This window comes from Rhododendron vialii, chromosome 3a (genome assembly GCF_030253575.1).
Source record: "Rhododendron vialii isolate Sample 1 chromosome 3a, ASM3025357v1".
In the NCBI taxonomy this organism is placed as follows: Eukaryota; Viridiplantae; Streptophyta; class Magnoliopsida; order Ericales; family Ericaceae; genus Rhododendron; species Rhododendron vialii.
Window position 1 is genome coordinate 29,395,377 of NC_080559.1, and position 71,832 is coordinate 29,467,208.

Below are 71,832 nucleotides of genomic sequence, written 5' to 3' on the forward strand. Positions count from 1 at the left end.
GAGAGAAAGAGAGAGGGGTAGAATTTATTATGGAGGGGATTTATATTTGGGTAATTCGAGACAGGTGGGAACAAGTCGCACTTCATAGGATGTCGTGTGTGTGGACTGCGAATGTTCGCAGAAAGTTATAGGGAGAGTGAACTTTACATATAGGACCACACATACGCGGTATTTAAGAGAGAGACTTAATTAACTTGAGATGACTGCAGGGGTCAATTGATCACTATTACAAAGAAGGCTAAACTCGTTGCACTTCAGCAAAAACAGACAGTCGACGACTATAGCTTCACTCACTTTTTCGGAGTAACGAAAAACAGCCGACGACTTGGGCTTGACTCACTGTTTTTGGAGTACGGAATTGGCCAACATTTTGAAAGCCTATTGATCTAAAATTACAGAAGTAATGTATATGTCTGTAAAATGAATAATGCTTTCACATCATTAGCTTTTTATGTATATGTCTGTAAAATACAATAGATTATGCGTGAGTTTCGTTGTTCGTCGATCCACCTTGAATCAACAAGATAATAATCAGGGCTGGCTCCGGGGTGAGCCCAATAAGCCCCTGGGCTTGGGCAACCCTCCACCACGGGGCAACCAAAATAAAAAATATAAAAAAATAATTAACCATAAAGTTTGTAATAAATAAAAAAGATAGCGCAAATTATATAAAGAGGGTCTTTGGGCCACTGGTAAGGCTATGTATTTCAATTGGAAATGGTCTGGTTTGAGTCCTATTGCCTTCCTTTCGTTCCTATTTTTTTTATATTCCCATAGGAAATGGTCAGACCATGTATCTTCCATTTTTGTCTTTCCATAGGATATTTTTTCTTTAATTTGCTTAAGCCTCCTACTATTATTTCTTTTCATTTAATTTTTTCATGTGATTTCTACTATTAAAAGTTAAAGGGTTTATTAAACTTTCTTGTAATAAATATTTTTATGTTTTAATCAAACTATTTTACTTTTATAATTCTATTTATTACAATACCTCATATAGACGTTAAAATGGTCCACTGGTAAGGCTATTAATATACAAAGAGGGTCTTTGGGCCACTGGTAAGGCTATATATGTATTTCCATTGGAAACGGTTTAGTTTGAATCCTATCACCTTCCTTTTGTTCCTATTTTTTTTATCTTCCCATAGGAAATGGTCAGGCCATGTATCTTCATTTTTTGTCTTTCCATAGGATATTTTTTCTTTAATTTGATTAAGCCTCCTACTATTATTTCTTCTTATTTAATTTTTTTCATGTGATTTCTACTATTAAAAGTTAAAGGATTTATTAAACTTTCTTGTAATAAATCTTTTTATGTTTTAGTCAAACTATTTTACTTTTATATTCCTATTTATTACAATACCTCATATAGACGTTAAAATGTTTATATTGATTAATCTTACTCATTTAATTTTAACTTCAGTAGAATTTTTTTGCTAAAAAAGATTTTTACTTCTTTAATTTTTCGAGAGTTAGTGTAATTAAAGTTGTTCAAATTTTGTTCAGATGTGTTTTTCAATTGTGTGATGATAAGATTTATTGGAAAGATAGTAGTTTCCAAATAGTATGTGGTTACTTATCAATATTGTTGAAAAATGTATGCATTATAATTTGTGAAAATTTATATGCATCTCTATTAATTATTTTGATGATTAATTCAATGATATTTTTATTCGGCAAATACAAAATTATCGAAAAGTCGATTCCCGAATTAAATATTTTCATGACCTTGAAATATAGCATAAAGTCTCTTGGATTCATGATTTATATTTACAAAGACTTTATTGAGCTCAATACATGCTTTAACGGTTTATTTAGATGAAATTGTGAGCCACAGGTTGACGAACCGGCTGACAAACCGGCTGTCTGAACAGAAAGCTGTGACAACCGGACGACCACCCGGATGACCACTCTATCAAACGGCTAGTTTCCAACGGCTAGTTTCCAACGGCTAGTTTCCAACGGCTAGTTTCAAACGGCTAGTTTCCAACGGCTAGTTTCCAACGGCTAGGAAGCATATGGATGGCTATATAAGGCATCAAGAACTCATTAATGAGTACATACACAAGCTACAACATTCCATATTATTGCAAGAGCAAATTCTCAAAAGATCAAAGCCAAAAATTCTCATTGTTCTTCCACTTTCATATTATTCTTGAGAGAAAATTTGTACAAGTCGTGAGCGATAATTTTCATACCTTCTTCACATACTTGTATTTCCTAAGTGAGTGTTTGAGTCAAACACTTGAAAGCTTAGAAGACCAAATTCGGGTTGGAATTTGGGTGTTATTGTTTTTGAGAAGTTTTCGGAGAAAATTCTTGCGGTTGTGCTAGCTCCTCGGGAAAGCTAGAGGCATTCGGTTCTTGTAAGCACCCGCAAGACTTACAAGTTGTAATCTTTTAAAGATTAGTCTAACCTTCAAGTAATTGCTTGAGGAGAAGTGGAGTAGGGCCGGACCGTGGACAAATCCGGACCGAACCACTATAAACGGGTTCTATCTCTCTATCTCTCTATTTTGATTGCATACTTATTGTTTGCATATATTGTTAGAGATAAATTTTTATTGGTAATTATTACTAGCAATCCTATTCACCCCCCCTCTAGGTTGCATAATTTGGGTAACAATTGGTATCAGAGCCTCGGCTCTTGTTTGTAGATTTAACCATCTAAGAGTTAAGATCCATGGCAACCACTAGTAATGTTTCTTGTATCGAAGGTCAATCGTCCAATAGACCTCCCTTGTTCACCGGAGAAAATTACTCTCATTGGAAAAATAGAATGATGATCTTTATTCAATCCACGGATTATGATCTATGGAAAATTATCAAAAATGGTCCCATTATTCCTACTAAGAAAGTTGGAGAAGAGACTATGCCTAAACCAGATTATGAGTGGAGTCATTTGGAAAAGGCTTCAATAGAAAAGAACTATAGAGCTATGAACCTTCTTTTTTGTGCTATTACTCCCAATGAATATGATTGTGTTTCCGCATGTGAATCGGCTAAAGAAATATGGGATAAGTTAGAAATGTCACATGAAGGAGATAGTCAAGTTAAGGAGTCCAAAATTGATATTCTTGTGCATAGCTATGAGCTCTTCAAAATGAAACCGGATGAATCTATATCTCAAATGTTTGCTAGATTTGCTAGTATTATTAACGGTTTAAAAGCTCTTGGAAAGATTTACAGTCAATCCGAAATGACAAGGAAGGTGCTCCGTTCCATGCCAACCAATTGGGACACTACCACCTCCATCATCCTACAATCCAAAGATTTCTCAACATACACGATGGACAAGCTCATGGGATCTCTCATGACGGAGGAAATGCATCACAACCTCAAGGGTGAAAAAGAGAAGAAAGTTAAGGATCTTGCCTTCAAAAGTACAACAAGCAAATCAAAAAGCAAGGAGGATTCAAGCAACGAAAGTGAGGATGATGAAATGGCGCTCATCACAAAAACGTTCAAGAAACTCTTCAAAAATAGAGCATCTCGCAAAGGCAGAGGATTTTCAAGAAAAGATGGAGGCAAAGAAGAAAGTAGCAAAAAGGATCCAATCATTTGCTACGAGTGCAAGAAGCCCGGCCACATCAAAAGTGAATGTCCATATGCCAAAAAATATTCAAAGAAGGACAAAAAGAGAGCTATGATGGCCGCATGGGACAATAGTGACGATAGTAGCTCCGATGAGGACGATGAGCAACAAGAGGTCGCTAACTTGTGTTTCATGGCCATCGAAGAAAACGAGGTAGATCTCGACTCATCCTATTCCTTTGATGAATTGTTTATTGCCTATAAAGAGTTGAAAGTAGAATTTGAAAAGGTTGTTTCTAAAAACAAATTTCTTAAAAAGGTTGCTAAAGATCTTTCACTAGAAATAGATGATTTAATTGAAGAGAAAGATATTTTGGAGGAAGAAAATGAAAGTTTAAGAACCTCTTTGGAAAAAGAAAAAGAGTATTTGAAGGATACTTCCAAAAACGAATCTTTAGAAAAACAAATTGATGATTTAACTAATTCTCTTTCAAAACTCACTAATGGAAAAGAAAGTTTAGACATTCTTCTTGGAAAACAAATGGTTTCTTTTCACAAGGCCGGAATTGGTTATAATCCCACTCAACACAAAAATCTTTTTGAAAAAGATGTTCCTCCTTCTAGCCATTCTAAATTGACATGTCATTATTGTGGTAAAATTGGTCATATTTCTCCTACATGTCCTATGAAAGGATACTCATCTTCTAATGCAAAAAAGGTCTGGGTTCCTAAGAACCGTATCAATGCTAACCTTCAAGGACCCAAGATGATTTGGGTACCAAAAGTCAAGAATTGATGTGCTATTGTAGGTATGCTTCAAAAGTTCTCTCAAGGAAGGAAGTTGGTACCTTGATAGTGGATGTTCAAGACACATGACCGGTGACAAGAGGGCTTTCAATTCTCTTTCGTCTAAAGATGGTGGACATGTCACATTTGGAGACAACAACAAAGGCAAAATCATAGGAATCGGTGATATAGGTAATTCTCCTATTATTGAAGATGTTTTACTTGTTAATGGTTTAAAACACAATCTTCTTAGCATAAGTCAATTATGTGATAGAGGAAATCGTGTTATCTTTGAAAAATCCAAATGTATCATTGAAAATGACAAAAGCAACAAGACACTCTTCGTTGGACAAAGATTTGAAAATGTATATGTTTTTAATCTCAATGATTTAAGTAATTGTGATATAAAATGTTTTTCCGCTTTGAGTGAAAATAGTTGGCTTTGGCATAGGCGCCTAGGACATGCAAGTATGGATGCTATTTCAAAACTCTCTAGAAAAAATTTGGTAAAAGGTCTTCCTAAAATCAAATTTGAAAAAGATAGACTTTGTGGTCCTTGCCAACAAGGAAAACAAACCAAGGTTTCTTTTAAGTCCAAAAATGTTGTCTCAACTACTAGACCTTTGCAATTACTTCATATGGATTTGTTTGGACCAACTCGCTCTCCAAGTCTTTGTGGAAACTATTATTGTCTTGTTGTTGTTGATGATTTCTCTAGATATACATGGGTGATGTTCCTAGCTCATAAGAATGAGGCTTATCCTAATTTCACTAAGCTTTGTAGAAGAGTTCAAAATGAAAAAGGCTTTGTTATTTCTAACATTCGTACGGATCATGGAAAAGAACTTGACAATTCTTTATATGAAAAGTTTTGTGATGAACATGGTATTGGTCATAACTTTTCCGTACCTCGTACTCCTCAACAAAATGGAGTAGTAGAGAGAAAAAATCGTACTCTGGAAGAAATGGCCCGCACTATGCTTTGTGAAAACTCTTTGCCAAAATATTTTTGGGCGGAAGCCGTTAATACCTCATGCTATATTTTGAATCGAGTTTTAATTAGGCCTATCCTCAAGAAAACTCCTTATGAGCTTTGGAATGGTAGAATACCCAACATTAATTACTTTCATGCCTTCGGTTGTAAATGTTATGTATTAAACAATGGAAAAGATAACTTGGGTAAATTTGATTCAAAATCGGATGAAGGCATCTTTATTGGTTACTCTCTTACTAGCAAAGCATATAGAATTTATAATAAGCGCACTAATCTTGTTGAAGAATCTATTCACGTTTCCTTTGATGAATCTAATCCTTGTGCTACTAAGGATGTTGTTGATAATGATGACTTAGAAATTACACATGAGATTCATGACTTGACAATTCAAGAAAAAGTTGATGGTGATACTCAAGTAGAAAGCTCTCAAATCAAAGAAGATGAAGTTATTAATCAACCTCAAGATGCCATGGGAGACAACCAAGATCTTTCCAAGGATTGGAGATTCGTGCAAAACCATCCAAAGGACTTGATTCTTGGAGAAGTTTCGAAAGGGGTAACCACTCGCTCGTCTCATAGAAATTTTTGTGAAAATCAAGCTTTTGTTTCTCAAATTGAGCCTAAAAACTTTCCGGAAGCTCAAGATGATGAAAATTGGATTTTGGCCATGCAAGATGAGTTAAATCAATTTGAAAGGAATAAAGTTTGGGCATTAGTACCTAAGCCTCTTGATCACACTATTATAGGTACTAAATGGGTTTTTCGTAACAAGCTAGATGAATCCGGAAATATTGTTAGGAATAAAGCTAGACTTGTTGCTCAAGGTTATAATCAAGAAGAAGGTATTGATTTTGAAGAAACTTTTGCACCGGTAGCTAGATTAGAGGCTATTCGCATATTACTTGCCTTTGCATCTTTCAAAAATTTCAAGCTTTATCAAATGGATGTGAAAAGTGCATTTTTGAATGGGTTCATAAATGAGGAAGTTTATGTCAAACAACCTCCCGGCTTTGAAGATCATGTATACCCCGATCACGTTTTTAAACTCTCAAAAGCTTTATATGGTTTGAAGCAAGCACCACGTGCATGGTATGATAGACTTAGTTCATTCTTGCTTGACAATGGCTTTACTCGTGGAAAAATTGATACTACTCTTTTCATTAAAGCCAAAGGTAAAGATATGCTCATTATTCAAATATATGTTGATGATATTGTCTTTGGTGCCACTAATGATAATATGTGCAAAGAGTTTGCTAAGTGTATGCAAGGTGAATTTGAAATGAGTATGATGGGGGAGCTTAACTTCTTCCTCGGACTTCAAATCAAGCAAACTAATGAGGGGATCCTAATCAACCAAGCCAAGTATGCGAAAGAACTTATTAAGAAGTTTGGCATGGAAGGATCAAAGCCAACGAGCACACCAATGAGCACATCAACTAAGCTAGACAAAGATGAGAATGGTAAGGCCGTCAATGAAAAGATGTATCGAGGTATGATCGGCTCATTACTTTATCTCACTGCAAGTAGACCGGATATAATGTTTAGTGTTTGCATGTGTGCTAGATTTCAATCATGTCCTAAAGAATCGCATTTAAAAGCTATTAAACGTATCTTTAAATATGTTGGCGGTTCTCATGACTTAGGATTGTTTTATCCACGTGGAGTTGCATTTGATTTAATTGGTTATTCGGATGCGGATTTTGGAGGTTTCAAAGTTGATCGTAAAAGTACAAGTGGGACTTGCCAATTTCTAGGGCACTCTCTAGTGTCTTGGCATAGCAAGAAACAAAATTCCGTAGCTCTATCTACCGCCGAGGCGGAATATGTAGCGGCCGGAAGTTGTTGTGCCCAAATATTGTGGATCAAACAACAAATGGAGGATTTCAATTTGCAATATGATCATATTCCTATTAAATGTGATAATACTAGTGCAATTAGCTTAACCAAGAATCCAATTCAACATTCTCGAACAAAACATATTGAGATTAGACATCATTTTATAAGAGATCATGTTCAAAAAGGGGATATTGAACTTAACTTTATTAGTACCGACAAGCAATTGGCGGACATTTTCACAAAACCCCTTGGTGAAGAACAATTTTGTTTCATTCGACGAGAACTCGGCATGTCTAATCATTTATGAAAAAGTTGTGTTCTTGATGTCAAAAGTTTTTTTTTGGATTCAATGTTGAGTTGATTGAATTCGTAAATATCATACTTGATGGAGAGTACAAATGATCTTGATAAAGAAATCACCCTCCAAACATTTTATCATATGATTCATTTTCCTGTGTTTGGTATGCAGAAAAACAGTTTTATGGTCTTTAATGCTACTCCTCTTAAACGTTTTCTGGACTTAACCTGCATTTGTCAGTGTAGAGACCCGTATTTTATTTCCATAATTCTTTATGTTTTATTAAGGCATGAGTTGTGATATAAAATGGAGAATGAGTTCGGATGTCGAATGTGCTAGAATTTAGAAGTTCGGGATGCAAGTGTAATATGCATGGGTGTTTAAGTGAAGGTGTGTGTAGGGGATAATTCTCCCCCACATATATTTCTTTTCTTTTCCGGGCAGACACACACACGTTTCTCTCTCTCTACTCCCTCGACCGACTCTCTCTCTTTCTCACCTCTCCTCCAAACTTCTCTCTTCGATTTCATCGCCTTAGAATGAGATTTCGGAAAAATCCCAAGTACTAAAGTTGTTCTACGCGACGAGATCTTCCTATTGATCGAAGAAGAATCATGATCGGAGCACTTTGAGGTTTCCTCCATGTTCGGGCTTGCTTCTAACCCTCGAGGTAGGGATCTCCTACCTTCTTTACATGTTTAAGTGTTGGTTAGATGTACAAGAATCAAGTTTGATCATTTATTTTGAGTCTTGAACAAATCTGTTATATGCTGATAATTTCGTGGGTTTTGGAAATCTGTCTTTTGGGAGCCCTCTGCTAGAAATCACTGGCATTTGTCATGATTAAGACCTCAAGGGGCGGGTCAGGGTCGTGACAGTCAGTCGGATGTCCAAGCGGATGTCCAACCGGACAACCGTGAGGTTGAGACTTATTCAAGCTTTTGCGTTGCTAACTCTGATCTATTAAGTCTGTTACACTTAGTTTGTATGAACTTCATGGCTTAGTGCTTAAATTGTCTCTTATATACTTCGCCGATATGAATTTCTTGTCTCTAAGCTTGCAGGGATAATCATTCTCGGTAATACCCCTCGCATTCTTTAAAAAGCTCTCTTTTAGGGGGAGCATGTATTAAGGGGACACAACAATAAACACCCGAACACAATTTTCTTCCCCTATTCTTGTTCTTTTCGGCGCCACCCCTATTCTTGTCCTATTCGGCGCCGCATCCCCTATCCTATCTCTATTCGGTGCCGCATCCCCTATTATCTCTCTTTCGGCGCAGCAATTCAATCAATTCGGCGCACCATTTCAAACAATTCGGCGCACCATTTCAAACAATTCGGCGCACCATTTCAAACAATTCGGCAATCTCATACTCTATAAATTCAACAACACAATCTCTATCTCCTCATCTATCTATCTCTCCTTCTCTCTCGGCCTAAATCTCTCCAAATCTCTATCCTTCCAAATCGAGCAATGGCAAACATACCGCAAGGGTTACCGTTTGAGTTTTACGAAAGAGATGCCGAACGAGCAGAGTTCAGGTTGTTTATCCAAACCATTTGGATGCAACTCTTTATCTTCATTCTGCTGTGTGCGTTACTTACCATGAGAATACCACCATGGTTCGGATGGAATGTAAATGTGGATACTCTGTGGTATTGGATTGGCATTATAGCTGCCGTTGTAGCAGCCATTATTCGAGAATACGAAAATCAAGGACGCCAAGCTCTCAATGAACGAAGATAGAGTGCTACAGGGCAAGAGCGGCATGGTGCTGGAACCATGGCCCTATTGTTTTTCTCTTTTTAGTTTTTTTTTATGATGTCACAGGGGGAGAAAAAGCCAAGTTTTAATTGATCTATCTTGCCATTTTGGGCAAATTTAAAAAATTGCTTGCTATGATCTGATGATTATTGCTATTACTCGTTGATCGTAGATAACTGCTTTGGTGCATGTATTAAGGGGGAGATTGGCATAACTCCTACTTGAATAAAAACTATCATTTTGTGTCATCATCAAAAAGGGGGAGATTGTTGAAAAATGTATGCATTATAATTTGTGAAAATTTATATGCATCTCTATTAATTATTTTGATGATTAATTCAATGATATTTTTATTCGGCAAATACAAAATTATCGAAAAGTCGATTCCCGAATTAAATATTTTCATGACCTTGAAATATAGCATAAAGTCTCTTGGATTCATGATTTATATTTACAAAGACTTTATTGAGCTCAATACATGCTTTAACGGTTTATTTAGATGAAATTATGAGCCACAGGTTGACGAACCGGCTGACAAACCGGCTGTCTGAACAGAAAGCTGTGACAACCGGACGACCACCCGGATGACCACTCTATCAAACGGCTAGTTTCCAACGGCTAGTTTCCAACGGCTAGTTTCCAACGGCTAGTTTCCAACGGCTAGTTTCCAACGGCTAGGAAGCATATGGATGGCTATATAAGGCATCAAGAACTCATTAATGAGTACATACACAAGCTACAACATTCCATATTATTGCAAGAGCAAATTCTCAAAAGATCAAAGCCAAAAATTCTCATTGTTCTTCCACTTTCATATTATTCTTGAGAGAAAATTTGTACAAGTCGTGAGCGATAATTTTCATACCTTCTTCACATACTTGTATTTCCTAAGTGAGTGTTTGAGTCAAACACTTGAAAGCTTAGAAGACCAAATTCGGGTTGGAATTTGGGTGTTATTGTTTTTGAGAAGTTTTCGGAGAAAATTCTTGCGGTTGTGCTAGCTCCTCGGGAAAGCTAGAGGCATTCGGTTCTTGTAAGCACCCGCAAGACTTACAAGTTGTAATCTTTTAAAGATTAGTCTAACCTTCAAGTAATTGCTTGAGGAGAAGTGGAGTAGGGCCGGACCGTGGACAAATCCGGACCGAACCACTATAAACGGGTTCTATCTCTCTATCTCTCTATTTTGATTGCATACTTATTGTTTGCATATATTGTTAGAGATAAATTTTTATTGGTAATTATTACTAGCAATCCTATTCACCCCCCCTCTAGGTTGCATAATTTGGGTAACAAATATTATAGTTGAATATTTCTATTACAGTTGCTTAGGTGGAGAGTAATTTTTCTTAGTTGAAATAGGTAGAAACTTACATTCGGACATCCATATCACATGAGAGATTAAGTAAATTCGCTGTGATCTCAATTAAAAATTAGTACGTGAATAAGTTAAAAGTACAATGATTTAATCAAAGAAGTTGCTTCAAGAAATGCAAGAAAAAGTTGCTTACTTTAAATCAAATCATGGTAATCATAAAGCAATATAACCGGGGTTGTATTTTGATTTTGATTTTTTTATGCAATTCAAGCTAGTTAAAAGCAAAATTTAAGATTGATTTTTTTTTTTCCAGGTTTTTGACTTGTATGTCTTTCTATATTTTGTAACTTAATATTAAGTGGGCAACCAAGTGTGAGGTCGGGTTTGGGCAACCCAAATATTGGGGCCGGCACGGTCCAGATTTCTTCGTCAAGAACACGCAACAAGCTTCTCCATGGCATCATCTTCGTCTTCATCGTCTGCGTTAGTCTCTTCAACATCGTATTTGCCTTATAACTCTCTCTCTGAGAGATCTCATATGTAGCCTTTTGGGCATCCGTTTACTTCCGTATAGTGAAACTTTCGATCGTCTGACTGCCCGTGGAATAAATATCCTTGCCAAACCACGTAAAATCTTCTCTCTCTCTCTCTCTCTCTCTCTCTCTCTCGTCGTTCTTGCCAAACCACGTAAAATATTTGCCCGTGGAATAAATACCCCCCGTCTCTATAGTCGTTCTTTTTTGTTGTCTTTCCATTTCCTTGTTTTGTTTGTTTCAATTTGTATTAGAGATGTTCAATTTATTTTGGTTATGTTCTTATCTAACGTTCTCCATATTCGTTCTCTCTTATTTTTGTTTTGGTACGGTGTGACGTGGTAATTGGTTTAGTTTCACGTCAGATTATGTGAGGAACCTTTAAGCTCAGGTAAGAAGAGAAGTTTTGTCTTCCTTCTTTTTTTTTCCTCTTTTGTTCTTTTTCCTTTGGCTAAACTAATCAATCTCAGTTCTTAAGATTGTGGTTCGAATAGCATGAGAATTATAAAAAGAAAAAAAAAAAGAATTTTGGCAACTATAGCATGAATCAGTTCGAATAGCATGGCAACTAATTTTAGTTTTTTCCCCTGTTGTTACATCTGTGTTTTTGTTTTTTTATAAGTTAAAGCTGAACACTATTGTTTTTTCTTATGAAAATTTGGTGGACTGTCTTCAAGCTTAGTGCGAAAAAAAGAATGGGAAGGGTTTAGGAGGGTTTCTCTCAGAGGTTTGAAAAATCTAGTGGGTCCTTATCGATTTGCATTTTTTCCCTACATATGGAAAGTGAGATGGCAGAATTTATGAGATTGACTGAAAATTTTAAAGAGATTGAATTTGTTCACTATATATAAAATGAGTGAATGTGCCAGGGTGTTGTGAAGATCTTTGATGCTGATGGTGTACATTTCTGCTCTATGTTGAGTGTATTTCTATGGCTAATTTTTGCTTCTCTGTGATATGATGGTGTCTCTACCCATATTTGATATAATCCCATCTCTCTATTGAAAATATGCTTATGTTTGTTGCTACTTCGGATTTGTTGCTGCTGTTTGCTGCTTGATTTTAACTTTTTACCTGGTTTTGCTGGCTTTGAGCTAAGGCTCATGAGGCGCAAGCCTTAAGCTTCTCAAAAATGTCCAAAAACTAAGGGCTCCACTTATATTTAGTACCTAGTATATATGTGTTACTATATGACCCATTTTTTAACCCGTGAATATGATTTATATAAGGCCCAATGCCCCAATAAAAATGGAACGGATGAAAAATCAAAAAACGAGAATAAAGTTGGATCACGCCACCTCGGGGCCGCTGATCTTTGAGATAATTATTCAGTATATGAGTGCATCATTAATATGGATGCATCTTTTCCCCGTAAACGATAATTCCCATTGCAAACAAACCCAGTGAACTGACGAAGAAGGAATTACACGTTAAGTGATAGAATATTAAGGACCTCATTTTCGAACATCGTCTTAGGCCTCCAAAATTTCAAAGCCGGCTCTGCTGGTATTTGCTGGGATTCCATAAGCAAATTGATAGTTTTTTGTAGCTAGCTTAAAAGTTTAGTTGGAGGAGTGCCGTAAGCACAAGTAATTCTCTTTCGTGCCACTAAAAGAGGATCATATACTACACACTAATGAATCTATTTAGTGTTTGAGCCACTAGCTAGCAAGTGCCGTAGGCACGGATAATTTCAACTGGAGTGCGTAGTGCCGTAAGCACGGATTTATATATGTGATAAACCCTTTACTCTTTTTTTTATAAGCAATAAACCCTTTATTTGCTGTCGTGACATCCAATCCCAACTACTTAAAATTGACAATGCATGCACAATGATCATATTTCAGATAGTGTTTCGTCACTTGTTCATTTTTTCGGTCAATCGAAAATTAGATAAACCCCACTTTGCCTGCCTCATATACCAGTAAGCCAGTCACGTCCTTCTATGTTCATCAAACAATTTTACTGTAACAAAAATAATTCAACCCTCAACTTTTAGAAATTACAGTAGTAATTATTACCTTCGAATTCTCTTGTTTATCAGAACGGTGAATAAATTAAATCGAATGTCAGAGTTGGGTAAAATCATAAAGTTGCACCAAACACAAGCCCTTATTTATTGGTCCATTTTAACAATTAAAGAAACAAAATCCAAAAAAAAAACCCAGAGATTTGCCACCTAAGTATTTGTGGCTGTCCCTTGTCGGCATTAATAATAATCCACGCTCTTTCACCAGGTGATAAACCACAGCTTATTTTAAATTAAGTTCAATAAAGGTGCATCAATTTTTGCTCTATTTTTTATTTTCAATTCTTATTATACTTCTGTTATATTTTTTTATTAATCTTGATGAAGAAATTATTAGAGAACTGTAATATCATTATTTAAAAGCTAACAAAGTTGGCTACAATTCTTGTCAAAAAAAAAAAAAAAAAGTTGGCTACAATTATTTTTCATTTTAATTTCTTTTACAAATTCTTCGTTCAACTTCGATTCAAATTAGCATATCCTTCTATCGCATAATCTATTGTATTTTAACCCAAAAAAAAAAACTAACTACAACAAGAAATTATCACCTCCAAAACTATTAATCAATTTACTCCAAATCTATTCTTCACAGTTCTTTCATCAAGCACCATACCTATAAATGAATCAAATAAAGTAGATCAAAAGGAGCAGCAGCAGAAAACAGATAACAGGAGCAACCACCAGAAACAAAAGCAGATGAAGCACAAGAAAGCAGCAAGTGGAGCACCATCTAGAAGCCAGAGTGCAGGAGACAGAGGCCATCCAGATTACCACTTGACTAAGCATAATCAGCAGAATTCACACCTTCAGTAACATAAGCAATAGGGCCGGCAGCGAATCCAGTAATGACTGGGAGAAAGAAAACACACAAAATCGAGTCTAAAGACATTAGCCATCTGTATAACATCTAGTTGTACAACCCATGCACAAGCTGATAACTTGAGCAGACAAAAAAACATCTAGTACTATAACCTAACATCACAAACTCAGTTATGTAATGTTGACACGAAAGGGTCTAGTCTTTCCCATTACAGTCAAGTAGTCATCTGTCATCCTAAGAAAAGTTCGTATTGTTAGGATCGACACACGCACGCACACGATTTACGAGTATAAACAATAAAGAATCAACACAGAGATATACGTGGTTCTCTAAAAACCGGGTACGTCCACGGGAGCGAGAGCGGCTGCTGTTCTTTATAGAATTTTCGCAGAAAGTTATAGTGAAAGTGAGCTTTACATATAGGACCACACATACGCGATATTTAAGAGAGAGAGACTTAATTAACTTGAGATGACCGCAGGGATCAATTGATCACTATTACAAAGAAGGCTAATTCCGTTGCACTTCAGGAAAAACAGCCAATCGACGACTATGGCTTGACTCACTTTTTCGGAGTAACGAAAAACAGCCGACGACTTGGCCAACATTTTGAAAGCCTTTTGATCTAAAAAATTACAGAAGTAATGTATATGTCTGTAAAATGAATAATGCTTTCACATCACTAGCTTTTTATGTATATGACTGTAAAATACAATAGATTATGCATGAGTTTCGTTGTTCGTCGATCTACCTTAAATCAACCAGATAATACGGTTGGCCCCGGGGTGAGCCCAACAAGCCCTGGGCTTAGGCAACCCCCCACCACGGGGCAACCAAACAAAAAAAAAAAAAAAAAACATGAAGTTTGTAATAAATAAAAAAGGTAGCGCAAAATATACAAAGAGGGTCTTTGGCCAGTGGTAAGGCTATGTATTTCCATTGATAATGGTCTAGTTCGAGACTTACCACCTTCCTTTCGTTCCTTTTTTTTTATTTTTTTATCTTCCCATAGGAAATGGTCAGGCCATGTATCTTCTTTTTTTTTTTTGGTTTTTCCACAGGATATTTTTTCTTTAATTTGCTTAAGCCTCCTACTATTATGTCTTTTCATGTGATTTCTACTTTTAAAAGTTAAAGGGTTTATTAAACTTTATTGTAATAAATCTTTTTATGTTTTAGTCAAACTTTTTTACTTTTATATTCCTATTTATTACAATACCTCATATAGACATTAAAATGTTTATATTGATTAATCTTACTCATTTAATTTTAATTTTAGTAGGATTTTTTACTAAAAAAGATTTTTACTTTAATTTTTTGAGAGTTAGTTGTTCAAATTTCGTTCAGATGTATTTTTCAATTGTGTGATGATAAGGTTTTATTGGGAAGATGGTAGTTTCTAAATGGTATGTGGTTACTTATCAATAAAGTTGAATATTTTTATTACAGTTGCTTCAGTGGAGAGTAATTTTTCTTAGTTAAAATAGGTAGAAACTTACATTCGGACATCCATGTCACGTGAGAGATTAAGTAAATTCATTGTGATCTTAATTAAAAATGAGTACATGAATAAGTTAAAGTACGATGATTTAATCAAAGAAGTTGCTTCAAGAAATGCAAGAAAAAGTTGCTTACTTTAAATCAAATCGTGATAATCATAAAACAATATAACTGGGGTTATATTTTGATTTTGATTTTTTGATGCAATTCAAGCTAGTTAAAAGAAAATTTAACATTGATTTGTTTTTTCCGGTTTTTGACTTGTATGTCTTTCTATATTTTGTAACTTAATATTAAGTGGGCAACCAAGTATGAGGTCGGGCTTGGGCAACCCAAATGTCGGGGCCGGCACGGTCCAGATTTCTTCGTCAAGAACACACAACAAGCTTCTCCATGGCATCATCTTCATCGTCTACATCAGTCTTTTCAACATTGTATTTGCCTAACTCTCTCTCTGAGAGATCTAATCTGTAGCCCTTTGGGGATCCGTTTACTTCCGTATGGTGAAACCCTCGATCGTCTGATTGCCCGTGGAGTAGGTATCCTTGCCGAACCACGTAAAATCTCTGTGTTCCATGTGTTGCTCTCTCTCTCTCTTTCTCTCTCTCTCTCTCTCTCTCTCTCTCTCTCTGTGGTTTGTTCAATTACATAGCAATAATCACGTCCATTTTCTATCTTTGTTAACGCTTCCGCACAACATAAGTCAATGCCTTTTGTTGGGTGCATCCACGTCCAGAGTTTAACCCTCAACCCTCAGAAAGGAAGAGAGCCAAAAGTGGGTTTACCTCTTAGACCCAACCGAAATCCAAATTGATCACACCAATCACCTCCTACAACCCAAAGTATCACCAAACAAGCCTCAATTTTTGGAATAGAAATTTTTGGCTTGAAGGTATGAAGAAATGGTTGCCTTTCTTTGGAATAGCAATTTTTAAGCATCAACGACTTTTAGTTCTTCTTGGTTTTGATGACTGTAGGCTTACACCAATTAGTTGAGACACATATCCATTAGTTAAAACCAGTTTCTTACATAATTTTTATTACTTTCAGCTGTGACGACAATGGGTCTATTGATAGTTTTGGAGTTTTTTGACTAATCTATTTTTCCATTTTAAGGTTTAATGTGTCGATTTTTTCCCTCCAGCAGAGTCTATAGTGTTTTAGTTTCTTTACTTTATAGGTGTTGCATAAGAGCTTCAAAAGAGCTGTTTCATGGTGATTCTTCTCCTCTAAATTTGATATTTGTTTGATTTTGTTGATTACTCAACTTCCGTGCGTACCTTGTGTCTTCTTCATTCCTGAGTTGTAAAACATAACCATTTAGGTTCTTCGTGCATTTGGCTTGAGCACACGAGAGACCATGTGGTCCATGTCTGTACTAATTCTTGCAATACCTATTACCTTGAAAAGATTTGATGACAGTGGTTTAAACATTTGTTACCTTTTATTTACTAAAGGCTTTCTAACTTGAGATGCTTTATGGTTTGTCTAAATGTAAATTTGGAGTGTATTGATAGCTCACCGTCTGTTTGATGAAATGTCTCAATGGATTCGTTAAGTACAGATTGATGTTCTTACCCAAAAAATTATTTACCTAAAAAATCCTATTGGATTGGGTAAGTCCTTTCATAATTCCCTCTTTCCCTTCGGTCCATTGGACTTCTTAATTAGTGGTTTTGGAGTTTGAATCTCTTATTATTGGTTAATGTAGGGTAACTAGATGTCAATTTGCTAAAAAGCAAGCATACAACTCCCTCCCCCCTTACACTAGGGAACTTCAATCCTTCTTTGTAGGATTTTTCCTATTTCATTTATCTTTGTAGGTGTTGTTAGGCGGTTGTACACGTAGCATACAACTCCCTCCCCCCTTACACAAGGGAACTTCAATCCTTCTTTGTAGGATTTTTCCTATTTCATTTATCTTTGTAGGTGTTGTTAGGTGGTTGTACACGTTCCTAACTATTCTCTTTTGTACATTGTGCTATATTGACATATTAATATGACGAGGACATAAGTTAATGCAGCTGTTAATGTGTCCATCATTGTTCGTATATTGTACCCTAACTTGCACTTCAATTGTTGTGTTTCTGCCCTTGGCTTTTAATTTGTATTAGACTTAATACACTGTCATGACTAAAACACGGAAGCACTTTTTGGTGTAAACTGCAGACAAAGGGCTATAAAAAGCTACAAAAAGAAAGTCAGTTGCATCCCCAAATATGAAGCAGTAAGCCATCTACGTTCTCATCCTCCCCCTCCCTATCTCCATAGTCGTTCTCTTTTGTTGTCTTTCCATTTCCTTGTTTTTGCTAGAATTAAGGATTTGATATTACCAAAATTAAGGATTTGATATGGTCAATATCTTTAATTCAATACGTACTTTTATTTTCTTTCTTATTTATAGGATGTTTCCCTGTATTCTTATTCTTTCCTTGTAAATGTTTGTACTATATATATTGTAGATTTACAATGAATGAATCATCAGAAAATTATTCAACAATTGTATTCTTTGACATGGTATCAGAGCCTCCTTCAATCCCCTCTTTTTTACCCTAGGAATTGAAGTTTTGTCTTGTATTAACAATTGTTGTTTCTGTTCTTACTATTTCGCTGCGATTTTTTTTTTTAGTGTATTTACCACTATGATTGAAGTAAGTGGTGATGTCTCTCAAAAAAAGAACGAATCTACGACTATATCGGCTGGGTTCCATTTATAGGAAACTTCTTCGCGAATCACTTTAGAACCGCTTGATGGTACCAATTATGTTGAGTGGTCTTTGAACGCTCAAAATAAAATCCGTGGGAGAAAACGTTGGGGTTTGATTTCGGGTACTGAGGCTGCTCCAACAGATGTTCAATCGGAGGAATATGAAGCATGGGAAGATGAAAATTGCTTGGTCAAATCGTGGCTATTTGATGCGATGACAGAGGATATTCGATCTCTCTTTCTTCGATTGGCTACGGCGAAAGAGATATGCGAGGCGGTTAAACAGACATATTCTATTGACCAGGATGCATCAAAGATTTATCAACTATACTGCGAGGTAATTTCTGTTTGTCAGAATGGAGGTTTTGTTATTTCTTATTTTGGCAAACTACAGAAAATATGGCAAGAACTTGATGATATTGATGATTGTATTATGGAGTGTGCCAATGATATTGCGACATATACCACGAAGGTTAATTCCCAACGTGTGTATCTGTTTTTGGCTGGTCTTGACCCTCAATTAGATGGAGTTCGAGGCCGCGTACTTGCTACCAAACCACTTCCCAATAGACAAGCTATATATGCTATGGTTTGTGCAGAAGCTAATCGCCAAGAGGCTATACTTGGAGGAAAGATTGGAGAAGGGGCTGTGATGGCTTCTCGGAAGATGCCTACCTCAAAGAAGGATCGAAAGTGTACTTACTGTAATAGTACTTTTCATACCATAGATACATGCTTTCAACTCTATGGGTATCCAGATTGGCATCCAAAAGGCAAAAAGGCGTCTTATGTGTCTTCCAATGCTAAGGAGCTTGATCCGAAGGGGAACCTAGCCACAACTCCTAGATTTACTGCAAAGTTTGGTATGTCTTTTACTAGTAATAGTGATTGGATAATTGACTCTGGTGCAATGGACCATATGTGATCGTTATAGGTTTAGTCACTTATCTCTTAAATGTTCCAAAACCACCATTACCAATGCTAATGGTGTATCATCTCCAGTTATTGGAGTTGGTATAGTTCCTTTATCTCCCACATTAGCTATCAAAGATGTCTTATTTGTGCCATCATTAAATTGTAATCTTCTCTCTGTAACTCAATTAACCAAATCTCATAATTGTGTTGCTCTATTTTTTCCTACTCACTGTATCTTTCAGAACATCCATACTCAGGAGACGATTGGCAGTGGTAGACGAATTAGAGGATTGTACTATCTAGAGGATGGGTTCCAATATTTCGACAAAAATGGGCAAGCTCACGTGGTGAATAAGAAAAAGGAGGAAATTTGGTTGTGGCACAGGAGACTAGGACATCTATCTTTTAGCTATCTTAGGAGATTATTCCCCTCTTTGTTTAGTGGATGTAATGTTTCAGATTTTATTTGTGAAACTTGTGTGATGGCAAAAAGTCACCGTACTACTTTCCATTTGAGTAATACTAAAGCAAATTTCCTTTTTTCATTGGTTCATTCGGATGTTTGGGGACCGGCACCAATTTCTACTCTTAATGGGATGAGGTGGTTTGCATCTTTTGTGGATGATTGCACTCGAATGACTTGGGTTTATCAATTGAAGCACAAGAGTGATGTTTGCTTGATTTTTCACCTGTTCCATCAAATGGTGACTACTCAATTTGGCATTCCAATAAAAGTCCTTCATTCTAATAATGGCAAAGAATACGTAAAGCAAGATTTATTGGACTTCATGCACTTAGTAGGGATTATTCACCAAACAACTTGTCCGGGCTCCCCTCAACAAAATGGTGTTGCAGAGCTGAAAAGCAAACATTTATTGGAGGTAACTCGATCTCTCTTGATTGGGGGTCTTATTCCTATTTACTTGTGGAGTGAAGCTTTGAATTGGGCAGTCTACTTAATAAACCGTATGCCATCTAGTGTTCTCAATTTTAGAAGACCGTTGGATGCTCTCTCTGATCATTGCACCCTTCCGCCGGTAGTCCTTTTGCCTCCTCGAATTTTTGGTTGTGTAGTCTATGTCCATTTGCATTCACACCAATGGACTAAGCTTAAGTCTCGGGCTTTGAAGTATGTTTTTGTGGGATATGGGAGCAATCAAAAGGGTTACAAGTGTTATGATCCATCTTCTTGGAGACTTTATGTTTCCATGGATGTTACCTTTCATGAGCAAGAACTTTTTTTCAAGTCACCGACTACTAATCTACCACTTTAGGGGGAGAATCAAGAAGAAGTGATAATTTATGAAGAACTGGAGGCATTTTTTCCAACAATTTTAGAAAATAATTCTTCATCCGGAGATGCTACAGACAAGGGTGAATTTACGGATGAACGGGAAAAGTTACAAAATGCTGAACCAATGACTCCTAATGCGGAAGATAATCCTCTCCATGAGAGTACAATGTCTCCCAACAATCCAACATAAACACTAGGCCAATCTTCTTCTACGATTCCTTTAGAGGTACCCACAAATCCTAATTCTATTTTTGATGATGGTACTATTTTTGAATCTCAAGTGTCTCAATATCGTCTTCCAGCTCCTTCTAATCGTGGTATCCCATCCATTAAATATGAGCCTAATCCTAAATCCAAAGCGAGATATCCCATTAGTAATCACGTGTCTTTCCAAAAACTGTCCAAGTCATATGCGTCTTATGTTACTACAATTTTCGTCTGTTCCTATTCCTAGTAAAATGCAGGAAGCTTTAGCAGATGATAGATGGATTCAAGCCATGGCAAAAGAAATGTCAGCACTTGAAAAAAATTCTACTTGGAAGCTTGTGCCTCTACCAGGGGGGAAAGAAGACCGTGGAATGTAGATGGGTGTTTAAAGTCAAGCATAAGGCAGATGGGAGCGTTGAAAGGTATAAAGCTCGGTTGGTTGTAAAAGGATATCCACAATCTTATGGGATTGACTATCAAGATACTTTTGCACCGGTTGCCAAACTTAATAGAGTTAGAGAGCTCTTATCTTTGGCGGCAAATCAGGATTGGCCACTTCTTCAATTTGATGTAAAAAATGCTTTCTTACATGGAGATCTTGTAGAAGAAGTGTATATGGATCCTCCTCCGGGTATAGACAAGTACTCAAATGTTACAACAGTGTGCAAACTCAAGAAGGCATTATATGGGTTAAAGCAATCTCCAAGAGCTTGGTTTGGCAGATTCACCAAGTCTATGAAGAACTTTGAATATAAACAAAGCAACTCAGATCACACTTTGTTTTTAAAGCATCAAAAGGGTAGAATTACTGCTTTAATTATCTATGTTGATGATATGGTGGTGACAGGTGATGATCAAGATGAAATTGAGAGCTTACAGCGATACTTGGCCTCGGAGTTTGAAATGAAACAACTTGGAGACTTGAAGTACTTTCTTCGAATTGAGGTAGTTCGCTCAAAGAATGGTATTTTCTTATCTCAACGGAAATACATTCTTGATTTGTTAACTGAAACAGGTATGCTTGGATCTAAGCCTGTAAATACTCCTATCAAACAAAATCATAAATTGTTCCACTGTTTGAATGCAACTTGCACTGATAAAGTAAGGTATCAAAGACTTGTGGGAAAATTGATTTATTTGTTCCACACTTGGCCAAATATTACTTATTCAGTGGCCAAATATTGCTTATTCAGTGTGTGTAATGAGCCAGTTTATGCATGATCCTCGTAAAGCTCACATGGATGCCGTGGAACGTATGTTGAGGTATTTGAAGTTTGCTCTAGGTAAAGGGTTATTGTTACCAAGAATAATCACCTGAAGGTAGAAGGTTACACTGATGCAGATTGGGCTGGTTTAGCTCATGATGACAAAAAATCTACGTCAGGATACTTTGCTTTTGTAGGGGGAAACCTTGTGACTTGGAGGGGTAAAAAGCAACCAGTAGTAGCAAGGTCAAGTGTAGAAGCTGAGTATAGAGGCATGGCTTTTGGACTATGTGAGTTACTATGGTTGAGGAACTTACTAATGGATTTGGGTGTTGACTCTCAGGACGCAATGAAGTTGTATTGTGATAACACTTTAGCTAAAAAGATTGCTCACAATTCAGTTCAACACGATCGGACAAAGCATGTAGAAGTTGATAGACACTTCATTAAGGAAAAACTTGAAGTTGAGATAATTATTTTTCCATTTGTGAAGTCTGAAGATAACCTAGCCGATGTTCTTACCAAAGCTGTAGCCTGCAATGTTTTGTCTCTTTAGACAAGTTAGGCATGTGTGATATCCATGCTCCAACTTGAGGGGGAGTGCTAGAATTAAGGATTTGATATTGCTAGAATTAAGGATTTGATATGGTCAATATCCTTAATTCAATAAGTACTTTTATTTTCTTCCTTATTTATAGGATGTTTACCTATATTCTTATTCTTTCCTTGTGAATGTATGTACTATATATATTGTAGATCTACAATGAATGAATCATCAGAAAATTATTCAACAATTGTGTTCTTTGATAGTTTTGTTTGTTTCAATTTGTATTAGAGATGTTCAATTTATTTTGGTTATGTTCTTATCTAGGGTTCTCTATAGTCGTTCTCTTTTTTCTTTTGTATGGTGTGACGTGATAATTGGTTTAGTTTCACGTCAGATTATGTGAGGAGCCTTTAAGCTCAGGTAAGAAGAGAAGTTTTTGTCTTCCTTTTTTTTTTCTTTTTCTTTTGTTCCTTTTCCTTTGGCTAAACTAATCAATCTCGATTCTTAAGATTGTGGTTTGAATAGCATTATAAAAGAAAAAAAATTTTGAATTTTGGCAACTATAGCATGAATTAGTTCGAATAGCATGGCAATTAATTTTAGTTTTTCCCCTGTTGCTACATCTATGTTTTTGTTTTTTTATAAGTTAAAGCTGAACACTATTTTGTTTTTTCTTATGAAAATTTGGTGGACTCTCTTCAAGCTTAGTGCGAAAAAAAGATTGGGAAGGGTTTAGGAGGGTTTCTCTTAGAGATTTGAAAAAGCTAGTGGGTCTTTATCGATTTGCATTTGTTCCCTACATATGGAAAAGTGAGATGGCAGAATCTATGAGATTGACTATATTCAAGAACCAATTTTAAAGAGATTGAATTTGTTACTTCACTATATATAAAATGAGTGAATTTGTCATGGAGTTGTGAAGATCTTTGATGCTGATGGTGTACATTTCTGCTCTATGTTGAGTGTATTTCTATGGCTAATTTTGCTTCTGTGTGATATGATGGTGTCTCTACCCATATTTGACAGAATCCCATCTCTCTATTAGAAATATGCTTATGTTTGTTGCTGCTATTTGCTGCTTTGGTTGTAACTTTTTACCTGGTATTCATGGCCTGCTCTGGGCTAAGGCCCATGAGGCGCAAGCCTTAAGCCCCTCAAAAATATCCAAAAACTATGGCCTCCACTTATTTTTAGTATTAGTACCTACTATATATGTATTACTATATGGTCCATTTTTAACCTGTTAATATGTTTTATATAAAGCCCAATGCCCCAGTAAAAATGGAACGGATGAAAAAATAAAAAGCGAGAATAAAGTTAGATCATGGCACCTTAGGGTCGCTGATCTCTGAGAGAATTATTCAGTATATGAGTGCATCATTAATATGGATGCATCTTTTTTCCATAAACGATAATTCTCATTGCAAACAAACCCAGCGAACTAACGAAGAAGGAATTACACGTTAAGTGATAGAATATTAAGGGCCTCATTTTCGAACATCGTCTTAGGCCTCCGAAATCTCAGAGCTGGTCCTGCTGGTATTTGCTGGGATTCAATAAGCAAATTGATAGTTCTTTGTAACTAGCTTAAAAGTTTAGTTGGGGGAGTACCGTAAACACGAGTAATTCTCTTTCGTGCCACTAAGAAGAGGATCACATACTACACACTAATGAATCGATTTGGTGTTTGAGCCACTAGCTAGTAAGTGCAGCAGGTATGGGCAATTCCAACCAAGATGTGTAGTGTTGTAGGCACGGATAAACACTAATTTATATATGTGATAAGGGAAATGATATTGGCACTCCAAAAATTGATGCAGGCACTCCAAAAAACAAAAAAAAATGGTTTTGGAGTTACACTGATTTTGGAGTGCCTGTATCAATTTTGGGAGTGCCAATATCATTTTCCATGTGATAAACCCTTTACTTTTTTTTATAAGCAATAAACCCTTTATTTACTGTGACATCGCTATCCCAACTACTTAAAATTGACAATGCATGCACAATTATCATATTTCAGATACCGTAATAGTGTTTCGTCACTTGTCCATTTTTTCGGTCAATCGAAAATTAGATAAACCCCACTTTGCCTGCCTCATATACCAGTAAGCCAGTCACGTCCTTCTATGTTCATCAAACAATTTAATTTACTGTAATAAAAATAATTCAACCCTCAACTTTTAGAAATTACAGTTGTAATTTTTACCTTCGAATTCACCTAATTAATTATCAGAACGGTGAATAAATTAAATCGAATATCAGAGTTAGGTAAAATCATAAAGTTGCACCAAGTGACCAAACACAAGCCCTTATTTATTGGTCCATTTTAACAACTAGTAAGGATCGATGCACCTGCTTCGCACGTGAATAGTTTGCAATCTTCAACTTAATGTGAACAAATACAGCTTTCTCTGTGCTTGTTCAAATTCCTTGAATGTATAACCATCTTACATTTTCCGCAACTAAAAGCCAACAATTCAAAATTGATAAGTTTGGCATGCATATAGCTCATAAAAGTTAGCATGCTAATCCTAATAGTCTTCCAACTTCTAACGCCAAGGAGTTTGTTCAATCGGGTATGGGAAAGAAAATAAGTGTTTGTCCTTCAGGAGATCGTGTGTTCGAATTCTACAAAGGCCAAAAATACTAAACATTGGGGTCATTGCAGGGTTTGCTAGGTTGTTAACTTCATGGCAAATTGAATTAGTCGAGGCGAGTAAAAACTGACCCGAACATCCGGTCATCCAAAAAAAAAAAATAGTTCAAATTTCTAATATCAAAATCAGAAATTAAAGCAAACCTCAATGAAGGCCTACTTTGCCTATCATCTACTCCATACGGCGACTCCAAATTCATTTAAGAAACAATATGACCTCTATTGCATCTTGGGCCATTATCCGATTAAAACTGTCATAAGAATGACTGTGGCTCACTTCAACTCAGTCACTTTTATAGAGTGTTTCATCCCATTTTGGGTCAATGAAAGTTTAAGATGGATGTATTTCTTGGGCTCACTGCAACCGGTAGGAACAGTGTGCTTGGGTATCACATGGCAAAATTTAATAATTGACATGAAGTCAAATAAATAATATGGCTATGTGCGCGGGTGGACTCCCGCAACTGAAGGGTCATATTTGGTCATAGAACTTGAGAATTCAATTTTAAAAAATTGGCTTACTTCAGCCAGTGAAACAATGAACTTGGTATCACAATTTGAACAGGAAATTCGGTGTTGGAACAACAAATAGGAGTGTGGATGTCATGTTTGATTATCGTCAAATGAAGTAGGCAGTATAGAGAGCATGTGGTTATGCAATGTTCTCTTTTCTGATCCTTGCTATAATGACAACCATTGGAGTCAATACTGTTTACGTTTCATTTCAGAATCGTACTTTTTCTAAAAATCAACAAAATGCGAGAATTGCAAATCAAGGAACAAATCTCTGTTGTTGATGGGCCGTTAGGCTCATTAAAAAAACAACGCACTTGTTAATTTATTGTTTAGACATTTTGTCGAGTAATTGGTGAGCAACCTACGTACAACTAAACTCACTGTATTTTACTCAGGAATAAACCAACTACTGATAAAATTTAAATCAAAGGGAGAGCAATTAATCATGTTAAAAAAAAAGATGTACTGATGTGTATCTATTCAAAATTAAACCGAAGGGAAAGTAAATAGACACTAATACCCACGATCTTTGTTCCTTCGGAGACGTTGAAGTTTGTTGGTCAACCAGCCCGGCTGTGTGACAAGCTTGAGCAGGTACTTGTGGCCAAAAAATGCACGGGAGGGTAGAAGATGAAACAGTGTGGCTCAGTGGAATGAGCTTAAATATTAACAGATTATTCAATCCTTACTATGTCAAATTGAGAGGAACGCCATGCTAATTGGGGAAGAGGCTTTACTATCAAACATGATGCATTCCAGAAGGGCTACGAGATGCGTTGGTCACTTGGTTGTAACCAAAACTGCAAAGTCCATTTGTTTTTTGTTTTAATATCATACGAAGGGATGGCAGTTTTTTTCCCTTTTTTCGAAGAGTTGCCATTGGTTAGGCAATGGTTAGCCAAATAATGTTTTAATTTGGTAAAAGACACATACTGGTTGGGAGGGGTGGACGGGTGGGTAAGGGGCATGGGATAGGGTTGGAATTCATAGGAACTGGTGGGGGTATTTTTGGAAAGCAAAAAGTAGAAAACATCTTCATGCTTTTAAAAGTAGTATATATATTAAAGAAACAAAAACCAAAACAAAACCAGAGATTGGCCACCTAAGTATTTGTGGTTGTGCCTTGTCGGCATTAATAATAATCCACGCTCTTTCACCAGGTCATAAACAACCACAACTTATTTTAAATTGAGTTCAATAAAGGTGCATCAATTTCTGCTCTATTTTTTATTTTCAATTCTTATTATACTTGGTTATATTTTTTTATTAATCTTGATGAAGAAATTATAAGAACTGTAATATCATTATTTGAAAGCCAACAAAATTGGCTACAATTATTTTTCATTTTAATTTCTTTTACAAATTTTTTGTTCAACTTCGATTCAAATTAGCATATCCTTCTATCACATAATCTATTGTATTTTAACCCCAAAAAAAAAAAAATTAACTACAACGAGAAATTATCACCTCCAAAACTATTAATCAATTTACTCCAAAATCTATTCTTCACATCTCTTTCATCAAGCGCCATACCTACTAATGAATCAATTTCCAGAGTGTTCGATCAATGACTTGCAAATAAGAACTAAAGAGACCGGTGTGGTGTGGTGCTAAGCAACATCCTTTCGATACTAAGTTATTAGCAATGCCAAAGTCATGTCCCTGCCCCACTGTATTTTTTAAGAAGCACAAACTTATCTACATCCTAGATCCTTGGATCCCATGATGTAGATATATAAGAGTGGCGCCACATGGGTTAATAGCCTTAGCTAAAGGGATTAGGAATACTGTAGAATTTGGACGATTTGTAGCTATCGCTGTAGAGATAGAAGGCGGTACTAGAGTCCTTGTTTGCCTAAAACCCCTTTGGGAAGGTGTAATTGGTCTCCGTATTGACCCACCATGCATGCTCTGCCACGTATGGTTCGAGCAGGCATACTCCCGAGCTGGGCAGTGTCTGGTCTGACTATAGGATTTGAGAATATCTATTTCTACTGAGAACCGTGAATCAAATATAGTAGCACCAATTTTCAAGATTGTCTCAGAAGCATGACTAAAAATAATTACTTTTTATATAGATTATGAGTTCTAAATAAATTTGAACCGCATAGTTTATTACTAGATTTTTTTGTTAACCCAATTTTGAAATCGATCCATTGCTCGTTAAATTATTCCAAAATCAAAACCTACTCAAGCCATAAACATGCGTTTTTTTTTTTCTAGAGCATTCTCAACATTACCTAAGGCGCGTTGGCTTTATTGTTTTTTATTAATCCATAAAAAAAATAAAGACGTGCATATAATATGACTATACGAGGGTTAAACTCTGGATGTGGATGAATTTTTTTAAACACCCAACAAAACGTATTGACTTAAGAAATGAAATTTTTTCCAATGAGTTAAATACCATATAATTACCATTATGTATAATGTCAAATCCGGGGTGTTGTAGTGCACCCCCGCATTACACGTGTAGTGCGGTCAATCTGACTGTCCATCTCGTCAATGGACAGCTAGGATTTGTAGGAGCTCGGATCAAATCTGAACCGTCCGTATTGAGATAAACGGCTGGATCAATTGCACTACACGGTGTAGTGCGGCGGGTGCACTATAGCCCTTCCCATTTCATGTCGAATCCACTATAGATTTAATTATTGATTAGTTCCCAAAACCTAACCTTAAAAGCTGATATCACAACGGCCTAACCTAACACAAAGTAAAAGTAGGTAAATCCCTACCCCAACAAGGTGCTGCCACGCAGGGGCCTAAAGTCTTCACTGGTTTCAAATATGCTACGTCCACCGCACGTACACGGTCCACGGTCCACCGCATGCTTACGTTGGTCCAATTTCGGATCTCACAAAAATACAAAAAATTACTAATAAATTTTAAAATATTTGTCGCTCCTACGAATTTTTGAGTTGATTTTTATCAGAATTTATTTTTGTGAGGTCCAAAGTATAAGCCCCACCAAAAGTGCGGTGGCCTACAGTGTAGACTTTTTGTTACACTAATACAGAAGTTACATACCTTTCCACGGGAGCAGCGATAGTTTCCAAAATTGTAGCTTGTTTTTTCATAAAGTCTACATCGTTCAAGATTTATCGTTCTCAATCTCATCATTCAAAAACATTTTCGACGGTTCAAATTTTAAAAAACTCTTTACCGGAAAAGTTTTTTAAAATTCAGATCATTAATTGTCGAGACAGATTGTGAGATATTGAGTGGTAAAACAGAGCGATAGGCGTAGCTGTTATTTTTTCGGCATTGTTTGTGACATCTTAACAAACCTAACAATTTACTCGTAATTCAGAATTGGTTACAGATTTTTCGACGAACATGATCATCTCATTTTTGTGTAACCATGTTTGATAGACCACTATTTTTTTTTTTTTTTTTTTTTTTTTTTGGAGAAAGCATTTGTAAGACAACTCACAACTGTCCAGTGTCCAGCACAATTAGTGAAGGATCCATTTCCTTAAAGAAATCTGTTTAACAAAAAAAAGTCAAAAGCCTTAACCCAATAGCAGGGCTCCAATAGACTTTAATTAATTATTCTCTCTCTCTCTCTCTCTCTCTCTCTCTCTCTCTCTTCTCCGTTAAGAAATGCCTAAATAGTGGGAATGGTGTCGTCGGACTAAGAAAAAATTATTAAGTGCTCTGGAGCACTACACCGTATTTCATGATTTTTTTGCTTACATTATTATTAGGAGTGATAAACTAACCAAACAAACCAAACAGTTATTGTTCGGGCGTGGTTTGAGAAGTTAACGAGTTCTAAGAATATTTTCAAGCGTTGCTTGTTTATGAGACGAGCCAATTTTGAATGAGTTCTTATTAAGCCAAATACGAGCTAATCTCGAGTAGCTTAAACTTTTTGTACATCACAAGTTGAACGAGACGAGTATTATAAGCTTGTTCGAGCTTCATTTGAAAGCTCAACGAATTTCTAAACAAATGTTCAAGCTTAGCTTACTTAAGTAACAAATCGATCTCAAACGAACTTTTTTTAACGAACAAATACAAACTCAAATTCAAATAGGTTAGTTCGTTTATCAGCGTAATTCATATTTGTAAAAGATGCCACAACTCACACCAAGAGCGTTGTATAATCCGTCCCAGCTAAGAGACCCCGCCATAACCAGTCACGTCCCCCACATTTTCTCCCTCGTCAATTCTGTTCTCTCTCTCTCTCGATCATCTAGCTGTTTCCCCTTGCTCCCCACATGCAAACCCCCTTGCTTCTCGCCCCTCATTACCAACTAACTTCTCTCTCTCTCTCTCTCTCTCTCTCTCTCTCTCTCTCTCTCTCTCTCTCTCTCTCTCTCTCTCTCTCTCTCTCCTAAGCATCTCAATCATTGTTTAATTTTGACTGACTAATTGTTCCCTGATTAAAACCAAATAACCTCATCATTATCTCTACCATCAAGTGTACGTCTTTCTCTCTCTCTCTCTCTCTCTCTCTCTCTCTCTCTCTCTCTCTCTCTCTCTCTCTCTAACTGTTTCTGAAACCAGAAACTTGTAACGTACCCCTCTTTCTGCTACATTTTCCTATGACTTCAATTCTCTGCCAATTCTCCGTGGTTACGTCTGCGTTTGGTGAGAGAGAGAGAGAGATCAGCTGATAGGTGAGTCAATCAGTGTTTTGACTGGTTTGGGCTTCTGAAGAGTTTCGTTTCCATTCGATCTGTGGCAACTAAGGTCAGTTCCGTGTACTTACTCAAACTTTCCGTTTCGTAATAGGATCTGTTTGGTAGGCTTTGATAATCTCTTTTACTTTCGTGATTATGACCTCTGACTCTCTGACGGAACGCACTACTCACTATTTAACGAGAAATTATTCAATGCGACCACACATTGGTGCGGAGTCTGCGCAGCAGAACTGTCGGAATTGTCAACCGATCTGATTCACGAGGAGAGGAGTAGTTAAATTAAATACTACTCTTCTAGCGCTATCTGATTCACATTGGTGTGGGGTGTACACTCTCTTCTAACGGTATCTGATTTACGTCAACCAATCGGAATTGTCAATGTATACACGAGAGGAGCGTAGTACTAGAATTTATTTTCCTCTCGTTCCGTTTTCTCACAAGCCAAACAGAGAATATAAAAAAAACTTGATCAAGCAGAAGTCAGAAAAATACGGAGGAAAACTCCCATTTCTAGATTAGTTGTTGAACTTTTGACGAAAAGGTTGAATCGAATCCCCAATTGTACTGCACAAGTTCACATGCATTAAACGGCTCCGGACGCGGTTATATCCAAAGTTGTAGTCAAGAGTTGTGTATGTATACTTTCTCTTGTACTACACTGTTTTTCCAAAGCCCCATAGAAAAGGCTGGATTATTCCATACGTAGCTTTTGCCCGACTTTAATTGAGCGCCGCTAGTGAATAGTAAGATTGGTAATTAGGTGCAAGTAAATTGCCCCGGACACCTTTTAAGTTTGGGAAAAAAGAAGAGAAAACCTGAATTAGGGGATGAGATATTTGTCTGTGAGTTCATTATTTGTTTTTTAAGCATTTTACTTTGGATCCTAGTTCTGATTCATCTCTCTGTGAATTCATTCAGATGAGGTAGTGTTCGCAGAAAACATTTTTGTTCACAAGGAGAGTGCAATATTCGGCTTCTGATTGAGCAGATGGGTGTGAAGTTCATTTTGTTGGCAATCTTCCTGTTGGAAACTGTCCCTCTGCTGGTGAATTCAGAACCAGTTGAAGATAAGCAAGCGTTGCTTGATTTCGTGCAGAACATTTTCCACGGGCGCCCTATCAACTGGGACGCGAATTCTTCTGTCTGCAGTAACTGGACTGGGGTGACCTGTGACGCTGATAATTTGAGAGTGATCGCTGTTCGATTACCTGGATTTGGATTTCTCGGCCCGATCCCATCGAACACACTTAGCCGGTTATCGGCACTTGAGATCTTGAGTCTAAGATCCAATGCCATATCAGGTCCTATCCCTTCTGATTTTTCCAACCTTGGAAACTTGACTGCTCTTTATCTTCAGTCCAATGACTTTGTTGGCCCCTTGCCTTTGGATTTCACTGTTTGGAACAATCTGGCAATCATTAATTTATCCAACAATGGGTTTAATGGAAGTATCCCATCCTCAATTGGGAATTTAACTCACCTCGCAGCCCTCTATCTTGCGAACAACTCACTTTCTGGTGAAATCCCCTACTTGAATCTCCCTACCCTGCAAGCTATAGATCTATCCAACAATGATCTCACTGGTACTGTTCCTAGATCTCTTCAGAGATTTCCAAGTTGGGCATTCTTAGGTAACAACCTTACAGCTGATAATCCGGTCCCTCCACTTCCTCCGACCGGTGCTCAACCATCAAACAAATCCGCTAAACTTAGTGAATCCGCAATACTGGGAATCGTCATTGGTGGTTCTGCTCTCGGGTTTGGGCTAATTGCTATTTTGATGGTTGTTTGTTACTCAGGCAAAGAGGGTGATAATGGGGTCGCAGCCAAGCCGAAGAAGAAAGAAGGGCCTGTAAAGAAAGCGGTTTCTAGGAACCAAGATGCAAGTGAAAGTCTTGTATTTTTTGAGGGCTGTAGTCATGCGTTTGACCTGGAAGATTTGTTGAGGGCTTCTGCTGAGGTCCTTGGGAAGGGGACATTTGGGACAACGTATAAGGCATCCTTGGAAGACACAATGACGGTAGTGGTGAAGAGGTTGAAGGAAGTGAGTGTGGCAAAGCGAGAGTTTGAGCAGGAGATGGAAGTTGTTGCAAAGATTAGGCATCAAAATGTAGCTGCATTGAAAGCATATTACTATTCCAAGGATGAAAAGCTCATGGTGTATGACTACTTTAGTCAGGGAAGCATATCCTCCCTGTTACACGGTATGTTAAAACAAATTTCACATACAATAATTTGTCTTGCTTTGTTACCTCACTCTTGTATCAATTCCATACACTCACCCTACCAATGCAGAAACACAGCCATTACTAAATTAGTGATTGTAATATGCTTCACGGAAATTGGTACTTTACTGCTACCCTGGGTTGGCAAAAATTGAGATGCATGTTCCAGCTGTTTCCGATCTTCTCACTTTTTTGTTTTGGTTTTCCGAATTTCCTGATGGTTGTGCAGTATTCCTAATCTGATCGAGTTGGCCATGTAGCATCTAGATTTAGGTGTCTTCGATTCCAAGAGGAATTCAGTCCTGCTTATGCAAGTGCATGTCACTTTGGTCCTCTAAAAGTATCATTGCCTCAGTTTTTCTTTTTGTGTCTACAGCATATTTGTTTTCAGCCTACATATTTATGCACATTGCAACATGTGCAGTGCATGATCATTACAACTGATGCACATTATTCTACATTTAGGATTAAAGCATTGAGACAATCAGGACGTAGTTAAGCATTAGATTTTGGCTCTAGGGCCAGGTTGTGTTAGTGAAAAAACTCAGCTTACTTCGATTGCAAAGACTTTCTCCCCAAAACCAGGTACAACAGGAGGGAAAAAAAGCTATTTATCTCCTGCACCTTCCGGCTTTCAGATGAGTCCAATAGGAATTCTATGTAGTATCCAACGGCGGTACTACCATAAGTTTGATTCCATCGCTTGTTGTTTGAGCTATATAAATAACCAATAGTTGGCCTACAGTTAGATTAGGTTAGAAAAGCCAAAGAAGAATGACCAAAGAAATATGCTGACCAGGTTTCAAGAGTCACAGAAAGATAGGCAGAAAAGAGGGTAAAGCTGAAGGCTCCTTTTCGTATTAAAAACAATGTAGGAATTCAGTTTGCAAATAGTATATTGAGTGCATCAGCATTTAAGAAATTCTATGTTCTTTCTCCAATGCCATTCTCATAGAATTCTTATACAAGTCTAAGTAATATCAACTGTTATGAAAACTATCTAACATATAGGACTAGCCAGTCCTAGTCCTTGTCCTTCGATTTAAAGAAAATAGTCCACTTTTTTTTGGCTCTGCACTCTCCTATGTTGTCAAATATCATACTGCCCTTAAATTTCTCAGAGTGGTTCTACGTTTGTAGGATCTGTAAATATCTTCTAATGCATCCTAAGTTTGCAGCTAAAAGAGGTGATCGAGATCGAACTCCTCTTGACTGGGAAACCCGACTAAGAATAGCAATCGGTGCAGCCAGAGGCATTGCTCATATCCACACCCAAAAGGACGGGAAGCTTGTTCACGGAAACATAAAATCGTCCAATATTTTCCTGAACTCGCAACAATACGGTTGCGTGTCTGATCTCGGTTTGGCGACACTGACAAGCCCAATGACCCCAGCAGCCATGCGAAATACAGGGTACAGGGCCCCAGAAGTCACTGACCCCCGAAAACTATCCCAGCCGTCCGATGTCTACAGTTATGGAGTCATACTGCTGGAGCTTCTCACTGCGAAGTCTCCTATCCAAGCCATGGGGGGTGATGAGGTGGTGCACTTGGTGAGATGGGTTCATTCTGTGGTCAGAGAGGAGTGGACCTCTGAAGTATTTGACATCGAGCTGCTGAGGTATCCCAACATAGAGGAAGAAATGGTGGAAATGTTACAAATAGGGTTGGCTTGTGCATCTAGGATGCCAGAGCAGAGACCTAAAATGTCAGATGTGGTGAGAAGGGTGGAGGACATCAGGCGTGTTAATACTGGGAACCGCCCATCGCTCGAGACTCCATCGGAAGGTTCGACGCCAATAGTGACAGCATCGATAGTGACTGAAGCTGGATCCTCTTCTGTTCACAAGTGAATAATATTGTTTGGGGAAATTAGGTGAAGGGAATCTTTAGGGGGTTCAATGAATTGGCATGTGTTCTGTTCTTTACGTGACTGTGATTAGTTTCTTATTTTACGTGATCCAAACTGTCATTCAAATTTAGGTTGGTTTTCTGTAATTTTTTCGACCCCGGGATGGGGTCTGTGTTATTTTCAGCATGTCCTATGGAGAACAATGTAACAAACTCAATTCAAGTCAAAATTGTGTGGTGCTCGACTTGAATGGTTTCTTAATAAATCAAAAGCAATTTAGTTTGTTATATTTGCTTTCAGAGACTGGAATTCTTCTTGGAAGGGGTTTCGAAAATGCACGTATTCTTGTAGTGGATATTTAAAAGGAAACAGAGGGAGTACTTCAGCCTGATTTGTCCAACGTCGCGTGGTAGAAAAGTTGATCAGAAGTTCTTCAGAATTACGGCTCCGAGAAAAATTACAAGTTACAATGTTTCAGTTTTGGATAATCGATAAAAACTTATAGATTTAAGCCACGAAATCATTACTACAGTTAGTTTTGATTAATTGATTTATTTTATAAATTCAAATGGATGCCTAAATATAAATTTACACAATCAAACAACAGCAAGTAGAAGAAAAGTGACACCAAGAGATGATCTTGTAAGAGCAACGTCTGCAATGGTAAACTCTTTCATATCGACTGACACATCTTATTAATCAAAACTTGTACATCCGTATTCGAATGTGTCTACAGAAAAAAACAATTAGACACAAAAATACAAACAGAAGATGAAAATATAAGGTACAACACTCTATATGACTCGGATACATGACATGGAAATAATCAATCAAACTTTATATGACGGGTGTAAGCAATTCATTCGTTGAAACATAGGATGGCAAGCGTAACGGGCGACTCATTTCCGCAAAATTCTTGTTTTAACACCACCTGAAATCGAGAAACACCGAAAGCTTTGAGCAAAACGCCAATTTAACGAAAAAACCTAATTAAAGGGGACCAAATACCGCTTTCCCTAGGGATGTCACGGACCTTCAACTTCATCAAATTGGACTTCCTTCACCAGATCAGCAGCAGCATGATACTTGAAACTGCAAAAGCATGAGAAAAACATGAAGTTAATAGCAACACACACACAAACAGAGCCAGTGCTCAATCAAAATTAGAAAATTCTCAGTAAAAAAGAAGGAACTATATCTGTGATGCACAATGCACATCTGCAACTATGTCAGTGATACTAGTGAAAAGTAAGCGCTAAGTGCCCATAGTTGATAACATCCTTAAATGAAATTCATTAAAATTTCGAGCAATGATACATACACACCCACCAACCACACCCCTCTATCATTTGTGTAAACTTCCTGATCAAAATATGTATGCATTGCATGTGTGTATGAAACGAATGTCATAGCACGATAGCCATTTACCTATTGGATAACACCACCTCGAGTTCATATTCGGAAGTGCTCTTGAGAGCTTCTACTAACACCGTTACAATTTCAGTCTTTCGGGTACTAGCCATGAGGATATCATATTCAGTTGGAATGATCATTGCAAAAAAGTTATCACTCAGTTCACTCAAGCAAAGCTTTTCGAGAGCAGCCAGCGCAATACGTCTTTTCAGAGCAGCTGTGTCCGGATCAACAATGTAAATCGCAAAATCAGTAATTAACAGAATGCGTCGTTTCATCTTCCCTGAGCCAGTAAACTTCAACACTCTATCGGCGAACACAACTTTCTTGTCGCCTGTGATATGGAAGGCAGTAAAAAGTTCAGAAAATAAAAGCAGAGTTAGATGCAACCCTAAAATAGATGGCCAAAAGTTTTACTGATGTATCTAGCACATTTCAATAAATCAAAGGAGCTTTCAAGTTTCAATCACATATCCCCAGTTCCCCACTAACACGTACAAAAAGCTGGTCCAACTCTTGTAATCTACTTGGACTATCAAATGTGCATGCTAAAAGAACTAAAAGCAATAACGGACATATGAGGTATACGGACAGGGTAGGGGGTTTGATGACTGTTGACCAACCATAAACAGTAGGCCAGGTGGCTCAAGGCTCCCCTCCTCTTGCACAAATGAACACCATAAAGGAGATTTCATTAGCACTTGCAATATTCAATAGAAACAAATCAACAATAAGGCGTTGGATTTAAAAGTTCCCGGCCCGGGTACCTTTTTTACTTGCTAAATAGAACCAAGACACGGTAAGAATTGAGGCCAATACACCAAGTTAATAATTTAGCAACGAGGCCTTTAGAACATAATTACAGTGAAATGATCTTTACCACATAGGATGGAAAAACTAACAAACATACTCTAACACAATAGCAAAGACCATAGGCTTAAAACAAATGCCACATGAAAAAACAAGAAGATTGATCACTGTCTAGAATCTAGATGTTCTTAACAAGGACCACCAGTATTCAGCTACAGATACTATACACAAATCAACAATAAGGCGTCTGATTTAAAAGTTCCCGGCCCGGGTACCTTTTTTACTTGCTAAATAGAACCGAGACACGCTAAGATTGAGGCCAATACACCAAGTTAATAATTTATAGAACCGAGACACGCTAAGATTGAGGCCAATACACCAAGTTAATAATTTAGCAATGAGGCCTTTAGAACATAATTACTGTGAAATGATCTTCACCACATAGGATGGAAAAACTAACAAACATACTCTAACACAATAACAAAGACCATAGGCTTAAACAAATGCCACATGAAAAAACAAGAGGATTGATCTCTGTCTAAAATCTAGATGTTCTTAACAAGGCCCACCAGTATTCAGATACAGATACAATACATACAAACCACTGAAACAAAGTAACAATGCACGTTTCAACTGCAGGACCCTAAACAGCTCAAATTAAGACAGCAGTTCTCACGAAGCTAGCTGCAGTCCAACCTATAATGCCCAACTTGATACATCAGAAAATAAATAGGCCATCTTTCATAAACTACACGAGGCAAGTGGTGTCAGATGATCTTTCACTAGCAAGGCTGAACTGTTCTCACAATGCTAGTAACAGAAATAGATAGAAACAGACATCCACATTTTTTAGTAGCTCCGTTAGCTCTTGTTCCTATTTTCCATAATGAAAAATGGAAAAAGAAAAGAAAATACCTAACCAAGCTCAAAGTTTTATGTAAAGAGTTTATTGACACGTTGTATGTTGGATATAACAGATGAAGAGTTAAGAAATGACAGTTATGCCAATATCATGACCAGTACTTTCATTATCCTTCCTCTAAACTAACCAAAGCCAATGCCAACTATGTTAGGGTTTTAAGACAAAACCGAGAGACTGAACCACGAACTAATCATCAGAAGATGGTGATCTAATGCAGAACATTCACAATATCAACACTTGAAATCTAACTGAATGTCTGAATCAAACCTAATCCACGCGGATAATCCCAATTAGCGTCAAGGTTCACAAGGGCTTCGGAACTTCTAAACTTTCAGCCTTGAATAATCACAAAACTTCCCACTTATAGTCTTCAAGGACACGTTAGATTTGACCTACCGCCTCCCAGTCGTGAGACGTGTGGTCTTGCTCATCTTCTCCAGTTGCGAGAGTGTTCTGTCTAGCTAGTTGGGTGTTTCATCTTGTTGCATATGGCTAGCTCGGTCATGTTTCTACTCTATTCTCTCCCCTTTGGAAAAGCATAATGACTAATGAGCCGCATTGTATCTAACCTGCTAGGCTTTAACTACAAACACAACTAACGAAAATTAGCCCAAGGGTTAGTCTGGTTAGTTGGTGGGTTTGCTCCACACAATTGACCATTGTTCAATTCTTGGGGTCATGCTGCAAGAAAGTAATTTCAGGTGAATACCCTAGTCCCAGCTTTGACCGGACGAGGAGGGGATTAGTCAAGGTGCACGTAAGCGCCCAGACAACCCAGACCGTCCAACCAAAAAAAACTAACAAACATTGAACATATCTTAGTCAGACTTCAATCCTAGATCATCCCCAATTGCATCAGAAGTAAATATCACACGCAAGTATCCAAAGCTGAAATTTCTCAGTCATGATCTGTCCAAACAACAAGAATTCAACACCCATACCGAAATTCAAAGAAAAACAACAAAAACCACAGAATTACATCAAACAAAACCAAATCAAATCAACAATGGAATCCCCCACGTCACCTTGTTTATCAAGAATCTTAATGAGGTGAGGGTGCGAAGGCACGTCGATATAGTCACCCACATAATCCCTGTAGCGAGAGGCTTTCCTACGGACCTTGACGCCCATAAAGAGCTCTTGATCTTCCGTCACGTCGCTGCCCGACGGCCTGAGCTTGAGGCTTCCTTGTCTTCCTTGATAGTCGTCGTCGCCGTCGACGTTTTCTAGGGTTTCGTCGTCGTCGAAGCGGGTGGATTGGGCATCGTCGATCTGGACGCGCCGTTGGGATTGGAATCGGCTCATTTTTTTTCTTGATGCGAATGAACTGGGATCCGGATCCGGATCCTCTGTGGGAAGAAGGGTTGTGCAGCGGAGAAGATAACCGATTGGGGTTTTCTCCCGTTTCCTCTGTTACATTTTTATCACCTAAAACTGCGTCGTTTGGATAGAAAAAGTAAGAATTATTATGAACCGTTGGATCTCCTAATTGATTTGGTGGCAACTTCACATTAAAATCCTCACAAGATGCTTACAATGAGATTCTCACATAAGATCCAGATCCAATGAGTGGGATGGTGCCTGGGTGGACACTCGACCGTGAGCTGGAATATAAACACAGTTTTCCTTTTCTTTTTTGACCGTGAGCTGTAAAATTAACAAGATAATTAATTTCAACCGAACCAAAGAATACCCGAACAGATATGCTCGGAGAATATACATTCACATACAAATAATAATCGGGTTTGGAAGAAAAATCAAACCAAACTGATACCCATCACGATTCAGTTACAAATTTATTTCGGTTCTAGACCAGTAGAGGACCTTTCAAAAACATACTTAAATTTGTGAAAATTGTTGCGGCGTCCTAGCTAGGAAATCATCATTCATCACGTATCACACCATATTTGTTGAGGTATCGATGGATTACACAAAGCAGTTTATATTCTTTCTTATATACAAAGATGGGTTTTTATGTGCAGGGTAGTTCTGCCCTCGGTTACAAATAAATTACACTAACAACGACTGATGCCTCGTATCTATGGAAGAATAGGGGATTCAGGGAGCGTGCTGCACAGCTATGTGCTGTGCAGCGTGCTGCGCGGCCTCCGGAGCCGTCTTGCCGGCATCGGCCCAATGATCAGAGACGTCCACTACGTAGAGCTCTTCGAGTACTACAAGTGTATCAAAAATTAACCAGATCAAATATCGTTAAGTGCCTCATCAAAACACATATAATTCGAAAAGAATGGATTCAGTGGTTTTGATCCAGTGTTTCGTATCCATTAGAATTCATTTTTTTCCAAATTATATGTATTCCGATGAAGTAGTTAACGATATTTGATCGGATTGATTTTTGGTATGCTTGTAGTACTCGATGACCTCTACGCAGTGGACGTCTCTGATCATTGGGCCGATGCCGGCAAGACGGCTCCGGAGGCCGCGCAGCACGCTGCACAGCACGTAGCTGTGCAGCACGCTCCCTGAATCCGAAGAGTAGCCAGGGAAAAAAATTCTTCATGACCAGACGGAGGCCCGAAAAACACCGCAACCATATGAACAATCTATCTTCATCAATCAAACTGTTTTAGATCTCGTAAACCATTCCAATTTGTAGAGTACTTTCTGGTGGGACTATGAGTGCCGAAACCGCAGCCCGGCAATTCTTCTGAAGGAACCTATACAAGTAATCGATAACGAACCGAGCAAACCACCCCTTCTTCTTGTTCGATTTCAGAATCGTCCGACCTACCACGAACACGGCTCCACTCTCTTCCGCCAATCTCAGTTTCCGCTTTTCGCCGGTAGTCTCAGAAATCTCACAGAGTTTCCCCACTACTAAAGCAATAAAATCTTCCCCGTCCATTCCCGGTGAATCTTTGTAACCAAACTGAACCAGGCACCGATAAACCCCGTCGGGTCCTAGTTTCCCCACCACCAACCGCTCCTCTGGGAGCACGGATTTGATCGGTAGTGTTCTCACCGTGATAATCACCATGATCTCCCGAACGGAATTTGTGTGCTGAATGTAACGTCGGACAATGGGTGGGATCCCATTGACAAGATCTGTACAAAAGAAGCAGAACCCGGGTGGTCGATACAAGTTTGTTGTCGATAGCATTTGGCCTATTTCAGTTAAGCTCATTTTCCTCTCTTCTTCGTACAGGCTCTTCTTGCTCCTTCCATATGTCCAAGAGAACATGACTACTAGGAAAACGGCTGAGATCGCGAAAGGTACCCATCCTCCTTGTGGGATCTTGTTCAGCAAGGATGTCATGAATGCGCCTTCGATTAGTATATATGGGAAGAAAAAGGCGCATACGAGAAGGAAATTCGTATCCCAGATAACCAGCATCACTAATGTCGTCAAACATGTCGTTATGATCATGACCCAGATGACCACCACCCCTGTATTCATCACGCGCACAAGAACACACCAATGTAAAATTCTGGACACTTATTTACCGGGGGGAAAAACCATTCTGGAAACCTGTTTCTCAAAAAATTATGAGTCTGTATTGTTTGAAAGAGGCTTACCATAGGCATTTGATAGTTGAACCCCGCCTTTGAATCCGATGACAAGGCCAACGCAGATAACCATGAGAATATAGTTAATTTCCGGGGAGTAGACCTGTCCTTCATGCTTTGAAGAAGTGTGAATTATGTTCACCCGGGGGAAACATCCGAGAGCCATGGACTGCTTAACAATTGAAAAAGTCGCCGATATCATGGATTGGCTAGAAACAACCGCAGATAGTGTAGATACAACGAACATTGGCCAGTATATTTGTTCAGGAATCGAGGCGTAATAGGCATTGCTGAGCTGATCTGGGTATTGAACTAAATAAGCCACTTCTCCAGCATAGGTGAGGATCACTGCTGGATAAACAAACAAAGAGAAAGCCAACTGCAGAAGCAACCATTGTCATATGAGTAGTGTTAAGAACAAAAAATGTCCGAACATAGTTTGGACACAATGTATTCTGAGCTGTTCGACGCACGTAGGTCCCACACGATGGATGTGAGATCGACACGCATTGAATGACTTCAGATACATCTGTGTTGGATTTGTTTTCTGACATCTGTATCTAAACCCTATTGATCATCGCCGTTCAAAAAAAACTCTATTGAAGGGTCCCCAGTACTGATCACCTGAATTGCTCTCTTGTTGAAATGTCCCAAATCAGCAAACATGGCTTCTGCCCCTGAAGGACCATAGTTGAACAATTTTCAGCTAATCTCTCTATTCCAATCACAAAATTTTCAAAATGTTTTACTCTTTTATCGAATCATTTTTGTTTCGATCTTTTGTGTTTTCCATTCCTTCAACAGTAAGTTTTGTTATATCATACGTTGCATTTTTTGGAAAATAAGAATAACAAGCACGAAATATGAAACAGGAAACGAAAATGGTACCTGTGATGCTCAGGAACACAGCACCGAGGATGTCCCACGCCGTCTTGCCCCGTCTTTCAAAGAATTTGTATATGTAGAGAGGTGAAAGGCCCTTCAGAATGGACGGATGGTATCTGATAATATTGTAGATTCCGACCGCAGCATTCAAAACAAACCATGTTACCATAATTGGAGAGAAGCAGAAGCCAACTTTGCTAGTCCCACAACTTTGGAAAGCAAACAGAGCTACTAAAAGCACAACAGCCAATAAAACCACATCCTCTGCACCAAAAAATTGAGTTCATGACATAACATCTTAGTTTTGTAATTACAGATTCATTTTTCTCCCTCTGTCAATCGTTGCACGTCGAAACAAATTTTACCTTGTGAGATTTTCGAGGAACGAGTTTGGATACCTTGAAGAGCCGAGAGAACTGAAACAATAACACAAACGGCTAATAAATTCGCTACTGTAGAAACTTTAGATTCGACTAGAATTGTCAAAGGTAACGTTCAGTCTTTCATGCCGATTAATTCAGATGGACATATGGAAATATAGAATAGAAATGTCTTTACTGTATACTTTCTTTTATTCTTGCGTAGAAAATACTCGGAACAAAAAAGAAGATACCGCAAGTGGCAGGGGTAAGCGCGCCATCACCAATGACCATGCAAGTCCCAAGAAGCACGAGAAAAGTGAGAAGAGTTTGAGCTTTCGTACTCCCCTCGAGAAATCTCTTAGTCGTCGATTTGATACAACTCCCCTGAGAGTAATATCTCATATTTCGATCGGATTCCAGCCTGGTGTTTCGTATGGTGAACTTGCTGCTGAAGTTGATATGCCTGCACAGATACGAATATAGAGCGAAAGTTCCCCCCTCTCCATGATCATCGGCGTGAAGAACGATGAACACGTATTTGATCAACACGAGAACTGTAGTTGTCCAGACAATGAGGCTAAGGATTCCGAGTAGATCTTCTTCGCTCGGATCTGGGAGGGTGATAGATGATAGAACGTTGAGAGGAGAAGTTCCAAGGTCTCCGTATACGACTCCGAGGGATTGGTATGCTAAAACTAATGTCTGGATCCCATTGTATGTCTGAGAAAGAGAGGTAAATGTCAAAATCAATGTTTGGCCCCGTTTCATTAACTAAAATTTATTTTTTGAATTAAAAGTGATATATTGTTACAGAATAACCTATCTTGTAAAGTAAAAAATTAGTATTTAAAAAATAAGAACCTTTGCAGAACGGGTAGTAACTACCCGTTACAAAGATATGTGTAGGAAAATAATACTCCTACAAACCAGGGAAATTTTACTTAGAAATGTCCAAATGGGTTGATGGCAGGGGGTCCCCGCTCTACAAGAATGAATGCTGGGATGTTAAAATTTCTCAAACTTTGATTCCGTTTTGAATAGTTATGGGCCTTATGGCCTATGGTTTTCATTTCATATGAAGAGATTTGGCAAGAAGTATACGTAGCGATCTCGATATGGAGTATCTCTTTTTGACAGCATATGAGAGGTATCTCCCCACCAAACAACACGAGGCTAATTCACTTAGGGTCGACGGCTGGGAACCAATATCCACGGAAAGTAGTTAGAAACAGCTAGGAGGTGGGAGCAGTGAACATACCCATGAAGCTATCCACATGAACTTTTACCCTTTAAACTGGTTGGCTTACCCCCTCATAATCGAAACTCACACTTTCAGAGTGGAAGCAAACCTCCTAGCTAGTGGAAACAACCCTCGTTGAGTCTGAAAGCTTTGACTTTTTAGACTTCAAATGACTTCTAAATTCAAGTTATTTGAAAACCCTCTGGGTTCGTGATGAATGTGTAAAATTGCATATTTTTTATCTTATTCTATGATACCGCTGCACTTTTATTATGTCAATTTCTTCAATTTATGCTTAGTTGAATTGCTCTTGACCGTATCGAATTGCTCTTGACCGTATCGAATTGCTCTTGGCCGCATCAAATTGCACTCGGCCGCATCGAATTGCACTCGGCCTTATCGAATTGCACTCGGCCGTATCGAATTGCATTGGTCGCATCTAATTGCACTCGGCCGCATCGAATTGTACTTAGCCGCCACGAATTGGACTCGACCGCATCGAATTGTACTTAGCCGCATCGCATCGAATTGCAATTCGATGCGGCCAAAAGCAATTCGATGGGGCCAAGTGCAATTCGATGCAACCAAAAGCAATTCAATGCAGCCAAGTGCAATTTGATACGGCCAAGTGCAATTCTTTACGGCCAAGAATAATTCTTTGCAGTCAGGAGTAATTTTTGACGGCCAAAAGCAATTCTTTGCGGCCAAGATTAATTCTTCACGGCCAGGAGTAAATTTTGCAGCCAGGAGTAATTTTTTGCGGCCTATAGTAATTCTTCATGGCCAAGAGTAATTCTTCGCGGCAGGAGTAATTTTTCGCGACCAGGAGTAAAATTTTTGTGGCCATGAGTAATTCTTCGAGACCAAGAGTAATTATTTGCGGCCAGGAGTAATTTTTTATGGCCAATAGTAATTCTTCACAGCCAAAAGCAATTCTTCGCGGCAGGAGTAATTCTTTGCGACCAGAAGTAAATTCTTCGCGGCCAATAGTAATTCTTCACATCATATTCTTTTTCTTTTTAACTAATAGGTACGAACAAAATTGTTGTTCAATACAACTTGAGTTGTTGGTTTGGATGATTTGGAGTTGCAATATTTGTCTGTGATTAAAGATTGTAGGTTTTTTGTTAGGGCCTTATGGGACAGAGTTTAAAACTCTACTCCTTACTTTGTTAAATGTAATCTTGGAACTATTTTGCTTTTTCTATTTTTCTAGGTCAGTTAAAGAAACAAGTGCAATAGGGGTGTCACTTTTGAGTGAATGGGCATTCAAAAAATTAATTCAAGTTGGAATCTCGTATGATTATACATTCTTAATATCTCTAATGCTATTCCTAAATGCAACTAACGGAATTAAACAGATTTTGTAACATTTGTTTTGTTAGACTATTTTATGAACTTGGTTAGATGGACCATGTTTGAAACTTTTTCTTAAAATGAAAATTTCAGAGAAGTTGATTTTGTTGGGAGAAGGGAATTTTTTTTAATTCACAATTATTTGTAATGCTTCTCTTGCATGAGATGAGACCATACGCATATCCAAGACTCACCTCATGTGAGATAGCGTTAAAAAGAACCGTTGTATCCACACACACACACAAAAAAAAAACTTTGGAAAAATAAGATTTGATACTTCATTTAGACTATATGTTTAGAAAACATTGCACCGTGCACTAGCTCATCTATGTTATATCGTGATCCGGGATACAGTGACTTGTGTTCTTATTTATTTGTTCAAATTTTTTTTTTTTTTTGTCAATTGCTCGTGCTTTAAATTTTTCTTCCCTTGTTTTATCGACCTCCGACTTCACCGAATAGTACTGCTTCGCGACGGTATGTACTTGGGTCTACACATTCAAAGTCATAGCAAGTTTTTGGAATTGTACAAATTTCAAATCAAATAGTTTAATGGTATTATTAACCAATTAAGGACAACTCAAATTGAAAGTTGATAGCTGTATTGCAGTTGACTTGAAAAATAATTATGTAATTGGGTGACATTATCATTCATGCTAAGGACTGATTTTTAGTTATCATTCATTCATCGATAAATTATACTGTATTTCTTTTTCTTTCGATTCATTTTTTTAATTACAATTCGACCACGAGTTACAATGATTAAATCTCTTATAGTATATTTTTTTTTGTTAAATCAAGTATCGTATCTCTTGATTTGAACATCATAATTATCTAAAGATGCCAAATGGACCCTTATGCTAAGAATTGCGGGGTATACATGGTTCTAATAAAATATATGTCCCCAATCCCAAGGAGTACTTCGTCAAGTGGTCTTGACCGAAGACTTAAGATCTTAGGTTCAATTTCCATAGCAAACAACTCTTGGGACGTCCTCATTCCCACTCGTAAGCATGTGAAACGGCAGTTGACCCGGACACCGTGCATTACCACACCCTACTTAATAAGTTATCTTTCCACTCAGGCTTCATGATCCACTTATTACAAGACCTCTGCCAGTAATTACTGATGACCAAGTCCTATTATTTGAGCCTGAATTCCTTAGAACTCAAGTAGATGAACTTGGAAATCCATTCCTTAGTTCCCCTTGGAGCTATATTTTGAAAAACTTTGAGTCAACTTCATCTGAATTGTTGTTCAAAAGCTTTTAATGATTTCGGCAACACAAGTCACTTTTTTCACAACACAGGTGTTTGGGTCAGCTTACATGCAAATTTATGGGGGACTATTCTCATACTTGAGGCTCAATTTAGAACCGTTGCTAATCCACATATGAATTGGCACAAGAAATCATAGTAAGAGATTTCAAACTTGATATCTAAGAGGAAGAAAATTGTTAAATCTCAGGCCTTAGCATCTCCAATGCAGTCTCTATATCTCCAAATCTCCCCCCATTTCTCCATTTTGGAGGAATTATTCAATCCAACCCATCCTTCCTATTTGCCTCCATTTTGGAGGATTCGTTTTTATCCTCCATATTTGGATTTAAAACCACTTTTTGAATATAAAACTAGAGAAATAATTGAAGTTGACATCTAAATATACAATATTGGGCTCAAAGTGAGATAAAATTTGAAATGAAGATGAAAAATAGATATTTATTGTTGGATTGAACATGAATAGTAAGCTCCTCTAAATTAAAATCACTTTTTGAATATAAAACCTTATTTTGATCCTCTCAAATAGTGTTATAGAGGACATTTGGTTGGAGATGCTCTTAAGCATCCTACCGAGCTTTTGCTTTAACAGCCCATTCACTAATGGGAGAACTCGGTCCCCGTTTTGCTAAGGTTCTTATTTTTTACTAAACAGTATTTATTTTCTGTTTTACGAGACATGTCATTCTCTCACAATAAATTAACTTTAATTCAAAAAATAAGTATACTTACTAGTACTTATTTTAGTTAATGGAATGGACCCTGAAAAAGAAGGAGCCGGGGTTGGAAGAAGAAGAAGAAGAATAATAACAAATTGCAGCACGTACGCACCTTAGGTTTGTAAACAGGGGGGCTGTATATCTTTGTAAAACTCAAAGACCTGTCAATGGCGACTCTCTGTTCACTACTTGTGTCGCTGGGTAATATTGTTGCCCCATTAATAATATTGTTTGTGCAGCTTCCATTGATGTCAAGGTACTCTAGATCTTCTTCTTCTGCCATGAGATCGATTATCTTGGTGCCAGCTTCCATTAAAGCAAGTGATATGTGGGTCTTCTTATCATATACTAATCCAGAGTATTTATAGCTCCATTCCCGGCCATGAGGATGATTTTTTTATTACACAACTGGTAAGTCAACCCAAACCGTGCCGACAAATGAATGATCTAAGTAGGCATGAGAGAGCAATTTGTCCACGGGATTTCACTTTCATGGCCTGTTTCAACAAAGCTCGTATTTTACCTTATCTTCCTCACTTAGACAGTAATATAAAAATATATAAGTTACAGTTATCAAGACATATATACACCCATGTATGTCAAAAGAAATTTAAAAAAAAAAAAAAAAAAAAGAGGAAAGATTTCAAATGTATGCACGTACGTTGTCACCGTATGTCAAATTAACTTGAATAGTCGGTGAGAATATTCGGAGTTGTGCAGGGGCTGAACACTCCAGGGCCCGCCGTGTCTGCCGCCTTGCGTATTTGTATAATAATCTACTCAGTTTTGGAAAGTTGTCCAATTTCCAATTAGGGTTATTCGCTAGTTAATCGTCATTTGGCATGCGCTAGAATATTTCAGTGGACCTGTAGTATACGCAAAGGGGATTTGACCATTGGGTTTTAATTATTAACTTGTGTGCGACAGTTATTAATTTATTGAGCTTATAAGCAAACTTATCTATCAATTACATTGTTCGAGAAAATAAGGACAAAGTCTTGATCTCTTTGTATTTCATTTGCTTATCCGAGTAGACAAAGCCTTACACTCCCTTCGTTCTTAAACGATAGTCTCTTAAGAAAAGACGCCAAATTTTCTGACAAAAATCTAAATACTTTCGTGCATAATTTAATTTTTTTTAAAATTGCACATCTTTTCGTGGTGGAGCACCTTTTTACAAACGGAGGGAGTAAATGCATGATGTTGGTAGATGTGTATAAAAATGTAAAATGATCTCCTCGACGCATTCAATATATTTTAACTACCCCTTTCAAACTCATGGTGGTAAAGCAGATACCAACTTGAGTTTCGAAACTAGGTCATAAAAACGTTCGTGTGGGTGTGCATTGGTAAAATGTCAGCTGTGTAACATGTTGCAAAATAGTTCATGTTTATATCCTTAAAGGTCAAAGTTTATGGGGGATTCAAATTCCAAGTGAGGCTTCTTAGGTTGTAAGGAAATTGTTGAAGTTGCACGATACCTGTTAGGAATGGATTAGATACATCATAGGTGATGGCAGAGAGACGTTTCTATGGACAGATAATTGGCATCCTTTGGGTGCTTTGTACAAGAGGTATGGTGAGGTTGTTGTGGCTCAAAGGGGGAGATCTTTAAGAAGAAAAGTGGACTCCATTATTGATAGAGGTGTCTGGAAATGGCCAAGGCCACACAATAGAATTATTATGGAGCTTATTAGGGAAACCCCAGTTGATTTTCGTCCTAATCCTTCCAGCTCTGACAAGGTTATTTGGACTCTTACAAAGGATGGTATTTTTACAGCCAAGTCGGCTTGGGAAGCTTGTAGGCATAGAAATGCCTTTCAGCCTTGGCATACTCTTGTGTGGTTTAGCCAAGCGGTGCCCAGATGGAGCTCTATTGAGTGGATAGCTATCTTGGGGTGACTGTCTACTAAGGACAGATTAGTAAGTTGGGGTATGGAGGTCTCTCCTCAATGCTCTCTTTGCCAAATCTCTTCTTCGATTGCTATTTTTCTTCTTGACAGCAAATTTTAGCTCAGAATGGTTTGGATAGGCCTCTTCTGCCATTATCTCAAGAGTTGGAATAGGCTGCCCAGAATAGGAAGGGTAAAAATCTTTAAGATACAATTTATAAGTTGTCATTAGCAAGTGGGAGCGGAACCTTAGAATCTTCCAAAACAAATCCAAGGATGTGAATGGGGTGATTTCAGAAATTTTCAACTTGGTTAGAGCTACAACAAGCTCTTGGTCTTCCATCAAGTTCTCTGCCCAGAATCGTCAAATTTATGATACTTTGTTGTTGGACTCCAGTCTTTTTGCTCTTAACAATTCTGTGCATGTTGCCTAGTTTTCTTAGGCCGGTTGTAGGCTTTGTTGCTTTTGTTGTTTGGGAGAATATGCCCCTTTGTTCTTTTGTAGCTTTTTGCGCTTTAGGTGATTTAATAAAATTTGCTTACCAAAAAAAATAAGCATGTTGCAAAAACGAAGAAAAAGAAGAGCTTGGGGTTCTAACTTTCTACACCTTCATCATGTGGTTGAAGTAACTCGAACCAAGCGCATCCAAATATTTTGAGCATACTATACTCATCGGAAATATCGTACAAGCGTTCATGCATAGTCAAGTTCCCTAGCTATGACAGGTAAATTAAGGAACACGATTAACGGTATAGACGGCACTGAGAGCAGCTTGTCCCAAAACACGCTTGGGACAAGAAGCAGAGAGTAGATGAGCGCAAGTAGGCTTACGTCCAGCTATGCCATTTCGTTGAGATGTTTCTAGACCAGAGGGAAGAGGGAAGGTGCCATTTTGACGAAGAAATGTTAAAGATTCTGTTTCTTTGTACTCCGTGCCATTACCGAAACGAAAAACTTTGATGGTACTGGGAAATTAATCAGTTCTAACTATTGCTGAAAAATCAGTATGCATGTGTCTATCAGAGTGACTTAAGTCAGATAGGAGCGAAAGAAAAGAATGACCTTCATAAAAAGGATAACATGTTGTTTAGCAAGTTGACAAGAAAACAATCAACACTTTCCATCTTTGACACCTGACCTGATCACCGCTAAAATTAAAGTTGAGAACGTAAGCAAGCAAAAGATGACCCAACCTGGAATACCAGGATTCACTTTAAAAACAAGAGATAATAGGACTTCATGCATGAGGGACTCGCAAAAGAAATCGATGAAGTCGAAACGACAGACTGACCCGTAGAGTGAAGTCAAGGAGGAATATGAAGATTGAGATAGCAGGCGTCCAGCAGCCTAATTACGGCCTACCCCAAGAGTCCACTTCGTCTGAGGGTCCTGTCCCTGACAACAGCCAATAGTAGAAAAGAGGATGTTAAAACTGAGTGCACATAAATTGAGCTGACAAATTTGAGATTCAATGTGAGTTTAATTAGGCACTAAGTATGCATCAAAGAGAGACATTGTAGTAGTAGAAACATGACCAATATGTACTGTGACATGCTTCTTAATTAGAACCATCATCAATATGAATGAATGGTGTATGAGATTCCAAAGATTTTGAAGAGAAAATATTAGGATCAGATCGATGTCATGCGATTGAAACATGCAGAAATCAGTACCTAAAAGTAGTGGAAGAATGCTTAGCAGACTTTGAGAGAATACCATAATAAGAAGAACTATTGCGAATATAGTTTTTTTTTTTTTTTTGAACATTGTGATTACTGATGGAAGATCACTTTTGTTGAAGCATGTGGAAGCCGGGTACAATTTGAGGATAAGGCGAAGATAAGGCATATACAATGTCGGAATTATCTATAGTGGAAAAAATAGACCAGAAATATAAGAAATGATTTGATATTTTATTCAGTACATTTTTTTTATTATTGGAAATGACTTGTCTGCCGTCTAGGTTTGGACTACAATGGTGCAGTCCAAGTGATCGCAACCGTCGAATAGTGTTTTTGACAATCCAGTTTGAACTGCACACGCTTCTCTGCAATTGACTGCAGAGAAGCCGGATCCTTTTTATTAGGTGGCCGGGGGGCTGGCTTTACTTAGGTGAGTACAAGGATGGATAAATGGTCTTTAGTTAATAGGGTTATGGGTGAAAGATCATGGCAGAAAAGGAGTTACTAATGTTTGTGACTCAAATTTGTGCAGACACAACAGACTTCACCAGGTGCAGATCAAAAACATCAAGGCTGCTTGGATTTCTTTTTTGAGTGAGGGAGAGTAACAAAGGCCAAGCGGAGAAGAGATTCTCAACAGCGAAAACCGAACCTGGTGCTGCAGATTTAGGCGCTAGCTGACTGGGACTCGGCAACGGAGACAGGCAGCGGGCAAGATAAGAAACGGGCTTTCTGCAAGAGGATGAATTCCCAGAAGCAACAAATGGGGCAAAGGTTTTGTGATGATCCCGTAGGAAAGCAATTTGTGGTGGCCGGCCCGGTGAGACTAAGAGCAGCCGTGATCTAATTCAACGAGGCTCTTCGATTCAAGCTCGACTATATACACAAGATGAAACTGGTTGAACAAACATAAAAGATTCACAGATGGACAACCTCCGACGAGCGATCGATGGTTATCATGATCACCTGATGGTAAAACATGACAGAAGAGCTGCTAGTTGCAGTCGAGAGAGTGAGCACCAGATGTTAACCCGAGCTCTGATACCATATCGGGGAAAATAAAGAAGAAGATAGATATCTCTGGGTATTGCATTTGTTTATCTGGTTCCTTTGTACAGAGGTTACATATAAATACTTCATGAGATGAGTAGACAAATTAAGTATTCAGATTGGTTGATAAATAAAAAAAGTGAATCGATCTCCTCGAATCTACTTTATCCTAAAGGACTTGGAGAGGAGATAAGTGCTTACGAGAAACGAATCATGTCTATGTGCATAAGAGTATAGGAGAAGCACCAACTGCACTCTATTTCAGTTGCACCGGTATTAAAAAGTACTACTAGGTTGCTAATACCAGGACTGCCAGGGCAGTAGGGTACATAACAATTGTTAAAAAAACAAGAAAGGCGGCAGACCCAATAATCTTTTATTCTTTTTAATGTAGTTTTTATGGTACGTCGTGCTTACCTATATTAGTAACACCATTAAAAATTTAGTTAGGGTTCCTATTGACTAGTACCTTATTAACCGATGGTGCATGCCTACCCACAATACACTTGAATTTTGTATTACACTTTTCGCCCAATGCTTTTGAAGTACTTATGAATGTTTACTTTAGAAAATCTTTTGAATACTTAAAAAAAACCATCCTGCCGTCTCCGTCTCCTCAATGTGTTTCCTGTGTCTATATTATAACACCATTAAATATTTAGTTAGGGTTCCTATTGAATAGTTCCTTATTGACTGATGGTGCACGCCTACCCACAATACACTTGAATTTTGTATTACACTTTTCGCCCAATGCTTTTGAAGTACTTATGAATGTTTACTTTAGAAAATCTTTTGAATACTAAAAAAAACCATCCTGCCATCTCCACACGTGTCTCCTCAACGTGTCTCCTATGTCTAGGGGTGCTCATGAAAATCTAAATAACTGCTTAGCCGTTCCGATCCAGTCCAAAATGTCCTCTTTTGGTCGGGTTTTGCGGTTCGCTGGTCTAATTATGGTTTTGGAAAAAAAAAATTGGATACTTTTGGTTCGATTTCTAGTTCTCGACTCTGAAACTACAGTGAGAACCGAAAAAATTGATTGTTGCAAGTAATAGAGTTTTAAAAGAGGAGAGTAGTACATTGATCAATTATACCAATAATTGAATATTTTTAAAAGAGGAGAGTCATATAATTAAGTGGAACATATAGTGCGATACTATTAAGTAATAAATTTTTAAATTTCTTTTTTTATTGAATACGAAACCTTAGTTAGAGACTAGAGAAAATATGCCAAATTCATAGCATTTTTCTCCCGCATATGTGATATAACCATGGCATACCCCTATGTGGGGAACCCATAGCGTGAAATCTTGGACAGTAACATATTTCAAAATTCAGTCCTAAGATTTGTGCCTAAAATCTAAAACCTCCTCATATCTCGATATCGATTATGAGCATTTGAAAACATTTATCATGAAATAACAATAACTTTAGTAACCATTTTTATTTTGTTTTAAATATAGTTATATTCCCATTTGGGAGGTACTAATTAAATAAATTTTCAAATAAATAGATGAAGTTTCGGGAGAGATTCCACACATAGTAGTGTATGTGGAGCCCACATGTATGTGAGATGTTGTATTTGGTATTGTGTTTGAATTATTATGTGAGTAGCATTTTTGATAATATAGGTAGTGAAGATTCCTAACTACTTTATTTTGCTTTATCACGCAATTGGTTAGAGTCATGGAAAATTCTAAGGATTGTCGTATCTTCTTCATAGATCGTGACAATGTTGTCCTCTGACCAACCTATATATGCTGCCATCCAAGGAAGTTTCTTACTAGCTACTAGGCTATGCAATCATTGTCCAAGATGCATTTTGTAATGAATCTTTGATATTTATTAAAGACATCTTTCTATTAGGACCAAATCTTTACGATTCACGATTCGATCTAATTCTATTCACGATTCCCAAAAAGGCAATTTCAATTCTCAATTTGGCAACCTTGGATTTGAGGATTCGCACAAGTATTAAGATGAACAAATCCATCTTCCCAAAGATGAAAGTTTTGTTGGAAAAGACAAAAAGAAAAGAAAAGATACCATAGGGCATAAGACATGTCTACACATAGAAAGCAAGGAAATAATGAAGCCATCAAAATTGCCTATAGGCCTAAGGGCTTTGGCTTTATTAATTTATTAATGTGTCAAAAGTAACCAGCAACTGATCTACAACAACAAAACTGGCAGTTTGGTTTTCTTAGAATTTTCCAGTCCTAGATTTCATAGAGCATCCCAACTTGCAGTGTTTTTCCGGGGGGCACCTTGAGCGATGCAACCGCAGACCTGCTATTCTTCTGGAAAAACCTGTACAGCTTGTCAACGACAAAGCGGTCCAGCCAACCGTTGCTCTCTTTCGACTTGAGGATAGTCCGCCCAGTCACGAACACCACTCCCTTCTCCATCGCTCCTCTCAACTTCTCTGCCTCTTCCGCGGATTCAGCAATCTCGGAGAGTTTAGCCACAACGGAGGCGACGAAATCGTCTCCCTCAAGACTCGTCGAGTCCTTGTAACCGAACTGGACCAAGCACCTGTAAACCCCATCGACCCCCAGTTGGCCCACATCGAAACGTTCCTCCGGGAGGACAGACTTGATTGGGAGAGTCCTTATCGTGACAATGACCATAATTTGGCGTACAGAACCCGTGTGCTGAATGTAGTGGCGGATGATTGGAGGGATCCCATTGACAAGGTCTGTGCAGAAGAAGCAGATCCCGGGGGGTCGATGAAGACTGTTGTTCGATAGCATTTCGCTCAGTTCAGCCGATTTCAGTCTCCTCTCGGCATCATAGGCAGTCTTCTTGCTCCTCCCTCTCGTCCAGGAAAGCATGATTATCAAGAAGAAGAACGAAATTGCAAACGGTGCCCACCCTCCCACAAGGATTTTGCTGAGCAAAGAAGTCATAAAGATGCCTTCGATGATTATGAAAGGCACGAAAAACGCAATAATGAGGAGAAAGTTTAGGTCCCAAATGACCAGCATCACCAAAGTAACCAGGCATGTTGTTATGATCATGACCCAGATAACCACAACACCTGCAGGTTTTGTGCGAACACCCAAAGTTAGGCTCCAAACCACACTCAGTTATATGTTAGAGATCAAAGACAATAAATCTATGGGCAGAATAAACCACGAGATGCAGCAACTTGTTGAACCCACATGGCTTATTCTTCACACTATATGCCAAGTCCATGGCTTAATCTGCCCGCAGATTAAGCCATGATCACATTCTTCGCACTATATGCCGAGTCCATGTAACCACGGCAGCAACTGAGTTTATTTTTGGATGGAACCCACATGGCTTATTCTGTAGTTTATCGTGCGTCCAGGTTTATTGAGTTAAAAAAACAAGAAGAAGGAGCGTACCGTATGCATTTCCTATTTGAACACCATCTCTGAAACCTACCACGAGGGCGATGCAGATAACCATGAGAATATAGTTGATTTCTGGAGAGTAGATTTGGCCTTCATACTTGGAGGAAGTATGCTTCATGTTAACGCGAGGGAAGCAACCGAGGGCTAGGGACTGCTTCACGATGGAGAAGCTGGCAGATATCATGGACTGGCTTGCAACGATTGCAGACAAGGTAGCTATGACGAACATTGGCCAGTACACTGCCTTTGGGATGGTGCTATAAAAGGCAGTGCTCATATCACCAGGGTTTTTGATCAAGTAAGCCGTTTGACCAGCGTATGTAATCACCAATGCCGGGAAGACGAATGTAGAGAAAGCCATCTACAAAAGAAAGTTGAACACAGTCATTTCTTCTCAAATGACTTAGCAAAATTTCAAGGGAAATAGGACATAGATAGAGTTTATGCCGTTGACTACCTGGATAGACCTCTTATTGAAGTGGCCCAGGTCAGCGAACATGGCTTCACCCCCTGTTCCATCAAATCAAAAGAGTTACAAATCCACAAACTTAACAAACAAAGCTACTTAACACCTTTTATTTTGCTCTTCCCGCTGCCATGAGCGAAAGTCCTATACCTGTTACGCACAAGAATACTGCACCGAGGATTGCCCATCCGGCCATGCCATTTCTCACGAAGAATATGATCATGTAGTGCGGCGATAGGCCCTTGAGAACCGGTGGATAGTATTTACAGATGTTGTAAATACCGACCATGACATTTGAGGAAAACCACAATAGCATGATTGGAGAGAAGGAGAACCCGACTTTGCTGGTTCCGAATCTTTGGAAAAGGAAGAGAGCAAGGAGAAGCACAACAGACATGACAATAACATAACCTGATTGATAAAATCAAAAACAAAAAGATAGAAAGCCAAACAAACAAGAAACTGGGGTCAGATTTTGTCAAGGAAATGGCTTTATGAGTTCTAATATGCGAGTAGTTTTTAGAGGTCATAACGAAAAGCTCACTTTGTGTTATCTTCGCGGAAAGAGATTGAATCCCTACGAGGGCTGAGAGAACTGTAACCAAAAGAAAACAAGACGGTATGTAAAAATTATCGCTACGAGCAGAGGGAAACAGAGGAACAACATACGACATATACACTTCACAACGGAGAATTTACCGCTAGTCGCAGGAGTCAGGGCGCCATCACCGATAACCATGCAAGTTCCGAGGAGCACAACAAAAGTTAGCAAGTTTTGGAACGATGGACTTCCCTCAATGAAGTTCTTGGTCTTAGATTTTATGGCACTTCCTTCTGTGTAATACCTCATACTGGCATCACTTGGTAACTTGGTGTCTTGAATTGTGAGCTTGGACTTGAACTTGAGATGCCGGCAGAGGAATGAGTACAACGCGAAGGTACCGCCTTCTCCATGATCATCAGCTCGAAGAACGATGAAGACGTACTTGATCAGAGGGATCAAAGTCAAGGTCCAGAAGATGAGACTGAGGATTCCCAGGAAATCCTCCTCGGTAGGGTCTTTGAAATTCACCGATGACATCACGTAGAGAGGAGATGTTCCAATGTCCCCATAGACAACTCCAAGAGATTGGTAGGCCAACAGCAGTGTTTGCCATGTACCGAACTCCTACAATGTGAATTTGTTACTACTACCTTGTACTCTCAGTGCATGAGTTCAGAAAAACAGATCAACAAGCAAATTGGATGCAACAGATAAGTCCTGTTTATAGAGCAGCCATGCCATCTACCACGCAATCTTCTAAGATTGCGATTGGAGGGATCGGTTTCAGATCATCAAAAAAAATAAAAAACACATATCATAAACACGCAAGAATCATATGTTATTCATAGATTTGTACTAATAGAAGTAACTCTGTTTATGGTGCGATCACGCGACCTATGGTGGAGTGGGTTTTGGATTATAAAAAAGAACATATAAACTCCAAGGAGTGTTGGCCTGGTGGTCTCGACTTGGGATCTAGGGATTTGTTCCCTCCTAAGTCTCAGTTTGATGCTCCTTGCCAATAAATATTTGGGCCACCTCACACAGGCTTATGCGTATGCAATGTCTGTCGAATAGGCTATTGTGATTACTTCGAGGTGCGTGAAAGTTTGCCAGGGACATCCTGCATTACCATACCAAAAAACAAAAACGATACTCCATTATGCTAACCTTTTGTTTGTGGTAGGTCTCGTATTTCTTCCCAAAACTGGAGTCTCTCCCCAAATCCTTTTGACCGCGGTTGCTACCAGACTCAACGTCCTCTTCCGTACCAGCGGCGACTTCCCGATTGTCGGGCCCAACGGCGGCCATTTATTCAATTCAAGCCTCTAAAAATACCAAAACAGGGGAAAAAAGATTAATCGGAGAGCAAAAGCAACAACCAGCACACAAAAATGTGAATCATTTTTTTGTTCTTGTTGCAGAAATGCATTACTCGGAGGTCTTTCTTTATTTCTTTCTGCCGGATTCTAAAGAAAGACAACTTCCTGGTTAGATGAAGGGGGCGTATAAATATGGGAAACAATGAAACGGTTTCTTTCCATATTGGGAAACTCCAAATAACAATTGGCCTAAAAGTTCTCTATATGCGCAGGTTAAGGAGAACCTCTCTCTCTCTCTCTCTCTCTCTCTCTCTCTCTCTCTCTCTCTCTCTCTCTCTCTCTCTCTCTCTCTCTCTCTCTCATTGGTGTGACAGACTTCTAAGTGACCACCCATTCTTCCATGGAAATAGCTAGCGAATACGCGTGTCAAACCTTAACCGACGTTCATGAACCATCAAAATTCACCTGCTCTAGCTAGACTGACTGGAATGGGTAACCAGCCAATTTGACCCAAATTCATGAATCACTTATGAGAATGTTCATAGAGGATAATGACCAGCCAATTTGGCTAAATGATTTGTAAATTGATGGGTTAGATTGGACGACTTATAGTATTACTCAATAATAAGTTAATCATTGACGCCACAAACTACGACCGCCACACTACATGCATGTAGGGGTGGGCATGCCTGAACAGAAAAATAAAATAAATCCATGTAGTAATTGAGTTAAACTAAACATTTTTATGAGTAACTTTATTTATTAGACATTAATTTGGTGAACTGTTAATTGCAATACGTTCAATTGATTTCTAATTTAATTCTATAAAGGAAAAGGTTTGGATTTGAGTTGATTTGATTAAACTAAAACTAAACTAGAAAGTAGATTAAAGGAGCTGTAAACTGATTAGAGAAGGAACTAGGGTTTCTGATTCAGTCTCCCCATGTAATGCAATTGTTTCGAAACCTAGGGTCCATATTCAACATTCAACCAAACCACCGTAGGGCAGCAATTCTTATCGATAATTTCCAAAAAGATAATCAAGATTCGTACTCCGTATAGGCTATCTCAACACGGCACGAATCGGGTCTCACTGGATTTAACCAACGGCACGGTCCATCTCACGTCGTATAATCTATCTCAAAGCATATCCTAGAACATTATAAATCATTGCATGACAGTGCTTGAAACAATGGATACAAAGTTACAAACACATTCGAATATTGAAAAAATATAAAACTTCATAAAAAGTTATGAGTCGATCAAGTCACACAATCAAGTTGAATACAAAACCCTAGAAATTTAACAACTATGCTACTTGGAGAGACCTTCTCATCACCCTAGTCAAGAGGTTTAGCCACTCATGGAATTGGAACAAATAAGCATGTAAGAACAGAACTCCATTGACAACTTAAAAGCTTTCAATGAATAACGAAGAAATAAAACCCAAAGCTCCTGTTGTCGCTGATTCGGCCGTGATTCGCAAACGTGGTCGAACTGCTGACCGCCTCTTTTCTTCACTGTTTCTGCCGTGGGAGTAATATATCTCCCAAAACCCTTTTCCGTGACCAATTCCTCAAGCCACCAGCTACGTTTAAGCACAGTGGGTTTTATGGTCCAATTTCCAGTCAATCATGATTGGGTCACAATGGGTTTTGACCCAAATAAGACCATTGCACGCCATATACTCATCGTTGCCGCTTCGAGCTTTAATTAATTTGATGACGGATTTTGTTTTGACACGAAATAAAATCCGACTTTGCTCTTTAACTCCAAATATTATCCATCAGCTCAAAGAGTCCTGAAACATAATTAACAAGTATCAAACTCCAAGTAGTGCACTAAATGGACATAACAAACCTAAGTTAGGAGGCGTAAATAGGCATATTTACGCACCTATCACATGACACGACTTGACACGAACGACGACACGAAAGATTAGGTGAGTTGAGAAAATATGGTGGGAATTCATAAATAAGATTTTGGAGACATAACACGAAAATGACACAAAATACCTGTTTGTCCACCCCTACTGACGCATGCATTATTACTACGTTTTACTTACTATTGCCACACCATAATTTAGTAGTGCGATAATGTGACACCAAAAATTACAAATACCATTCCATACAAAAATCTACCTGACACGTATTTCATACATAATTCCAGTATAGATACGTAATTTGGTTAATGGACGAGTTATCTTTACACTATTTATGAAGGAACTACAATGAGTATGAGTCATAGTTATTCAGCTAATTGGGACACAAACGAGTCAATAACCCACCAAAGATCAAGCCATTGTAGAATTCACCGAAACTCATCCAAACTCACCCGTTTGTCGGTACGTGGTTGCAAAAAATATACATTGTGCGACCAAAAATAATCGAAACACCCTTTTGTTGGTTATCAAGACAACTTCACTTGCTGTTGGCATAATTTCATTTCATTTTTAATGAGCGAGTATTGTTGGGATTTTAGCGAGAGCAAATCAAAACCGAGGTTCGGAAATGAAATAGTTCACAACGACAACAAATAAATGAATGACAGTGAAAAAGACCCGATAGAAAAAATATACACAAGCAAAGCATTAAAATGCTTCCCAATCCTCTTTGACAAACAAAAGGATTTCCAAAACGTGGAAAATCTTCTGCTAACTCCAAAGTCAAGGATTTCAATATCCAATCAAGGATTGATTGATATCTTTCAACTTGAAACTTTATCCTTTCGATGACTAACATGAGCCAAAGTTCAAAAAAGTATAACTTCATAGTTCTTTTTTAAATGGTAAGAAGTGTCTGAATCAGCTTACACGTAGGGCTGCAAACGATCCGAGCCGCTCGCGAGCGGCTCGGAGCTCGGCTCGATAACGGCTCGGCTCGGCTCGGTTCAAGACAAAAACGAGCCGAGCTCGAGCTCGAGTCCTGAGCTCGTTTCATAAACGAGCCGAGCTCGAGCTAGTCGAAACTCGGCTCGAATTGGCTCGCGAGCTCGATTATATAATATATTTATATATATATTTATATATATATATTTTTACATATTTATATTTATTTATATATATATTTATATATATTTGTTTCATAAACGAGCCGAACGAGCCGAGCTCGAGCTCCGAAAATACCTATCGAGCCGAGCTCGAGCTCGAGTTCTGCAGCTCGTCACGAGCTCGAGCCGAGCTCGAGCTCATTGTTTTTGAGGCGAGCCGAGCCCGAACATGCCGAAACTCGGCTCGGCTCGGCTCGATTGCACCCCTACTTACACGCAACTCAACTTCATGTCTTCATTCTTGTTATTGTTTCAACGTTTTACTTTCCCATCTGGGCCTACACTTGGCTGGTGGTGATGTTATAGATCCAAATAGCCCAACATAAATCTTGGGCCCAAAGCACAGAATAACGGATACAAGAATCAGCAAATAATTGATACTACCATGTAACTAGTTTTTTTTTTTAAATTTATCCGCCCATGTAACTAGTTCAAGTTAGACATATTCCCCTTGCACTCAGTTATTTTTGGCTATTTATTTATAACCCTTCCATGCTCAATAAAAAAGAAAAAGAAAAGAAAAACAGCTTAATTAGAAGAGAGAAAAACATCTAACTGTCTGAAGATTTGAAGATCTGGGGATCTTGTAGGCTGGGCTGCCCTACAGGATTATAGTGCATCACAAGTATTCTCTCTCATAGAGAAAAATATTCTCTTTCTCAGAAGAGTTTATTTTAAATCCGGATCATTAAAAACATTTTTGAACGCTTGGATAATGCCCTACAACCCCTGTACGAATCCCTAAAGATATCGTATTATTGCAGGGTTAATAGAGCCAAAAGTTAAGTAATTACCCTTAATTTTGTGCGAAAATTAGTTATTGCACTCAAACTTGTGCCCAAAAAAAATCAAAATTAATAACAATTGCGATAGCATCAAATTTCAACTCACTCCTCTAGCCGCTGCAATGTCGAACATTGCAAGCTCATCTCTATAAAACTCTCTCCTAAGTGTTATATATTCTCTCGTTTTCTTAATCTTAATCAACAAGAGAAGTCAAATTCAATTTGGTTACTGGACAAAACAGTAGTAAACAATTCAATTCAAAGACATATATAGAAATTACCGAAATATTTGCAGCAAAACCCGTAATGGAAACGAATTACACTGATGTTTAAGATCAAGGCACACGCGAATCACGCTTTCCTTAAAGACATTTCGCCCCTCCCAAGGTGGTTAAAAGTTCTTGGACGTTTGTCTCTTGTGATAGACAACGAATCTCGTTACGGAGAAGTAGGCATTACAGTCTTCGGTGCCTAGCAAACCAACAATGGCTATGACTCTCTCGAACAAAGAATAATTAAACAATATGCAAAGAGGAAGATTTCTGGAAATTATTACTTACCAAAAAAAAAAGATTTCTGGGAATTTTTCGGTTATAAAATAAAATTAAAGGAAGGAGGGACCTATAAATAGGCATAAATTAAAGCAACTATTCGAAAATGAGACGCGACTGTTCATGGGAACAGTTCTCACGAACGGTGCAACCTTTCGGTGAAACGTTTTGGGCAAACAGGCACGTATTTATTAAAAACGGGGAGAGGAGAAAGGAAAATTTAACAAAAAGTTGGACAATATATCAAATGAGCCGAAGGCCAGCCCTAAGGTCTAACACGGGAGTCTAAAAATAATACAATCAAAGCACACCCAGAACCCAAATAAACAACAAAGCCCACAAAACAAACGGGCCCAAGAAAAACCCGCCCGACAGACCTAGCCCACAAAACCCTAACCAGCAGCCAAACCACCACCGCACAAAACACCGTAGGCATCACCGCCCGACCAACACCACCACCCAACCGCCTCGCCATTAAGCAGATCTAGTCACACCCAGCAGTAGATGATCAGCGGCAGGAAGGAGCCCAACAAACCCACCAAGGTAATGCAAACGGCCTATGACAATAGAGTGGAAACAAAGAGAGGGCAGTGGGAACAAGAATCTGCCGCCTATACACCACCTCTCCACGGACCCCAGGATCACAATCGAGAAACAAAGGTTGGAACCAAGCCGCCAAGTTGACCCCTCATCCAGGTTGCTCCTCATAAGCGATCGCCAGCCAAAAACAACACACAAAAATGATCAGAAAAGCAAACCATTGGGGTCGCATACCATTCACGCCCATGCCTCCAAACCGCCACTAACCACCAGATCAAACCATTCTGCCTATCATTTTTTGAAAAACCTGCAAGAAAAAGACGTTAGAAAAAGAAAAAAAAATCGCCTCAAACAGCCACCACAACCACCGGACTACGCCACCACTCCACTCCTCCACCGCCCACAGCCACCACAACAAACCGAAACCACCTGACGCCGCTAAGCTTACCAGAGGAGCCAAGAAACCCCCGACATTGAAATGGTTCGAAACCATTTGCAATAAGACCCATCGAAACTCACTTTAGTTCTTGGAGGGCCAGGCCTCCAAAATATTGATCCAGATTGTTTATTTCAGAGACGCTACCAAAAAAAAATTGTTTTTAGAAAATAATCGGACATCGATAGGTATGCGAACTCAAGAGGATTGGACTGTAAATACAATTATAAACTCAAACCGGCTAATTGAGAAAATAAGATACGATTTATTTCCGTGTCTAGCTATATAAGTCCAATCAACGACGCTAATTTTTGTCAAGTATGTTCTTCTTCATGTATGTCGTCTTACAAAATGAACGTCTTGAATCAATAAATTTAAGACTTCAGTGAGACTCACAAAATCGAGTTTGGCGGGCGAGGGGTCTGGAGATGTGGGGTATGGAGGTGAGCTGCTCTCGTGCAATGTCAAGGGGCATTGTTTTTGTCACAAAATGCTGCAGCTGGTAAGGTATACTTAAAAAAAAATAGCAGTCCTAAAGAGGCCAAGAAAGAAAGAACTGAAACAACAGTGCCTAGGAATCCCAACAAATCAATTATGGTATGGTTTTCCCAAAAATTCATATTCAACCAATTTAAAAAAGTTGTTTTTTTTCTCAAAAGGATAACCGGTACCATATATTGATAATCGGAAAAATAAATAAAGAGAACATCCATCCTTCAACAAATGTGTGGATAGCCACAACGGCAGGTAGACTTTCTCAAATAGAAACACACATCTTCCAAAACCTTTACAAACCATGTAATGAATCGCACCATTACAAACACGCCTGACGAAACGAAACTCGCACCCACAGAAATAATACGCCAACAATCTGAATGTACCATCAGAAAACAACCACAGAGGAAAAGAAAATTCTCTCTCTCTCCGCAAAGGGGAGGAAACACTCCACAAGGAGATCACAATTGTTTATTGTAGAGATCACAAGTGGAAATGGTGAGTCGGTGGCCCATATCGTGTGTATCTGACTCTTTTTCTTTCTTTTTTTTGCATTGGATTAAATTCCACGTGTCAGAGAATCCACTTCTCAGTGATCGATGATCCAATTCGAAAACCTATTGATCAAGATTAATAAACTACTATAATCCGGCAAATGGGTCGTGCCCACGAGTGGCCTGGCTGGGGGCGGAGAGAGAGAGAGAGAGAGAGAGAGAGAGAGAGAGAGCGCATGATCGATCCCTGTAAATCAGATTTTTCTTCTTCATTTTAAACCTAACGTCCCATAAATTAGTCCATGCCAGTACTTTTGGGCTTGTCTGATTGTTTCTGGACTCTGTACTGAAGACAAGGTTGAGAATCACAAAAGTTGACTCCCACTACTAGAGGCAGGGCCGGCCCAACTCTAAGAGACCTGGGCCTTGAGCATTCAAAAAATGTCAAATTTTAGTGGCACTTTACTAATTTTCCTTTTCGGGTTTGAGTAGAAATTTTTTTTTATCCCAATAGAAAAAAAAACGGCCTAATATGAAACACAAAAAAAGACTCATTTGTGATTCCGTGCACTTGTGATAATAAAAAAGGACCCAAACCGTGGTAACAAATAAGAAAGTCCAATCTCTCATAATAAATACATAGTTTTATGAATAACAAAATATTATGTACTAATTAAAAATTAGATTGCTTGTTTTGAAATCTTTGTCATTTTTGTTAGCTTCTGAAACTACCTATACTTTATATGGATACGTATTTTTATATTTTTGTAGTGACACAACCCTTATAATTTATTTTTGTCGTGTATTAGTCAAGGGGATTTAATACTATAGTTTTGGTTTTCTCGTATTGTGATTGTTTTTTTTTTCCGTAAAAACTGTCAAGTGTTTATGGCATCATTCTTAAAACAGGCCTTAGGCACCCAAATACCTTGGACCGGCCCTGACTAGAGGTTCGGGTGGATAGTGACGTGGCAAATCGGGATGCCTCCACTTCGGGCAGAGAAGAGAAGTTGCTTCTGCTGGCGGACACATGATTGAGACTTGGTAGGAGCCCGAACTACGTGCACTTTTTTTAAACATAATACTAACATAAAATGCGCGCATTGTATAAAATATATATATATCGTCATCTGTTATGTGTGATAAAGAGATGAAATTGTGTGTACGCACATAATCGTCATTTAAAGTTACACGCTCGACCAAAAAATGATTGATAATTAAAAAAATTGGAAGTAATTTGTCACACATATGAGAATTTTAAGAATTTGTATTCATTCATGGAACTCACATAAACCAATTCCGTAGAAGTTTTTCAAACTAACCTCAAAAACTAGTACTACTAGTGAGAAATATTTGGAATTGTACATGGGACTGGGCATCCGGCACCCCTTGAGTTTTTCAAACTAACCTACAAAATTAGTACTACTGGTGGGAAATATTTGGAATTGTACATGGGACTGGGTACCTAGCACCCCTTGTGACCGCCGCTGGTTGCTTAGGTGGACATGCTGGCAAGTCATACATTCAAGGTGCAGGAAAATGTTATATCAAGGACAATATGTCCCTTAAAAGTGTATAATAAGTCCAATTAAGTTTTTCATAATAAAATGTTACTTTTGTTGGAGAGAGAGAGAGAGAGAGAGAGAGAGAGAGAGAGAGAGAGAGAGAGAGAGAGAGAGAGAGAGAGAGAGAGAGAGAGAGAGAGAGAGAGAGTATAATGAGATAGGAATTAGCGAAGATAATGGGGTTTTAGTGTAGTAACTGGGTACACTAAAGAGTTTTGTTGTGCCCATTTTGTAAGGCTTTCGGGAGTTAAAATCTAAAATCATGCTCGATCGACAGCCCAACCAAATTAAAACCCATGTCTTTCTAACCTTTACAAGTAGGAGATAAACAAAAGGACATAATTGAAGAACCCTCTCTTTTTGAGCCAGCAAAATGAATTCCCAAACTGGTTTTGTTCTAAAATTTGAGCTTTAGGATTAGAGCACATGAATGATGTGATTGGTATGATATATGACAAGTATTCATGAAAAGACAATAAACGATCCAGATACTCTTAAGGAGCTGTAAGATCGAGATCGACAATGGCAAGCATTGGCAGCCCCTTTCTTGCTTAGTATCTCCTCCTTGCCTACATCGAACGAAGTCAGAAAGATGTCTCGCTAAAAGTAGTAAAAGAATTGTCATTCAAGAGCAATTTTATGGATAATACTTATCGTATATCCTAACATTTTTCGATAGCATAACGCTCGGATGTATAAAAAGGGCAAATAAGACATTGTCAGATAAGGCAACGTCAACCTCACGTGGAGAGGCACACACACGTGCCTTGTTTTTTAGTCCGTCGAAAGAGCGCAAACGGCGCCGGTTACCAGTTACTCCAGAAGAAGGGTTAAAAGTGTCAGTTTGGGCAGACGGGCCTGGGCCGGTTACCCCCACCGTCTTTAAAGCCTCAAAGACAAAAACCGCTCACGGTCCGGTTTGTTTAGTTGCAGGCTTTCTTACCGGGTCACTTTCCATAGAGAGATTCTGAAATCAAAGGCCGAAGATGCGGTACATTTCTCCAAACGATTTGCAAAAAAAAAAAATAATAATAATAATAATAATAATAATAATAACAACCCCATCATATACGCACAATAAATTTAAAATTTTATTGCAATTTTTAAAAATAAAAATAAAACATATTCAGTGTGCAGCGTTCAAGAAAAAACAAGATCTTCAATGATTTCGCACAGGTCAAGAATGGATCGATGAAGTTAGTAGCTATGCTATTAAGTAATGTATCAGTAAATTAAGTTTAAGTAGCTTTTTGCTCAGAGACTGCAAATTATTTTCAAGAGGCCGGTATATGATTCGATTCCACTATTTTACATTAGTACGGAAAAGCTTCGTTACCTATAGCTGGTGTAAGTACTGAGAGACCCCAAAATGAACAATAAGTAACAGACTTATTCTTTCAAGTTCATATGTTCGACTTTCATATATCGTTAGTGCAAAAGCTCTTCACCTGCTGGAGGATTTTGTGCTCGTTAACGTGAAATATTGGGAAGTATGAGATCAAGCCTTATAAGATCGATGAACAATAAATAACTGCTTATTACAATGAAAAATGATCATTGAGAGAAGCCAAAACTTTGGGCCTAAAAAAAAAAAGAAGCTAAATTGGGGCCTCCAAATTCTTAGGACTACTATATATTAGGCCCATATATATAATATTTAATCTAAACCTTATATGCACAAAATTAATATGCCCAATTCAAATTTCGTAGTGGTAAATTCTTTCGAATACTTTTTTTTTTATAAACTCTTTGTCGACCAACCTTTGCGTGAGAAATATAGAATGGGCCTCAATATTCAAGAAATTAGAAATTCGCTTCTGACTCTCGTAAGTTATGAGCCGGCTCCGAGACTAACATCTTTTGCTTCAAATGGAGGCAGGTAGTTTGTGACAATGGGACCTCTTGTAGTACTCGTCAAGGAAGGTAGAAATTAATGGAGTACTAGGTGGTTTTTTCAAAGATTAATTATAGGATTCAGTAACTTTCTTTTTACAGTAATTTGGTCGATCATTAAAATCCGAGCTAAGGTGTACTTGTTGTCTCTTTTAATTAATTTGGGAGTAATAAAGCTTCAATTGCGGGGTGGTGGTGGTACTGGCCCTTCTTTCTAGAATAGATCTTCCAACATTAAAATTAAATTTCGTACCTTATTGGGATTTTTAATGGGATTATTTTAGGGGGGTCGATTAATTAGGGAAATTACATAGGGATTACAGTCAAGGTTTCTTTCCTTGGGATTCCGTTGTTGTTTGTTAAGTATTAATTAGCATTTGAATAAACTGAATTCTTATTCGGTTTTCGTTTTTCTCGATCTTTCATTACAATTTCAGTTATTCTTTCTTAAGTTTTCGATACGATTAAATACTGTTGATAGATGGTACCGAATTCTGTATCTATTCTTTGCTACATTTTAATACTTAAACCAAAAAAATAAGAGTTGTGTTACCTCCACACCCAAGTGCACACCCACACACACTTGTGTGTGTGGGTGTGCACTTGGGTGTGGTCCTAGAATTTTCAAAAAAATAATTGATCATGGGAAACACATTCACGGACAGCTTGTCCGAGACAGGGGGATATGATGCTGCTGAGCATCTTCCGCTCTGCACCCGCTCTGAAAGGGGTGCTTGGCAGCATCCCTCATTCCCACATTCACATACCAGAAAAAAAAAATGCAAAAAAATGCGCTAGCTAGCTGAGACTAATTAAGCTGTTACTACTAATTAGTCCGGTTCCCTTAAGGATGCCGCACAGGCTTACCGTGCGGGACTCCCATTTTCCGATCGAATTGGGAAGATCCAAGCCGCTCAAAGTGATCATAACGTGATTTTAAGGGTACCCGTGAGAAATCAGCAAAAAAAATGATCGGGAAGGGCTTGATCCGAGCAATTTTTTATTGAACGGTTCAGTAAAAACCTGCTCGGATCAAGCCCTTCCCGATCATTTTTTTTCTGATTTCTCGCGGGTACCCTTAAAATCACGTTCTGAACACATTAAGCGGCTCGGATCGTCGCAATTCGATCGGGAAAGGGGAGGTCTATACGGTAGACTGGTAAGGGATCCCTCACTGGATCCGTGGTGTACTACTAATTACTATCTGCATTGGGTAAGCCTAGAACATGACCCAATGACACATCTCTAGTTGAGTTCCTAATGGGTCTTTATTCTTTACTTTGGCACATTAATTGTCAAAAAAAAATTACTAATTCATTCCCATGTATTTCAGAGTTGAGTTCAACCTTCAAGGAATCAAAACAGGATTTTATTTATATATACTTGGTGGGTACAAATAGAAAATATTTTATTTATCATCATCATATTAATTATGCTAGTGTCGGCCGATATTGTAGAACTGAAATAGTGATAAAAGGGCGCAATTGATATTTTGGTGGTGACCATAAAGCGAAACTTTTTGTTCATTGAAATGGAAAGTGAACAAGTGATGATCAAATTGCCATGCATGCAAAACTTTAGAATGTAAAAAATATGTCAATGGCCATTCAAAATAAATTATACCGAAGACTATATCACCTAGTTTGGCAAAAATAAGTCACTCGGCTTATTTTTTTGTCTTTATTAAAAAAAGTGTACTTGTTAGCTAGTTTTGCTTCATATTTTCGTGGATTATTGGTTCGTCTCGACGTGAGAAATTAGAAAATTAATTATTATTTTTTGAATAAAGACAAAAATAAGCCAAAAAATCTGTCGATTATATATGGAAGAAATTAAATTTCATAAAATTAGTACTTCAAATATCATGGTCCTCCATTAGTCAGTCAAACAGCAGAATTAAAAATAAAAATTCATGGCTAGCTTCTTCTCGTCTATGCATGAATGAACCAGAGAGGCACCAACTACATGTGCATGGGAACACATATGAGGATTACTAGCTGGTTACCACTCTAATCAAGGCCATATAGGGCCTGATGACAATTAACTTAATTAGTAGTACTAGTGATTAACACCAAATTAATCGGAAGTGACTAAATATAATTAATAACAAAACGTGGACCTGGGATTTGGTGCACGCTCATTGACTTCAAACAATAGACTAGTTTTTCAATCCACCAGATACTAACCCACATAACAAAACAACCCAGATACGTCGATATTGTGTTTTCCATAACTAAGCTTAATTATATATACAAAATACTTAACTTTTTTTTATAACAGGGAGTCTGGTTCAGCTTGCGCACACCTCGACGAATTCTGAGATCCTCAAATCAACGATCGAACAAACCTTCAGCGGCCCCAACGTTTCGATAATATTTATTTTTTTTCTGAGATTTGAACTCGGAACCTGTTTAGAAGCAAGTCCTTTAGTTGTTTTCTAATGTCCGAGCGGCCAATGTATATTAGATACATAATGAATATAGTATATATGCATAGAGGTGAAATGGTTTTGTCGAGCCCGATGTGTTTCATTTAGTTGTCTTCTTTCCGGTTTATGGTTCTCTTGGCTCAATGGGGTGGCCGGAGTCCAAGAGAGCCACCACTCAAACTTGAATATTAGTGCAGTGTTATTTGTTTAATCCTTCCAACCAATCTTGGTGGAAAGAGGGGAGTAATTTTTTTGAATCTTTTTTGGACTTTATATTTCGCGAAAATTCATGTAAAACTGAGTTTGAGGACAACACTGAGATATGCGCGCTACACTCTCATCGTGCATTGTAGTAGTGCATTCGCCCAATATATAATACAGGTACCCCTTGTCCTATTTGATGCACCGTAAGGGTGTGTTTGAATGTGGCAAAACGAATTTATGAATATGTGGTTCACAATCTTCGTTTTCATTATTCAACTAAAAAAGATTTGAAATTTGGAAATATCTATTTCTTCGCCGATTCTTCATTTTATCTAATTTTTTCGTTGAAATGTTTGAAATAAATTAATCAAGAAAATACACGCATGAGATTAAATGAGTCCCCTTCTTTTCCTTCTATAAGTTTTACCTAGCAAATTAATATGGAATCCGGTGTATAGATATTTTGGTCAAAGGAAATATTGAATGAGAATTAATTATTTGCAATGTACCAATGGTGAAAATGGTGAGAAAATTATATCGGGAATTTGCAAATAAATATATTCAAGTGCGATCTGGAAAGGAAAAAATTCAAAATACCCCCTAACCTTTACTTTAAATTTCAATTAGACTCCCAACCTTTTAAAAAAATCAATTTTACTCCCAACATTATTTTCCGTTAATCAAAATGCCCCCTTCCATCCGAATGACTAACGGATTTCATTAAAGGCTCCGTTAAATAGCGTCCCGATCTAATTTCCGAGCCGCTCAATGTATTCAAAACGTGATTTGAAGGATACTCACGGGAAATCAGCAAAAAAAATGACCACGAAGAGCTTGATTTGAAACGTTTTTTATTGAACTGTTCAATAAAAAATTGTTCGGATGAAGCCCTTCCCGGTCATTTTTTTTGCTGATTTCTCACGGGTACCCTTAAAATCACATTCTAAACACATTGAGCGACTCGGATCATCGAAATTCGATCGGGACGCTATTTAACGAAGCCTTTAACGAAATTCGTTTGTCATTCGGACGGAAAGGGGTGTTTTGATTAACGGAAGATAATGTTGGGAGTAAAATTGATTTTTTTTAAAGGTTGGGAGTCAAATTGAAATTTAGAGTAAAAGTTGGGGGGTATTTTGATATTTTCCCATAGTATCCAAGAGGGAGGTTGGCAATTACATATATCCAATTGAAGATTTTACATCGAACTTGCTATTTTTTATAATCTGACGGATAATTTACGCCCTCCTCAATTACTTAGCCTTGCAATTAATGATCAGATAAATTTTCAATAATCTCAAGAGTTTGTTTTATTGGTGGAAGGGGGCGAAACTACGGACTTGGAAAAAAAAAGCCTCTTGTTATCATGCTTCTACTCTACTACAGAGTATAAATCTCAGCAAATTTATTTTTTTCCGGATAGGCAAATTAGAGGACAAGTGATTAATATTTTTGTAACTGTGCTTGGAAAAAATCATTTTCCGTTTCAGATGGAGGAGAAAAAATGCAGAGAGGTAAAGCTATTAAAGGCATTAATTTTTCAACAAACATCGTTAGCAAAGATGAATATATAAATGAAAAACCTCATGAATACAAATATGACAAAAAAGATTTGTATTTATATTTTAGCTTTAAATGTATAAAAATCTGCAGTAAAATCTAATCTCTTTTATTGCACAAAAATAAAAGAGATCGAGTCAAAAGCGTCCTCTGGAAACCACATGTTTATTGCGAATTAATTAAGTGTTGAAGTATAAACAACATGAACATTCCTCATTTAATTTTCTTAATTACCTTTTTTTCTAAAAAACGTGTCACCTATAATTCTCTTTTAGGCTTTTACCAAGAAATCATTTTCATGTTTGATTCGTCAAACCAAACAGATTTAGAAATTATTTTCAAAAAGATGAAACAAAATAAACTAGAAATATTTGTGAATCTAGCTATGTAAAAAAGGCCAGATTATATATATGATGAATTACATGTACATTACACAGTAAGATGGCACAAATTGTGAAACTAGTCGAGGCCACTGGATTATGTTCCCGATTGGTAACTTCGTGGTCCCAAAATTAGTTGAAATGCACGCAAATTGATCTGGACATTTTATAAGGAAAAAGAAAAGATGCACAAATAGGTCCTGTTCGCGCGATTTGGGTTTTGAGAGATGTTTTAAAGAATAATGAGTGGAAAGAGAAATAGATAGAAAAAATTTAGACTCAGAGATTTTTTTAGTATCCCAAACGAACAAGCCCATACTGACTGAGCCCTGCTATGGGTACACCATTTGGTGTACACCGCATTTTAAGGAACCCACTTAAGGGTCTCACACAAATTATCGAAGCCACTCAATTTT

The 71,832-nt window shown here is 38.0% G+C and overlaps 5 protein-coding genes and 1 long non-coding RNA gene across 7 annotated transcripts in view; 1 reads left to right on the plus strand and 5 right to left on the minus strand.

Annotated features, from left to right (window-relative positions):
• LOC131319717 (putative disease resistance protein RGA3) overlaps positions 1–9 on the minus strand; it is a 7,913-nt gene extending 7,904 nt beyond the window's left edge. Inside the window, exon 1 of the mRNA XM_058350108.1 lies at positions 1–9. This exon is cut by the window's left edge and continues 3,647 nt beyond it. The gene's annotated coding sequence lies outside the window, so the exon portion shown is untranslated.
• Positions 10–29,803: 29,794 nt separating this feature from the next.
• LOC131319720 (uncharacterized) lies at positions 29,804–30,077 on the minus strand. Its single transcript, XR_009198024.1, has 2 exons — positions 29,980–30,077; positions 29,804–29,929 (listed from the first exon to the last, which is right to left on the minus strand). It is a non-coding gene; the product is annotated as an uncharacterized LOC131319720 (long non-coding RNA).
• Positions 30,019–34,475, plus strand: LOC131319719 (probable inactive receptor kinase At4g23740). Its single transcript, XM_058350109.1, has 3 exons — positions 30,019–30,161; positions 31,031–32,316; positions 33,516–34,475. Exons 2-3 carry the CDS (start codon positions 31,101–31,103, stop codon positions 34,187–34,189), a joined length of 1,890 nt encoding a protein of 629 aa, XP_058206092.1. The 5' UTR covers positions 30,019–30,161; positions 31,031–31,100; the 3' UTR covers positions 34,190–34,475.
• Positions 34,476–34,841: 366 nt separating this feature from the next.
• Positions 34,842–38,736, minus strand: LOC131319721 (uncharacterized). The gene is made up of 4 exons (XM_058350110.1): positions 38,359–38,736; positions 35,617–35,935; positions 35,222–35,280; positions 34,842–35,119 (listed from the first exon to the last, which is right to left on the minus strand). The coding sequence occupies exons 1-4, from the start codon at positions 38,636–38,638 to the stop codon at positions 35,088–35,090; spliced, it is 690 nt and encodes a 229-aa protein (XP_058206093.1). The 5' UTR covers positions 38,639–38,736; the 3' UTR covers positions 34,842–35,087.
• Positions 38,737–39,830: 1,094 nt separating this feature from the next.
• LOC131319722 (potassium transporter 26-like) lies at positions 39,831–49,991 on the minus strand. The gene is made up of 8 exons (XM_058350112.1): positions 49,885–49,991; positions 46,813–47,197; positions 42,360–42,828; positions 42,112–42,162; positions 41,750–42,010; positions 41,486–41,538; positions 40,871–41,240; positions 39,831–40,741 (listed from the first exon to the last, which is right to left on the minus strand). The coding sequence occupies exons 2-8, from the start codon at positions 47,011–47,013 to the stop codon at positions 39,921–39,923; spliced, it is 2,226 nt and encodes a 741-aa protein (XP_058206095.1). The 5' UTR covers positions 47,014–47,197; positions 49,885–49,991; the 3' UTR covers positions 39,831–39,920.
• A 3,361-nt stretch (positions 49,992–53,352) lies between these two features.
• LOC131319723 (potassium transporter 26-like) lies at positions 53,353–57,283 on the minus strand. Of its 2 annotated transcripts, XM_058350114.1 has the most exons (8): positions 57,151–57,283; positions 56,886–57,043; positions 55,871–56,339; positions 55,716–55,766; positions 55,322–55,582; positions 55,163–55,215; positions 54,697–55,066; positions 53,353–54,365 (listed from the first exon to the last, which is right to left on the minus strand). In XM_058350114.1, exons 2-8 carry the CDS (start codon positions 57,024–57,026, stop codon positions 53,545–53,547), a joined length of 2,166 nt encoding a protein of 721 aa, XP_058206097.1. In that variant the 5' UTR covers positions 57,027–57,043; positions 57,151–57,283; the 3' UTR covers positions 53,353–53,544. The 2 variants fall into 2 exon arrangements, with proteins under 2 accessions (XP_058206097.1, XP_058206096.1); XM_058350113.1 differs by having other exon boundaries at positions 56,886–57,220.
• Positions 57,284–71,832: the final 14,549 nt, after the last annotated feature.

Bases quoted from the DNA above. Each gene is read 5' to 3' on its own strand.
- LOC131319719 (XM_058350109.1), top strand. From the start codon at position 31,101: ATGGGTGTGAAGTTCATTTTGTTGGCAATCTTCCTGTTGGAAACTGTC. The intron at 32,317-33,515 runs GTATGTTAAAAC...CTAAGTTTGCAG, and splicing joins CATATCCTCCCTGTTACACG to CTAAAAGAGGTGATCGAGAT.
- LOC131319721 (XM_058350110.1), bottom strand. From the start codon at position 38,638: ATGAGCCGATTCCAATCCCAACGGCGCGTCCAGATCGACGATGCCCAA. The intron at 35,936-38,358 runs GTGACGTGGGGG...TCCATATCACAG, and splicing joins TAAGATTCTTGATAAACAAG to GCGACAAGAAAGTTGTGTTC. The intron at 35,120-35,221 runs GTCCGTGACATC...TCTCGATTTCAG, and splicing joins CCAATTTGATGAAGTTGAAG to GTGGTGTTAAAACAAGAATT.
- LOC131319722 (XM_058350112.1), bottom strand. From the start codon at position 47,013: ATGGAAGCTGGCACCAAGATAATCGATCTCATGGCAGAAGAAGAAGAT. The intron at 42,011-42,111 runs GTAAAATTTGTT...TTTTTGGTGCAG, and splicing joins TTCCTCGAAAATCTCACAAG to AGGATGTGGTTTTATTGGCT. The intron at 41,241-41,485 runs GTGATCAGTACT...TTGCTTCTGCAG, and splicing joins TCAACAAGAGAGCAATTCAG to TTGGCTTTCTCTTTGTTTGT.
- LOC131319723 (XM_058350114.1), bottom strand. From the start codon at position 57,026: ATGGCCGCCGTTGGGCCCGACAATCGGGAAGTCGCCGCTGGTACGGAA. The intron at 55,767-55,870 runs GTAAATTCTCCG...TTTTGGTTACAG, and splicing joins CCTGACTCCTGCGACTAGCG to TTCTCTCAGCCCTCGTAGGG. The intron at 55,067-55,162 runs GTAGTCAACGGC...TTTCTTTTGTAG, and splicing joins TCAATAAGAGGTCTATCCAG to ATGGCTTTCTCTACATTCGT.